Source organism: Ahaetulla prasina, chromosome 8 (genome assembly GCF_028640845.1).
Source record: "Ahaetulla prasina isolate Xishuangbanna chromosome 8, ASM2864084v1, whole genome shotgun sequence".
NCBI classification, from domain to species: domain Eukaryota; kingdom Metazoa; phylum Chordata; class Lepidosauria; order Squamata; family Colubridae; genus Ahaetulla; species Ahaetulla prasina.
The window spans coordinates 13,837,624-13,909,712 of NC_080546.1; the positions used below are offsets into that span (position 1 = coordinate 13,837,624).

Here is a 72,089-nt window from a genome sequence, read left to right on the forward strand (position 1 = left end):
GAGGACTACCTGTATTACTTACTCCTCCTTGCTCTGTTCTTCTTCCCTACTACAGAGCTTAGGAAGAAAAGCGTGCAAATACAGATGTTCCCCACCTTACAATTATAATTGAGCCTGGAATGTCAGCCGTTAAATCATGCTAAGTCGTTAAGTGAGCCATCATAGGACCAACCTGATTTTTCGTTTTTGCAGCCGCAGCAGTCATTAAGTGAATGCCGTAGATGTTAAACGAACCATTGTCCATTGTGGGTTTTGTTTTGTTTTTTGCCAGAAACAAGAAGTAGATGCCAGTTTCCCACAAAGAATATTATAAATATGAAAATAAATGAATAAAATTGCAATCATGCAACCATGGGTACTGCAAAAGGACATAAATGCAGACAAGTTGTCCGAGCATCCAAAATATGATCATGTGACCAGCGGGGCCAGCCATTGTAATTGAATTCAGGTCATAAGTACCTTTTTTGGAGTGGTCCATCACAACTTTGAATGGTCAGTAACTGACCAGTTATAAGTCAAAGACTTATATATATTCCCCATGGAGAAAAATGTAAATGTCATATAATTCCTCTACCTTTGGCACTTCTGGCTTATCGGTCTCTTGCCTGCATGAACACAGCTGTTTCTCTGAATATTTGAGCAACAAGGCTATTCTCAGTGGGCTCCTCTGAATATTTTTAATTGCTTGGCATTTGGGCTCAGCTTTATAAAGCAGGCAAGACTATAAATATGCTGCGTAAATGCAAGCAGAATATAATACCCAGGCTTTCCATAAAAGAAATTTATTTAGTGGTCACGTGTCAGTATACAGTTATGAAGTCTTTGCTCAACCATATTGAAAAATGTGCCGTAAGAAATACTTAAAAGGTATTTACACTATTGTTGTGAAAAAAAGTTCGGTTGCATATTCAATGGAGAGAGGAAATGTTCACAAAACAATTTTTTTCCTCCCTTTCAGGAAAAAAAACCACAAAATATAAATGATACAACACAAACATTAAAAAAAATCACAATGAATTATTTACAGTAAAACACATTTTAACAGAAACCCATTTAGCTGCTTGTTGGTGGATTTCTTACATTTTCAACCTTTTCATAACTGGAGAAGCACAGCTGTTTTGGATTCCTCTACAGCTGGGGTAAGCAACCTGTTACCCACCAGATGTTTGTAACATAATCTTGCCATTGGCCATCCTGTCCTGAGCTGATGGGAAATGAATTCCAAAACATCTGAACAGCATTTAGCTATCTACACCTGACTTAAAGTGTCTCTCATAAACCTCTCTAATATAGAAACACTTGTGTATATTACAATTCTGTGTGCGTTTATGACCTACATTGAAAACCATTATCACTTTGACAGGTCTCCTATTTCTAATTATTAAACTTAAGCTTTTCACCAAATTCACTGCTCTCTCTTAAATATTTTCTGACTCCTGTTTCAAGCATTCACTATCTCAGTCAAGATGGTGGCCCAATTCTTGAAATTTAATGTTTTGGACTAAATCCAATTTATGTTCTAAGCCCCCCCACTCCTTCCCATTTCTGTTCAGTAAGACTTATTCTGATGTAAAAGTAGATAGGATTGTGTGGCAAATAATTTCATCCCAATATCTTCAACTGTAGTTCTATGATTATTCCATATGGCAAATTAGCAACTTTTCAATTGCCCCTTTACAAGCTCCTTGTTATTGCTAATTGGTTAACGTTCCAACATCATCTGATTTTATTTTTTTTTTGCCACTTCAAACCACATTACACTTTTCTCCTTAAGTAACAATTCTACCCCACAGCTTCACATTGGCGTAACTAGTCTTAAAAATTCTAGCATAGAAACATCCGATCTCTGAAAAAAAATACGTTTAAATATACAAGCCATATATAGGGGAAAAGAAAACTCATATGCAACTTGAAAAATTGCCCAGAAAAAGGATTTTGCAGGATAGGTCCTTGCGATTCCTGCCTCTACGCAAATATTAAAGGCTCAGAAACCATCCTATCCTATCCCAATCCTAACAAGCCCATCATCCATTCACTGGGCCCCAGAGGGAAGCCACATAAAAATGTTCCTGTTTCTTTGTGTTGTTACCCGAGTCAGTGAGAAGCGAACCTGTTTTCAGTATAAAAGGTGGCAAAAGCACCAGAATGTGGGAATGCAGGTAGCTAGACAATCCAAGCCCTGATTTTGGGGCTTGTCAAGCACCATCTGCTCACTCTAATGGACCAGGCTGCAGTAAAATTGGCAGCACCTTTCAAAGAGTCTGAAATGCAGAAAACAGGAGGGAAAGAAAGCAGATAACTGAACTCAGAAACTCAGCAACACAGGAAACTGGTTTGCAAACCTCCACAATAACAGACATGGGAACTGTAGCGTCCATGGCCAAATGTACAGGTTATAGTAAAGCTTATACACAAACGATCTGTAAGATACTAGCCGTGGTATCACAATCATAACCCTGTCACAATCCTAGCCTATCTTCCGTATGGTGTATGCATATAGACACCAGATGCAGCTTGCATTGCAACTCGACACTTGGTTTCGCAAATCTGGATACACCTCCTCCATCCGGTGGATGTCCACAGACCATGGTTGCTGGGTAATCCTGGTCTACAAAGCTTATTGCGGGTAACATGACCCTCCCTTGCCACTTTTTATAGTCACCCAAGGTGCAGCCGCATATTCTGTACGTAGGGATAGCAGTCGTTCATGCTTCTCGGCTCCCTCTTTTGTGTAACATAACATCATGCAAAATTTAAGTTCTGCCAACCGGTCACGAGAGAACTATGGGAAACAAACCTAAACCCAACATTTCATACCGTGTTGTAAAATGCCTTAAGCAAAAAAAAAAAAAAAAAAGAGCAAAGAGGTAGTGTGGACAAAATGTTTCAAACTGAGCCGTTTCGAGGACCAAGCACCCTGTCTTAAACGTGCGACAACTATTCTAAGTAAGACGTGGGCTGTTTTGAACATTGGGGGAAATGTGCCAGCCATGCTCCGCCTTGAGCCTAGAAAACGTGCAGGAAGTTTCCCGCTTTGCACTTGGAACAGGCATTTTGCATTTGAGGCAGGATCGTTTGAGAAAAGGTGCTTGGTTGTTTTTTTTTCAAAAAGCAACTGGACTTTGTTTTTCCTTGAAGATGTTTCGCTTCTCATCCAACAAGCTTCTTCCGGTCTGACTGAAGAAGTGAAATAAACTGAAGTCAGAACGGGAGAAGCTTCTTGGATGAGAAGCGAAACGTCTTCAAGGAAAAGCAAAGTCCAGTTGGGACAACCACGATCCCGGATGACTGAGAAGCTCCACAGAATTTTGAGACAGGGTGTTTTTGCTCAAACCGAAAGCGATTCAGTTGGAAACATTTTGTGAATCCATGCAAAGAGGCATCTTATTCTTTCTTCGGAAGAAAGTTTGGGCGACTGCAGAGAGAAATTAGCAAAAAAAAAAAAAAAAAAGTTAAAACACGGTAAATGAAAAGGGGCCGTGAGTTCAGTCCTTTGACATCAAACATTATCCGCCTGGTCAGTTGGGAGTTGAGTTACACCTGATCTGTTTGATACTCAGAGGCTTCAGAGAGGCTTTCAGAGAAGCTGAGGAAATTCTCTTGGTACTCGGAGCAAATGATCTCGAACCGGTAGTGTCTGAACTCCACCGCGAAGGAGCCGAAGAAAATTAGGAAACACATCACCATTCCCCACTGGATCCGTGACGCATGCATGTGCAACTTAAACTCATTCATCAAAATGAAATCTGAAGGAGGGTCAAGGAAAAGTCACAGAAACATACATAGTAAAAGGAGGCAGACGTTGAAATGCCTCTTGGAATCAGGGCTATAGCCACGGGTGGGTTGCTGGGGGTTCGCAGGGATTCGGGAGACCCTCTAGCTAAGGTTCTGTGCAGTTCGAAGAACCCCCAAATGCCACTCCTGGCTGGCCCCAACCACCCCACTCCACCCCTCTCAGGAGTCCCCATGCGGCCTATTTTGGATGCACGTAAGTGCAGGGTGTGCATGGAGGCTCGGGGAGGGCGAAAAAAGAACCCACTGGAAGTTCGGGCAATTCGTCCAGAGGGCCTCCGGAGCCTGGGGAGGCTGTTTTCATCCTCCTGGAGGCTTGAAGAAAGTCTCTGGAGCCCAGGGAAGGCAAAAACACCCCCCACCCCTGGTGCAGGAAACCGGCTAGGCCATGCCCACCATAGCCATACCCACCCAGAAACTGGGCAGAGAACCCCTTGCTAACAGAGCCTCTGGTGGCTCAACAGACTAAGCAGTCTGTTATTAACACAGCTGCTTGCAATTACTGCAAGTTCAAGTCCCACTAGGCCCAAGGTTGACTCAGCCTTCCATCCTTTATAAGGTAGGTAAAATGAGGACCCAGATTGTGGGGGGCAATAAGTTGACTTTGTATATAATATACAAATGGATGAAGACTATTGCTTAACACAATGTAAGCCGCCCTGAGTCTTCGGAGAAGGGCGGGATATAAATTCAAATTAAAAAAAAAATTTTTTGAAACCCACTCCTGGCTATACCTGAAACCTACATCTATCGAATCCACGTCTGACTATGAAAAGCAGCATTAAAGGCAGTCCTTAACTTACAACCATCTGTTTAGTGACGGTTCAAAGTTACATCGACACTGAAAAAAGTGACTTGCGACCATTTTTCACACACAGTGTTGCAGCATCCCCATGGTCACACAATCAGAAGTCAGGAGCTCGCCAACCAGCATGTATTGATGGGGTTTCAGTGTCTCGGGGGGGGGGGGATCACTTTTTGTGATTTTATGACAAGTCAATGAGGAAACCAGATTCACTTAACAACAGTGTTACTAACTTAACAACTGCAGTGACTCACTCAACAACTGTGGCAAGGTCGTAAAATGGGACAAAACAACTCTCTTGCTCAGCAACGGAAATAGTTCGCAGAATTGTAAGCTCTATTTCATATTGCTTATTCAACCACGGTTTGCAACTTTACCATATCAACCTACGTTAAGCAATTGGAAATGTTATTCCTTGGCTGATAAGACTTGTGCAGATATCGCTGCTTGTGTTTTTTTCCCACAGTATATACAGTATTCATCAATACAAAGATTAGATAATGTACAGTAGTGGCCAAAATTGTGGAAACCTTTTGGGAACAGTGTATTTTCCAAAATTAGCTAATAACACCACTTTTATTTATTACTTTAAATTATATATCAATGGAAAGATAATTTAATCAGGAATGTAGTGCAACAACTTTTATGAAGGATTTGCTATTAGAATAGCAGTTACAGTATAAAGAAAAGTGAAGCACATAGAAAAAAACAAGATACACAAAAATCACCATAGAAAAAATGAGATATACAAAAATGATCACCATGTCAGTGAATACTTAGTTGGGTAACCTTTAGCATGAATTACGGCCTTACAATGTCTTCCCATGGAGTGAACCAAGTCTTTTAGTTCTGCAGCTGTTATAATGTGAAATCAAAATTGAATGATTGTTTCTATTAACTGGGTTTTACTGCTGGGTCGTTTCTGGCTAACAAGTTTCTTTAGTCGGCTCCAGTGGTGGGATTCAGCCAGTTCGCACCTATTCTGGAAAGCTGGTTGTTAACTTTCTAAGCAGTTCAGAGAACCGGTTGTTGGAAGAAAACTTATTTTGTTTTTTTCCACTTTACAGGGCTAATCCTGTAAGGAAGGCAGGAGGGAACATTCTGGTGTTGTTTCTAGCCTAATCTTTATTGCCCTGCTTACATAAACTGCCTCTCTGGTTAACCCTTATTACATTGTACTAGCTAAGGCGAAGCACCCGTTGACGTGAGTGACATCGAGTTAGCCAAGCCCACCCAGTCACATGACCACCAAGCCACGCCTACCCAGCCGGTCTTAGGGCAGAGAACCAATTGTTAAATTATTTGAATCCCACCACTGGTCAGCTCCATAGATTTTCAATTGGGTTAAGGACTGGGCTATTCCCAGGCCATTCCAGCGGTGGAATAGGATTATCTTGAAACTCAAAAAAAAAAAAAAAGTGGTGCTATTAGCCATCAAACCTCAAAAACACACTTTTCCCAAAATGTTTCCACAATTTTGGCCACTACTGTTACGTTACAATAAAGGTAAGTTTCTCAGGAAGACAAGGCGTGTGCCAATTCAGGCATATGCCACAATCATCAGATTGATTGTGATTAGGGTAGGGTTCCTTAAGTAGTGTTTTGCACAACCCAAAAGTTCTACAAGAATTTGATAAGGTAGAACATATGTGGCAGATTAAGGGCAAAAAAGGATGAATAAATAAGTTCTCTCAAACACAGCCAATTTTTTTTTATCTTCAGAGTTTGTCTCTGGTGTAGGCAATCTGGGAAAATTTCCTTTCTAAGTATCAGATTCCACAGCCTTAATAGGTTTGGAAAATCTTTGACATGAAGCATTAGATCTGGAATTTTCAATAGCACAAGCCTGTATTCTGGACCTCCTTAAAAATGATCTCATCAAGAAAGAAACAGAGTATTTCCTGTGGGTTATTTCCTCAAGCAGTTGGAACTTCCCAGTGGTCAATGTGTTGCCGTCCAGCTGTTTTTAGATTGAAATTTTCATACTTGCACAATATTGTCTTGCTGTTAGAATTAATTTGAGTTCAGGGCTGCACATTTTCCATTCCTTTTCTAGGGAGAGAATATTGCACAGAAAAATCCAAATAGAATTTGAACATTTCGCTACATATGAACTTTGGAATGCTAAGAAAAATATCTAGCAATTTCCCCTCCCCCCCATTGAATGATTAAAGTATTAAATGGCACTTCTCATGTGGATACGCCTGCATTCACACAATACGAAAGATAATGATGAACGGAGAAATGACAGAAAAATATTTTTAGGAATACAATTAACTTCAAGATGTGTACCAATAAAAGAGGATAATTATTATAAACTAAAAAGACAAATTGAGAAAGACTTGGAGAAATGGAAAAATTTGCAACTATCACTTATGGGAAGGATTGCAGCAATTAAGATGAATATATTGCCAAAACTATTATTTCTATTCTAGACAGTCCCAATAAAAATTGAAAAGACTTATTTTCAACATGGTAACAAGATAATAAGGAAGTTCATATGGCAAGGGAAAAAAGCGAGAATTAGTATAAAAATCCTACAAGATGTGAGACTATGTGGAGGATTTGGACTGCCAAATGCCTCCCACCGACCCGTACGCTCGCACAGAGAGGGACTTCTCAGGGTGCCATCCGCCAAGCAATGTCGGCTGGCGGCCCCCAGGGGAAGATCCTTCTCTGTGGGGGCTCCTACCCTTTGGAACGAACTCCCCCCTAGTTTGCGTCAATTGCCTGACCTTCGGACCTTCCGCCGCGAACTAAAAACACATTTATTCATTCGAGCGGGACTGGCTTAAACTTTTTAAATTCTTAATTTTTAATTTTAAATATTAATTTTAACAGAGGTTGTAATTTATATGAATTTTAAGGGTTTTTAAGTTTAAACATTTTAAATTTTAGGCCAATTATTGAATAAGTTTTTTAATTCTCTGTTTTAACTGTACATTGTTATTGTTTTATATTGGCTGTACACCGCCCTGAGTCCTTCGGGAGAAGGGCGGTATAAAAATCTAATAAATAATAATAAAATAATAATAATAATAATAAATTGGGAACTATTTTACCAGGCAGCAGTATTGACTTGGATGAGGGAATGGACTGAATTAAGAAATATAAGACTATTAATTTAGGAAGGACACGATTTACAATTTGGATGGCATGCATTTTTATAGTATGGTAGAAGTAAGATGCATACATACTTTCATAGACATTATATAAGAAATGCATTGTTATTGGTGCGGGAGAAGGTTAGAGATAACTATTTGAAAATACCAATATGGCTATCAACAACGGAAGCATGAATATGCCCAAATATTATTAATTTTAGAAATATTGTTAGATATAAAGATTTATTAACAGATAAGGGGGAATTGAAAGGGAAACAAGAACTGGAAGAACAGGGGATTGAGATGGATTGGTATATGTATATGCAAATGCAAACAAGATACGAAAATGTTAAACTATAAGGTTTTCACTTAGAAATGACAGAGTTGGATAGGATACTCACAGGAACAGAGGACAAAATAATTTTTAAAAATTATGATTTTTTACTTGGTATTGAATTAGAGGAAGAACAAGTAAAGGAAACAGTGATAGCCTGGGCAAACATTTTTGGATATTCAAATGAGCTAGACAGATGGCAGCAGCTATGGGAAAGGAATTCTAAATTAACAATGTCCACTACATATAAAGAAGATCAATATAAAATGTTTTATAGATGGCATATGCCTCCTGAAAAATTGGCAAAAATGTTTAAAGATAAATCAGCTAAATGCTGGAAATGTCAACAGACACCAGGATCTTACTATCATATGTGGTGGACATGTTCAGAAGCTAGAAACTATTGGAGTAAAATTAAGACATGGTTAGAAGAAATGATGCAACAACATATTGATTTAAAACCAGAGCTGTTCCTATTGGGTATCCTACCAGAGAAAATCAGTAAAGAAAATATATATTTGATTATACATGTAATAACAGCAGTGAAGATAGTATTTGTGCAAAATTGGAAAACAGAGAACATCCCCTTGGAAAGGGAAGTAATTAAGAAAATTCTAGATTGTGCAGAAATGAATAGATTAACTTTGATAATTAAAGAAAGAGAGGATACAGAATATTTTAAGATATGGGGTCAATTTTATCATTGGTTAGAAAAGAGATATAGATAAATCAATCAATAACTATTTAAGAGAATGGTATAATAAAAGTATTGTATTTTAGGAGAGATGTTGTAATAGATTAAGAGAAAATGAAGGTAGGAGTAACAAGAAGAAGTAGTCACTGAAGAAACACCGAGATGACACACGGAACAATTGATGTATTATGTGTTTGTGTATAAAAAAAAAAATCATCACTGTGCAACCAACTATAATAATTCAAATGAGGCTAATTTTTAAGCACTAAAGCTTTGTTCCTTCGAACATTGAAACCTGGGAAGTTTGAAATTCCTAATCTGGGCCATTTGGCTTTAAAATGGGGTCTTTTCCAAACATCAAATGAAGCACATGAAAGAAGCCACAGAACTGAATTTAGGAACAATCCAGAAACAGCTTATCAGGATGCAAGCTTTTTTTTTTTTTGAAAGCAATACTTGCATTTTAAAAAAAGGGGGGGGGGGAAACCAAAAACTTAAAGGATACAAAGGACTAGGCAGAGTGTTATTGCCGCTGACAAAATCACTCGTGGGATTCCAGCTTTTCTACCTTCGTTCTTCAAGTTTATTTTGAGGGTTAGTGCGGACTGAATCCAACATGCCATAGTGCCGAAACCAAAGGCCAAAAAGGTGCCAACGTTGTGTATTTCTTCATCATTGGAAAGCTAAAAAGGACACAAAACATGTGACTTTGGTTAATACACCCCGTAAAAAAACAAAAACACTCAACCAAATTTTCCTAAGAACTCCACTTCCTATTGCTCAACTCTGAATGCCCTAATATATCTGCAATGTTTATTGGGACAGATGCAAGTCTTTGCTTTCCGTCCCCAAGAAGTATTTTGTTTATCTCTCAACTTCCAAACTGATACATGTAATCCTCATTTTAAGGACTATAACTGAGCCCAGAATTATAGTACTAAGTCATTGCAGTCATTAAGCCGGTCTCCAAGTGACCTACCCAATTTTATGACATTTTCTTCCAGTTTTAACAATTTATTGAGTTATAAAATATTGTAAAATACAAAATAAACTAGAAAAGCAGTGGGGAGGAAAAGTGGGAAGTGAGGAAGGATAAGAAAAAAAGAAAAGAAAAAGAAACATTGACTTCACACACTCTCTGTTGCAGTAAAATAAGGCCTTAACATCAAATCACAACTTTTTGCTTTTTCATAAGAAGCCATTTCTGGAATGATCTATCAATCTAACTGGTAAAGCCCAAAATCAAAGTTTCATTCTTTTCCACTTCAAGCACGAAATTCAGAAGCGGATTTTATGACTTGTTCTGAAGTAGTTGTTTAGAAAACAGGGCAGTCTTTCAGTGAACCCATTGCCTGCAGCGAGTGTTTTTGCCAAAAACTGGAAGTTCAAAAATGTTGTAAATCAGGGGTGCCAAACTCAAGGCCCGCAGGCCAGATCCAGCCCAAGGGGTACTTAAATCTGGCCTGCGGGGCCGGCCTGGAAATAGCAAAGGTGCCTCTGGCACCCAAGGTGCCTCTGGCACCCAAAATGGAGCTGGGGAGGGGGGCAAGTGAACCCTCCCACAACCCATTTTGGCTTCCAAAATGGCATCCATCCCATCTCCACCATCCCCGGCCAGCCCATGGAGGAGAACTACAATGCTGATCCAGCCTTTGAAGAAATCCAGTTTAACACCCCTGTTGTAAATTGTGGTCTGACTAGAGGGGCAGAACTCAAATCTGGGTCATAACCTGGAGAAGGCTACTAAGCGACTGGTCATAAATAGAGGACTACCTACAGCTCTTACATATTTGGAACTATCAGTTAAAGGATGTTGACATTCTTATGTCATTTCTGAAGAGGACAAAAAGAGATCACTGAGATCCAGTGATCCATCCTTTCATCATCTCTTATACTTATCCCAGATAATGTAGATACTAGTTAGATGGAAGCTGCCTATGGATTCTAACTGCTCATACTGATCTGTTAAAACTAGGCATATTTTACAATCTTGCCACAAAAACTGGATTTCATATTTGCAGGTTTTCATCTCTTAATATACCACAGTCCTATTCTTGTCAAATCCATCTGTCTTGTTTCTTGTGCTCATTTCTTGTTTATTTATGAAGATACAACTGTCATAAATTTGCCAAATTTCTCAGGTGCCTGGAGCCAAAGAGGTAATACAGAAACTTTTATGGCTTGTTTGATCCCCAATCAAGATTTCAGCCCATGCAAATACAATTTAGGTATATCCAGGCAGCCAGGCATGCTCAATGGATCCTGCCCTTCTGACATTTAGTTTTCCTACAGAAAAACTGAAGGAAGTTCAAAAGAGGCTTCTTTTGCTGAAGCGAGACAAATGTCACCAAGAGGTCTTGCTAAGCACACAATTACCTCCATGGTCTAGCATAATGGCTAAGTCAATTCAGAAGAAAGCCATTTATAAATAACTGGGACATTTATTAAATGGGACAGGAAAAAAGAGTTCTGGATGCTGTAAGCTGTAAGTCATAATTTGCTTCACTACATTTTATCAAATAAACCATAATAGTTTATACAAAAAGGAAAGCCTTAATCCATGGCTAGATATAATGGTATGTGATCTTGGGAAACTGGGCAGAGTCACTGCCAGGGGAAAAAATAAAGGTTTTCCCTGTCTACTCATTTCTGCCTCTAGGGGGCGGTGTTCATCTCCACTTCTTAGCGGAGAGAGCCAGTGTTGTCTGAAGACATTTTCTGTGGTCATCTGGCCAGTATGACTATATGCCAAGGCGCATGGATTACCTTTCCACCAAAGTGGTACCTATTTATCTACTCGCGTTTGCATTTGGAACTCTTAGATGGGCAGGAGCTGGAGCAAGTAACGGGAGCTCACCCCATCACATGGCACTCGGGTCTCAAACACAGGCTGTCAGCTTTCCAGCTGATAAGCTCAGCAACGTTAACCCTCTGAAACATTGACAAGGGAATGACCACATAAAAACTAGCATAACCCACAACAGGATAGTTAGTGGGGGTAAGGGGCTCAAAAGAGACCCTTCCCAGTTTCCCAGGCTGTAAAGGAGACGGATGTGGGTGTGTCTGTGTGTGGAAGGACTGTACTTTCAGACTTGCAAGATTCTCTCTACCATAAAGTTGAATTAACTCATCTTGTTGTGGTTCCTATCTGGTTTACCCCAGGAGATCAACACTAGGTTTATGTAACACACTAATCCAAAAGCAACAAAATCGTGTTACTGCAGAATAAAAGGTGCGACCCCCACCAGTAAGGAGGAGAAAACAAAATACCTGGAAGTTGCCCAGAAGGGTCATTCCAAAAGAAGCCAAGCAGAAGGCCACCAAGCCACTGACATTGAGCCATGGAGTCAAAACCTTTGGCTTTAGCTGAATGAAGCGGAGGACAGCTATGACCAGTGCTGAAAATAAAGAGAACAAAATGATGACCCAGCTCTGCAATTTTAACTCACAATAAAATAAAAGCTATTAACATCCAAATAAAGACCCATTTACATGGACAGGCATTGTCACTTATTTCAAAACAACTGTTAGCAGAGGTTGAACAGCTCCAAAATGAATTCTCCCTTTAACTTTGTGGATGACTAAACCAGTAATTAGCACCAGTCCCCCTACTTCTATCCCTATATGTTTAGAAATGTATAACTGAGTTTTTGCACACAAAGCTTAACTTGATTTCTGCACTGATAGGATTTTCTGCTTTTATACTAAGCAAATAGGCTTGGCTCACACATGCTAAAGAATGACCGAACTAAGTCTCTAACTAACCTGCTATGTGAGCATTGCAGCGCATAACGAAACAAATCACTTGTTATATTTTTGCAGCTTTATCACTTCTCCTGGCCACACATGGGGAGCTGAACACTTGCAGAAGGGAATACAGCATATAGTGTAAAACAGGGGTCCTCAACCCCCGGGCTATGGCCCACTACCGGGCCATGACCTATTGAGAACCGGGCTGTGAGAGAGGCGGCCCAGGAGTGGTGGGGGGGGATGTATGTGCGCACAGCTCAACTCGCACGAGCAGTGGGCCAGTGTGTTCGCACACGCAACTCCACTCCCAGTGCATGCGCATGCACCCCCACCCACCGCTCATGTGGCCCAGTTCCCCCTTTCTCTATCCACCCACCCACCCCGCCCAGGCTGCCAAGCCGCTGGTGTAAAATCTTGATGAGCTTAGAGCAAGGTTCTAAATTTTGCAGGAAGCTCATACATATTAAAAAAGACTTCCTGCCATAGAGCTCCAGCTCCCAAACCAGAAGTGGTAGAACTGGGTAACTACATATTAGTAAAAAACCAGGAAAAATAAGGACTTTGTGTCTGCTCTTCCACAAAGTCTTTCTGTGAACTACAATATCATTCCAATTTGACTGCCGCAAACCATTTGCATAGATAATTCTGTTGTGGTCCACCAGCAGCCTGAGGAGCTGGCAACGGAGTGAGACAGCGATGAGGCGGAGGAAGAACATGGGCCAGTCATGGAGGCTGAGGAAGGCCCAGATGAGGGCTCTGCGTCGGAGGCAGAGGTGGGGCCAGGGCCATCGGAGAGTGATGTGCGGACTCCAGAGCCTCCAGAGGCTGACAGTAGTGAGGCAGAGGAACAGGAGGAGCCTGTTCCTAATGCATGCATGAGAAGAGCTGCCAGAAAGCAAGAACAGCTCAAGCAAAGAGGACGACTCGGGAGTAAGGCCAGGAGATGATTGGCACCTCCCATAAGGCTTAAAGCAGACCAGCAACGGCATTTGGGTCTGTTTGCCAGAAAACAACGTTGATAGCTTTGTCTTGTTGCATTTGTTTTGTATCGGTGTCTTCTGAACTTTTGCCAAGAAAGGCCTTTGGCAGTTTGCCTAATTGGGCCAAGGTTTGTGATAGGACTGAGGATTTGTGTTGGGAGGTATTTGCTTTAGTTTAGTTGAACTACACTGAGAATGAGTTGATTCTCAGCTGTTATAATAAAGTTTGTTTGTTTTTACACTGAGTGAGTTTCCTACTACCTACTTGGGCCTGGGTCACAACAAATTCATTGTTTATCTTAGCAATTATATGGCCCTGTTTCTCCACCTCAGCAACCTTAAGCTATGTGGTCTTCAACTTCCAGAATTCCTCATCCACCATGATTTGTATGCTCAGACTCTTTTTTTGAATGCATGTACAGGTAGTCCTTCACTTACAACGGTTCATTTAGTGACTGTTCAAAGTTACAACAGCATTGAAAAAAAAGTGACTTCTGGCTGTTTTTCACACTTACAACCGCTACAGCATCCCCACAGTCACAAGATCAAAGCAACTTACTCATGACGGTTGCAGTGATCCCCTTTTGTGACCTTCTGACAAGCAAAGCCAATGGGGAAACTAGTTGTTAGTAGCACAATTGTTATTACTAACTTAACAACTGCAGCGATTGACTTAACACCTGTGGCAAGCAGATTGTAAAATGGGGCAAAACTCATTTAACAACTGTCTTGCTCAGCAACAGACATTTTGGGCTCAATTGTAGTTATAAGTTGAGGACTACCGGTACAGTACAGTACAGCGCTATGCCTTCTGAAATGTAATTTCTAAGAGTCATTTCATTTTCTGCAAAAATAGCCACAGGTTTACACAAATCGTAATAGTGAAGCTGCTTCACCTTCAGAATAAGTATGGGGTCTTAAAATCATGGATTTTTAAACAGCCCTTGGAGCAAAACACTAAATCCACATTGACATTTCCACGCAGGCAATGCAACTGATGAATGCTTATATTTATCAAACTTGTGGTTAATGTAGGAGTTAAAGGGGAACACACTAATCTGGCCCAACAACTTGTTTTCAAGTGGCTAGGCAAACATTTCTGAGAAGCCTGCAAGGAAAATAAAGAAGCAGTGTTCTCCTTTTGCTTGGCTTCTGCAGTTAACACTGTAGGATAGGCACGATATCTGAGAAATTAGAAGCTGTGTTGATCAACATCGGCCAGCAGCAACTGAAAAATCAATTTTCCTCTAATCTTATCACAAGTGGGCATTCATCCACGAACACCTTCTAATGGTAAAAGCAGATCAACAGGCCTAATTTCTGAGAGTGGTAGTCAACTTATTTTTCCTGGACATGGCCAAGCAGAAGAGCCACCTAAGTGAGGATATTGAGCAAAGAGTTGGTCTCAATATCCTAAGATTCATTTGTGGGGGAGATATGGAACCTTGCTCTCTAGTTCTGCCTTGTTGGTCCTTTTCCTCTTACTACAAGATGATCAGTGAAGCCCTGGAAGATTTAGGTTCTTCAGAAGATTTAGTACTTTGCAGGTTAAGCCATACAGGAAGCACTATTAAATGAATTTCTTGTATCCAAACTTTCGTTCCACTCTTGACAGAGACTTCATCATGGAGTTAGGACCATCAAGACTGTTCCTGAGTAAGAAACCTCTTCACAATTGGATAAATGCCTTCCTGTCAAACAGACAAGTGGTCAAAATTGGCAATGCTCTTATCAATTCCTGTTCCTGTCAAAAGTGGCGTTCCCCAAGGTAGTGTTCTTGGACCAACGCTCTTCATATTATACATAAATGATCTCTGTGACCTTATCTCAAGTTATTGTGTTCTCTTTGCTGACGATGTCAAACTATTTAATACCACTAACAATACTTCTACCCTTCAAGAAGACCTTGACTTTGTTTCCGATTGGTCTAAAACTTGGCAACTCCAAATCTCAACCAGTAAATGCTCAGTCTTACATATTGGAAAAAAGAACCCTATCAACAAGTACAAGCTTGATGGTCAAGCCCCACCCGGTCAAAGACCTTGGAGTTTTCATATCAAATGACCTAAATGCCAAAGCCCACTGCAACTACATAGCAAAAAAGGCTCTAAGAGTTGTAAACCTAATTTTACGCAGCTTCTTTTCCAAAAACTCTACACTACTAACCAGAGCATACAAAACATTTGCCAGACCTATTCTTGAATACAGCTCATCTGTCTGGAACCCATACCACTTCTCTGACATTAATACAATCAAACGCATCCAGAAATATTTTACTAGAAGAGTTCTTCGCTCCTCCGAAAACAACAAAATACCTTATACCACCAGGCTTGAAATCCTGGGATTAGAAATCTTAGAACTCCGCCGACTTCGACATGACCTGTGTTTAACACACAGAATCATCTATTGCAATATCCTTCCTGTAAAAGATTACTTCAGCTTCAATCGCAATAATATAAGAGCAAACAAGATTCAAACTTAATGTCAACCGCTTCAAACTTGATTGCAGAAAATATGACTTCTGTAACAGAGTTGTTAACGCTTGGAACTCATTACCTGACTCTATAGTCTCTACTCAAAATCCCAAAATCTTCAACCAAAAAGTGCCTACCGTTCCTGTCCTATTGTTTCCTTCATTATATCAAATTAACATAGCTGTTGCATACTTTTGCTTATATATATATATATATTTCTTTTATGATATGTTGTTTTTCTTTCATGTCGATGTTTGTGTATACTGTTGTGACAAAATGAAATTTAAAAAAAGAAGGCATCGACAAGGCTTTATTGTACTTACTATTTATTGTGGGTACTAGTATTGTGGATACTATACTAAATGCTCAGTATAATCAATTCTCAGAATTATGAAAAATAATTATCTAAAATCTTTTGTGCCTATCTATATGGGAAGAGTGACCAACCGCCCAGACAAGGAAGAGTTACATATAAATGGTACATTATTATTGCTGTTATTACATGCACACTCACCACTGTGTGATGTTCACACACATGCAGAGTTCTTAAACAACAGAGTCTGTAAATGTCTCATGCAAACCAATAATAATAACTGAAGATGTGGATTTTTTTAAAAAATTCACATATTAAAAAAACACAATATGAAGGCACTCATGGGTCAACATTAGAAATAACAACACATTTTTATAGGTCTAGTTCCTGCTGAGGTAGTAAGCTTTAGGTCTGATGGGGCTCCCCAAAAATGGATCATTTGGTAGCTTCTTCTCAACATTATTGCCCAACAACAACCTATCACTAATGACAGACAGCAGAATTTTCATCTTCTATTTTAATTACCCATAAAACTTGAATATGACGCGATTCCAGAGCTTGGTGGAACATTTTAAAGGACAGCCAGCTCACAACAATCTGCAGAGAGATATTAAAAAATGTGACCACCCGGTACAGTAGGACAGGCCCAATTTCAAGCAAAGTGCCTAATTTCTGCGTTTAAAGATTCCAGATATTTTCACTCTACTTGGAATCTCTACCTATCCTATGTAAGCTGAGGGACTGGATATAGTGTCCATTACCGATGGTTGACTAAAACCACACTAAAGTGTTTATGTGTCAGGGAAAATGATATAGTCTAGCATTATCCTAGATATGCTCACTTCCTTTTTTCTATAATAATTGGAAGATGTGAAGTTGTTTTTAGCCCAAACCCAACTTTACCACCTCAGAAAGAATTTAGCCCTTGTAGCTTGCTGCTCACTAAGTCTCAATGACATGGATTTGGCTGAAACAGGAGATTCTCTAGTATGAATTAGAAGAGATTAGAAAAGAAAAAAAAGAAGCCACACATTCTTCATGCAACGCCTACCTAGGAATGCTGCCATGTTCATGACTTGGCTAAATACACAGCTAGCAGGAGGGACATCACCTGCAATACTTCAAAAATATAATGTGTTTCATTGTAAATCTACTAAGAGGTAAATAAATCAATTTAAAATAGCATAGGGTAGAACAAGCCTTGTTGGGGAAAAGAAGAGGGGATAAGAGAAGAGAACGGGCAAGGGGGTGGTTACCTTATATATGGCGGCTTTAAAGAAGTTGGTTTGCTGCGGAACATAAAAGGAAAGTAATCACACCTAAGTCAGAATGACAACATTAGTCATTTGGTGCTGCTGAATTTGCTTTGCATAGAAATACCTAGTTTTAAACAAATGATCTACTTTCAAAGAAGACGAAACAGAGCTCTGATTGCAATCTACCCAAAACATCTACAGCAGTTTTCTCCAATTTGGGCATCTTGGCATGTGGACTTCTACTCCAAAATTGACAGCAATGTTGAAGGTAGAGAACCCCTAAAGTTCAGAATCCACATATTTAGAAATGCGTGAATGGGGGGGGGGCTTTTCACCCTAAATAACAATTTCTATAAGTCCTGATTCCGAACTCTCAAGAAATTCTTTTTGTGAAGTACTCTCCAACTTTAAGATGCCCCAAGTCTCAAAGTGAACAACCCCAAGGTTCTTCAAAGTGGACGGGAGCAAAATTACAGCACTCATCTGCAACTTTTTAAAGCAGCCATGTCTTTTTCTGGGATCATGCAACTGCCATTCCCAGAAAGGACATGGTTACTTTAAAGAGTTACAGAAGGTGGTGACCTTCACACACTTGTACGTTTTAAACAGCTCTTGGGAATTTAATCCAAAGCACTGCATAGCTTTATTTTAAAAAAAAACACTAACATGTCTACTGGAACTCAAGTTAATAAAAAAAGGCTTATAACAAAGCACTTCACGCTTAAGCTAATTCTACTTTATTATGACAGAGTAAAGCTCCTAACATTGTTTTGGAAATGAGCCTGGTGAAAGCCTTCAAATGCCAAATAAAAAGAAAGGAAATACAAATTTTTTAAAAAATTGTGTTTTACCTGTCTGGCATATCTAGTGGACGAATTTTGTTGTCCTCTACTGCTATAAAATATCTGTCAAAAACAGGAAAGGAGAAGAATAGGAAATGTTAATACAATTACTTCTCAAAAAGAAAAAGGAAGTGTATGTGGAGCTATTGGAACTAGGAGCTGGCAGGAAAGTATTTAGGAGAGAGTCAGGAAGAAGCAAAAGTGGGGGAAGAGTGACCGGATTGAGAGGCAGGAAAAAACCAAGAAAGTTATGTTTGGATGGAGTTGATAAATTCCTCTAAAAAGAGGCAGATGAGAAATTTAAAGAATTAAGGACGATTACAGGTAGTCCTCCAGTTATGACCACAATTGAGCCCAAAATGTATGTTGCTAAGTGAAACATTTGTTGCATTTTGCCCCATTTTACAATCTTTCTTGTCACTAAATGAACTGTTGTAAGTTGAGGACTACCTGTAATGAAGTTGCATATGGGTATTATGCAGTGGTGAAATCCAAATTTTTTTACTACCAGCTCTGTGGGTGTGGCTTGGTGGGAGTGGTGTGGCTTGGTGGGTGTAGCAGGGGAAGGATATTGCAAAATCTCCATTCCCTCCCCACTCCAGGGGAAGGATACTGCAAAATCCCCATTCCCACCCCATTCCAGGGGAAGGATACTATAAAATCCCCATTCCCATCCCATTCCAAGGGAAGGATATTGCAAAATCTACATTCCCACCCCACCCGCCAGCCAGAAGTGGTATTTGCCAGTTCTCCGAACTACTCAAAATTTCTGCTACCTATTCTCCAAACTGCTCAAAATTTCCACTACCGGTTCTCCAGAACCTGTCAAAACCTGCTGGATTTCATCCCTAGTATTATTAAAACTAGAATAACTAAAAGAAATGGAAAGATATGGAGAGGTATAAGGGATGGTGTTTATGTACAATAGTGAAGTTATAGATAGGTTCTCTTTTTTTCATATGTCATGTTTCTGGTTTCTCAGCTTAGTAATTTATTATTTTATACTTTCATCTTGCTCTTGCATAATGTTGCTTTCCCCAGGGAAAAGTCATAAGTTGTCAAGGAAAGCCATGACTTCCTGTAACAATCAAACACAGCATAAGCTCCAATTTACTATTAAAGAGTCTACTCTGAACAGATAGTGATGTCTGGCTAACTTTGACTGATGCTAGCAGCAAAGCAGCATAAAGCCTAGTTAGATATTTAAGAAAGAAGCTATAGGCTCTATGGGGAACCCAAGGCAGCATTCCTTAAGTGCAAAACAGAATTCTTGAAGAAGACTCAGGAAATCAATCTAGTCAATTCAATGATCGAGAATCACCCTTAATATGAGGGTCTCTTTAGTTTTTAGTTCACCCAGTAATTATAGGTAGTCCTCGACTTACAACAGTTAATTTAGTGACCATTCAAAATTACAATGGCACTGAAAAGGTGACTTACGGGCATTTTTCACAGTTACGGTCTTTGCAGCATCCCCATAATCATGCGATCAAAATTCAGATGCTTGGCAACTGATTCATATTTACGACCCTTGATGTGTCCCAAGGTCACGTGATCACCTTTTGCAACCTTTTGACGAGCAAAGTCAATGGGAAAGCCAGATTCGCTTAACAACCCTGCTACTAACTTGTCAAGTGCCGTGATTCACTTAACAACCGTGGCAAGAAAAGTTGTAACATGGGGCAAAACTCACTTAACAACTGCCTCACTTAAAAACAGAAAATTTGGCCTCAGTTGTGGTTGTAAATACCTGTAGAGCCAAAATTCAAGACATATGAGAATTTGCATATATGGAGAGTAAAGTGAATAATAATAATTTTAAAACAAACAAACAAGAGAGACCATTGGCAGGATTAGCTTTCCTATCTTGTGCCCAGTAATGAAATGGTGCTCTTCAAACAACAATGTGTGAGATAAAGAAACTCACAGGACATTTGACAAAAACCCAACAAAATTGCTATGAGAGTAGTCTTTGCAGTTGTTGGGGCTGACCTATTTTGGTGTCTCTCTTCTTTTTTCAACAACGTTGGGTGTCCTTGTGACATGGCATTTTGTGGGAACAGAACTACTGATTCATCTTAATATTTTTTATTGCTTGCTTCCACTTAAAACATCAAGCCATCTTGGGAAACTAGGTCAGTAATAACATCTGCTGACAATTTATGATAGAAAATGAGATTTAGATCTTCTGACTAACCTTTTGCATGCTTCCCAGGGTGGCAAACCGTACCCAGATAAAATATTGCATAAGGTTAAAAATTGCAAATTAAACAATGCAGAACAGAACAAGTTTTCCAGATTTGCTTATGTCGCATAATTATGCAGATTACCATCACATTTGGATTGCAGACATAGGTGCTTAATTTCTTGCATATGTGTGCATGGTTTTTATCAGCGGCATTGTTTATATTGGCAAGGCAATATTGTTCAACCTCAATACACAGCAGAGAAACTCTGGCAGGCTTAGGAAATGCTAATTTTGCATCAGTACTGCAAAAATATAAAGAAACAAACTGGGGGAAAGAACTTCCACAGCCCTGGGATCTTGACTGAAAACACTTCCAGACAAATTTATTATGCAACTATCTTACTTCATTCAAGGAAAGTTATTTTGCTGAAAAAAAACAAAGCATTCCAAGGAAGAGATTTGATTATAATAATGTTCCTTGAGTAGATCGCTGCTTCGGCTGGAAACATGTTGTGACTTCTATTATTTGACAGACTTTTTTTGTGTCAAATAATCTTCCTTCCAGAAACTACAGCAAAGGGTACTTACACAATCCATAGTCCTGATGAGGTAAACAGCGTCAAGACAAGTGGTAAGAACATCCATACACTGAATTTCTTCCCATCCATGCCTGAAAACAAACAAGGAAATAGGAAATGAACTAAGCTATGTGTAATGGAAGTTAACAAACTCATTGGCTGAAGACATATTTTTTGCTAAGCACAAAGAAAGTCTTCTCCATGTAGAATATGGATGGTTGCAGCTCTTTGCCCATCTTGCTTCTTTATGTCACTGGGATCTCCTTTTTTTCCTCTCTGGAGCAACGTGATCTTATGAGGAAATGGGGTCATGTTGTTATGATTATTATTTTTATTTATTTGTAACCCTCCTTTATTATTTTTACAAATAAACTCAGGGTGGCAAACATATCCAAACACACCTTCTTCCTCCTATGTTCCTCACAACAGCGACCCTTTGAGGTGGGCTGGGCTGAGAGAGAATGACTGGCCAAGTCACTTAGCTGGCTTTCACGGATAAGGTGGGACTTGAACTCGCAGTCTCCTACTTTCTAGTGTGGTGCCTTAACCACCAGACCAAACTGGTTCTTAAATTAAAAATACAAAGCATCATGATCTGGTTGCTCAAACCTCTACCTGGACACTATATTCTATCCCAGTGTTTCTCAGCCTTGGCCATTTAAAGATGTGTGGACTTCAACCCCCAGAATTCCCCAAATTCTGGGGGTTAAAGCAGGGGTGAAATCCAGCAGGTTCTGACAGGTTCTGGAGAACTGGTAGCGGAAATTTTGAGTAGTTCGGAGAACCAGCAAATACCACCTCTGGCTGGCCCCAGAGTGGGGTGGGAATGGAGATTTTGCAATATCCTTTCCCCAGGAGTGGGGAGGGAATGGTGATTTTGCAGTATCCTTCCTCTGGAATGGGGTGGGAATGGAGATTTTGCAGTATCCTTCTCCTGCCACGCCCACCAAGCCACGCCCACAGAACCGGTAGTAAAAAAAAATTGGATTTCACCACTGGGTTAAAGTCCACGTATCTTTAAGTTGCTAAGCTTGAAATAGACTGTTCTATCCATTCTCAGCATTTATCTTCCATTCCCAAAAACTGGAATGGAGACACGTCATGTAAGAATTAATTAATTTCAGATGTAAATGATGTAAAATTTGGGAAAAAGATGAGGAGGACACTTTCCAACCAGGGAAAGATTATCAATTCATTGGTGCATGTTGACTTGGCAACATGGTATTCTGTGTGGCATCCAGAAGGCAAGAGTGCAATTACGTACTCATATCACACCCTTAATTTGTTCACAGGTTTAAAATATTGCCTAATATGCCAATCTTGCTTTTTTTAAACCTTGGTAAGAGGTTTGTTTTTGTAGCTCAGGCATAGTTGTGCAAATCCTTTTCATGTGTTTAGTCTGCATAATATATTATTCAAAGCTAGAAAACGATTAAATTCCATAACTAGGCTAAGCATGCTGAGTGAAGATAGCTATACATTCAACTAAGTTATTTGCTACTAGGCAAGCAACTAAATGGTTTTAAATTGCCTCCTCATATTGCCTGTAGTTCAAACAAAGAGCATTTAAAGCACATTTTACATAAAATGTGATGAATATACATATGTAAAAGCAGTAGTCTGGCCTATGTTTTGTTTCAAGAACTCAAATAACTTTCTTTTCTTTGCAAAACTAGGGATTTTCCCCCCATACATCTTAAATTCATGCTGGGTTTTTTTTATTGGTAATACCTTTCAAGTAGTAAAAGCAATACTTTTAATTAGCACATGCTTATAACTAGGGGCAAAATAAGTAAAGCAAAACAGGCAAATCAAAAGTATATATAAAATAATATAAAAATAAAACAGTATTGCAACCAAGGTAACAAATTCCCAATATAGTACAACAATCAATGTAAAAAAATTAATACTACCAAAAATTTAGTATATGAGAGAAAGAGAAAGAAAAAGAAAATGAGAGGATTTTTTTCCCCAGTTTTAAAGAGTGCTATGAAAAGAAGTGGTTTTCATTTTAAATTTCTGGAAATGGGCTAAATGGAAAAAGCCCTAAAATATGAAATGGCCATTTGAAAATGAGAAAAAAAAACATGATTGCATTTTTAATGCAAGTATGCAAAAGCATGAATGGTAATGAAGTTTTTCAAATAATGGAATGTTCCAGAGGTACAGCCAGAAGGCAGCCTCCGTATTTTAAATGATGACTGAAAGGTCCAACCAATATAGGGATGGATAAAAATAAAAAATAATGGGATTTGGTGAAAAATTCATGACCAGTTTGATTCACCAACATACTTTCACTGGTTTCTTACAAACCTAACATTAGACGGAACCTCAGACCTAACTTCACCTGTATCCCAAAGTACATTTGTTACCTGGAAAACTGAAGACTGTTTTCTCTATGTAATTTCCATGCTTAATTTCCAAGCAAGGTACAAGTCATCTCATAATCACACCAGTCCTCAGTCCTTGCATATTAACTAACAATTAATTGAAGCTGTTACTCAACTTTAGGAAAGCTGCCATCACTGATAGACAGCCATTTCTGTCTCATCCTCAAAACATCCTTATTAACTTTTAACTCAGTTAACACCGAATTAATGACGAAATGCCTCAATTTTGCAGCTATGAACTTCCTATTATGGGTTTATCTACCATGTTTCCATGCCTCTCTTGTGACCAAATGTGGTTCTTGGCTTGGAAACTCTAAAGCAGAATTACTGGATAAGCTAAGGGAAAACCCATTCTACAGTTCCCATTTATGTGGCATTATGGAATTTTTATTTTTTTTATTTTAAAACTGTACGGTACGTTGACATTTTATAAAACTGTGCCCCATCGTTCTATAAAATGTCCATTTTATGGAACTATGGTCAATAAGGGATATTTTAATGTTGTTTTATTATGCATCACCTGGAGCCACAAAGTCAGGAGAGTTAGAAAGGAAAGAAGTCTAAGAATATGGAGAGGTCATATCTGGATCTTAAACCTTCATTGTCAGCTCACTCACATGGAAAGCATCGCCTGGACCTTCTGTTTGGCTTAGGCCGTGATGGCATCAACTTATCCCTTGTGACTTCAGTGGCATTTTTAGGGCTCTCTGCCGTCTGCTTTTGTTCAAGGTGGGCCATCCCGAGGCAGTCTGGAAACCTGGTACACCAATTGCACTGCTGCTTGTCTCAGTGTGCAAGAATGGAATTAAACCTGAGGAGAAATTGGGTTGCACCTGTATCTTTCCTCCATCCCAAAAAAACAAATCCAAAAACAGGGCTATGGGTTGGGCAGCCACAGGAGAGATGGACGCTGCAATGTGAAAAGTAGATAAATACAACACAATGCAATTGATAGGGTTATGGTTCAACTATAAAGAGCTTTATTGCTCAGCGTTGGGTGACGTGCCAGATCATAACTCTCTGTTGATGCTGACCTGGCCATTTTGTTCAGGCTGGGAAAAACAGCTGACTGTCCCTCGTTTTTAGGAGATGGGCTGATGACTTTTGGAAGTGTTTGTCCATAATGGGACTGGCTTTCTGGAATGACCTCCCATCATGGAAGGTCTGGTTGGCCCCAACGTCCACCTTCCAAAAAAACACCTGGAAATGGGAATTTTTTTGAGATGGCAGTTTGGGGAATTTGAAGTATTGCACTTTTATCTTGTACTATGGACACGATGGTCTTCTTTGGTAAGCTGCCAAAAGTCTATTTAAGATCGCTGAGGGATAAACGTTTGATTAATAAGCCAAGCAAAATAAGAAGTGCAATTTTAGCTCCCTAATCCTTAGGCCTCACAAGTGGGAGAGGCCAGGGAGATTTTGACCGAGCAGTGAAAATTAAATCTGTGGTGACTGGGCAAAAAATGTATTATACAGCATTGTGGATTGAGGGTTTTGTTGTTGTTGTTGTTGTTGTTTGGGGGGGGGAATGGGGCAATCTTCTAAAGGAGACCAATACAATAAATACAATAAATAAATAGATACAATAAATAAATAAATACAATAAATAAATACAATAAATAAATACAATAAATACATAAATAAATACAATAAATACAATATATAAATAAATAAATACAATAAATAAATACAATAAATACATAAATACAATAAATACAATAAATACAATAAATAAATACAATAAATAAATAAATAAATAAATAAGGCAGCTGCTGGGGGAAAAAAACTCTCCTAATTGAACGTTGCCTTCCTAGCTTGTCAGGAATGGATCTGAATAGGACTTGTCTTCACACAGGCCTAGATTTTAAATTGAGTAGATCGAATTAAATGGTGGGCTAAATTACACTGACCCTCATTCCGTATTAAAAAAAAAAAAATTAAGTATCCTTTAAATAACACTCAGCTCCTGGTGACTTTATGAACATGTCCATACTGCCATTTTGGCGACAATACAGAAGTCTTTTTCCAGACCTTCCTTCTATAAACCCTAATTCTAATTCCTTTTCCTTTGACTATTTTCCCATTCAATTTATACACAAAACTGAATTATACATACGTGCATGTGTGAAAAATTCAGTTTTGTGTATAAACTGAATGTGTATACACCCCCCCCTCCACACACACACATATATGTAAACATTAAAAGCAGTTATACAAGAAAACCCAGCAATGGCAATGCCTCATGCAGTTCTCTCTCTATGAGGGAAATTATTTAATATGACGCACATCCCATCACTCTGTCCAACTCCAGGGATTAATTTATCCCACTGTAAGATAGAGTCACCTTCATAATTCATTTGCACACACACACACATATATATATATGTTGCTTTAACTATGTTAGAAAGAATAACAAGCTTCTTTTCCAGTAGCACCCGCTTTAGAAATAAGGGGGCCTATTTTAACATTCACCACTGCAATGCTGCTATCTTGATACTAATTAATAGGAGCTACAAGACAACTTTTTAAAAATCTATCTTTTGAGACCCATCCAGGGCTACGGATCAATGATATGTTGTTTTAAGGCATGCATTTTCAGCTTCATTCTTAGCCTCAGGACCTCCGTACTTGCATTAGCAAATGGCTCGTGTCAGAAAATCAGGGGAATGTAGCAACCATCTGTTATACCACCATTAGAGGAATTAAAATCCATGGCAGAGCTCACTTTGCAACGCCAAGGCAGAGATCAAGGTTTCAGGTGAATTTTGCTCTGTCAAATTTGTCTAATCCTGAAATATTTATTAGATTTTTTATCCCGCCTTCATTGCTTTATAAAGTTAACTCAAGCAGCAAACATAATATTCCCTCCTCCAATTTCCCCACACACAACAACAACAACCCTGTGAGGTGGGATGGGCTGAGAGAATGTGACTGGCCAAAATGTGACTGGCTGGTTTTCATGCCTAAGGCGGGACTAGAACTCACAGTCTCCTGCCAATTGGCCCAAAGTCTCCCATTCAAGTTCATGCCTAAGGCAGGACTGGAACTCACAGTCTCCTGCCGATTGGCCCAAAGTCTCCCATTCAAGTTCATGCCTAAGGCAGGACTGGAACTCACAGTCTCCTGCCGATTGGCCCAAAGTCTCCCATTCAAGTTCATGCCTAAGGCAGGACTGGAACTCACAGTCTCCTGCCGATTGGCCCAAAATCTCCCATTCAAGTTCATGCCTAAGTCAGGACTGGAACTCACTGTCACCTGGTATTGGCCCAAAGTCATCTAGCTGGCTTTCAGGTCTGAGATAGGACTAGAAGGTACCATCTCTTGGTAGTTAGGCCAGCACTTTAATCGCTACACCACATATCATTAGGTCATGCAGACTTGTCCTTTTAATGCCTGAAAAACAATATTTACAGAACATATCAGAACAGGCCAGAGGAGAAAAGGTGTTGGATTTGGTTCAAGTCCCAATCAGCCACTCCCTCTCAGTTCAACCCACCTCATTTAAACAATTGTTATGAGGATAAAATCAGATAACTCTACGCGCCTTGAGAAAAAAAGAGCATAATTTGCAATAATCCATTTCTAAAAAAAAAAAAAAGTTCTATCTAATTAATCCCATGTTTTCCATTCTGAATTTCAGCGGGATTGCTTTTCACGCTCATATCTTAAATTTAAACAAAAATAAGTCTCCTTCAAATAAAGCTCAGTTCCTGGTGACTTTATAAACATATCTTCTTAACCACAGTACAGAAGTCTTTCTCCAGACCTTCCTTCTTTTATTTGTAACTCTAAAGAGTTCCTGATGAACTTTTTTTTTTTATTTTGTCACAACAGTATACACAAGCATTAACATAAAATAACTACATATCATATAAGCATATATATGAGCAAAAGTATGCAATAACTATATTAATTTGATATAATGAAAGGAAACAATAGGACAGGAATGGTAGGCACTCTTGTGCCCTTATGCACGCCCCTTATAGTCCTTTTAGGAATGGGGTGAGGTCAATAGTAGATAGTTTTTAGTTAAAGCTTTTGGGATTTTGAGAAGAGACCACAGAGTCAGTTACAGAGTTACAGAGTCAAGTCTCCCCTGTAAGTACTAACAAGAAGGGTCTGCAATGCTTTGGAAAATATCTTTTAAGGGCACTATCTGCACTTCTTGAAATTAGACATGTTGTTTCCAGAACTGCAAGGTTTACTTACTCTCTGCAACTTTTTGGAATCTAAGAAAGCACTCCAGAGGTCAGGCCTTGCTTAATTATGGAGTTCAGGCAAGGCTAGGCCAAGAAGCTGAGATCATTTCTTGTGTGCTTTGGCCAAATGGAACACAAGGAAGATGGCCTGATAGATTAATTATAGGATTCAAATATGTTCTTGGTGATAGGTAAGGTGACCAATCGTCCTCTTTTAGGGAGGACAGTCCTCTCTCAAAAAGTGTTCTCCTACATGTCCTCCTTTCTGATATTTGAAAACTAATCTGTAAATCTCCGTATTCAATCGATGCTGAGCCGATCCGTTGCGTGTGATGTGACGTATTTGTATTTGACATGACGATTCATCAAGACTCAGTACAGTACAGCGAGATGTGATTATGAGACGCATGCGCTCCACACAGGAGAACTGTTTTGAGAGAGTGCGCCGCACGCAAGAGTGCATCACGCGCAAGAGTGCACCGCGCACAAGAGTGCACCACGTGCAAGTGGTCTTGTTTACTTCTTAACGAAACACGGCACACACGCACGCATTAGACTCACTTCTTTCTCAGTGAATATTCAATCATACACAGGTGAGCACAATAATTCATGTTTTATTAATTCATTATCTATTTAATAATTTCCAAATATGTATAATTTTATTTACAAGTTTATTCGCTTATGTTATTGTTTCAGTTTTAATAATTAATTTTATTTATTCAGTTGCTACTGATTTTTGGAAAACTGAGAAATTGAGATTGAACGTTGATACTCTAGCTGCAGCACTTGCCATAAAATTCAATATGACGGATATTTCTTGTTCAGATATTTCCAATATATTGTTAGAAGATACATTGACAAAAAATATTCATTCAATGGAAAAGTACTCATTTAAATAATAATTAATAGGCATGTAAGCATAATTACAATGTAAAATGTTATTGTTACAAATGTTTTTAATATGTATTTATCATATTATAGTGTATTCTATATTATTGTTGCATTGAATAAAATGTGTCTTTTATTTACAATATTTTTTTTCTTCAATTTATTTGTGCCCTCCTTCTCATTGTAAAAAAGTTGGTCGCTTTATGATAGGAGCTCATTAGTCTCTGATGTGGCAATGGCACTAGTTTGAAAGTCGTGCCATCATGCCAGGTTACATATCTTTTTAATTGGGAAGGTTAACAACATCTATGTTCACCAACAATGATTGGTACCCCTGTTTACATGATGCTCATTGGACTCTTACATGGTTTCGTTCTAAACTAGATCATAGGTAGTTACCTGAATACCGAATCATAGTGAGCAGTATTTAAGCCACTGGATTCACCTCAGACCTCAGTATGGGAATCCAAATTAAAGCAACCCCATATGGTGCTTGAACGTGTGTAATGAACGGAAATCCATCAGGTTTGTAGAAACTGGTTCCACAGTTGAACTATTTTTACTGTAGGAAGATTTTCTTCTAACCTTCAAATGAAATCTGTCTTCTAAAATTTAGTTCTTCTGGAACTAAAAGTACAGATCTTGGCCTTCTTCTGGGTGACATCTTTTCAGATAATCGAAGAATACTATCTATCATCTTTGCACTTAGCCCTTTCTTTTCGAAATTAATCATCCTCAGGTTCTATAAGCTTTCTTTAAAGATTTAGCTTCTACTTCCCTAATGATACCTTTTTGTCTTTTCTGAACCTATTCCAAAATCTCTGAATCCTTCTTAAAATGTGATATCCAGAACTGGACAATATTCAGCAGCTGAGGGCACACTAATCCAGAATGAAGTGGCACAATTAATTCCTATAATTTCTAAACTATACTGTACTTCCATTCATGCAGCTGAAAATCTTTATTTTTGCAGTTGGTACTTCACACTGCTGACTCATATGCAGTTTATAATTAACTATTATAGGAATAATTTTTTTTTACAAGTACCACCAACTCAGAACATTCCTTTCTCCGTATTATACTTACACATTTGCTTTCTTTTGTTTTAAGAAAGAAACAAAGTCTTAAACTGCGTTCTGCTGTTTTCAGCTCATTTATCAAGATTTTGTTAGGATTTTATTTCTGCTTTTTAAAATATTCGCTATCCTACTAGATTTGTATCAACTGCAAATTTGATAAGCATACCTTCTACCCCTTCCTCCAAGTCGTTAATAAAACTGAAGAAAGGGGCATATAACCATGACAACATGTAATGCATGCCATTTGCATTTTAAATATGATGGGATTTTCTTTCTTTTTAATTGGACAATTTGCATAGGTTCCAACAAGAATAAGATTTAATCTTTTCCTCTTTAGCCTTTCCCTTCTGAAATTTCTCTCATAATAATTCATATTATTGTAAAACAAAAATCCCCATGAAGGTATTCGCAACTAGGTTGACTGCAATTCACAAATAATGCCAAATCTTTCAATTTCTTAACATCTCATCCAGCAAGAAAGCAAAGGAAGAATGCAAATGCCCAAACAATGACATTGTTTGAAAATGAACATGGAAAAATGTTATGGATGTGCAAATGAGGTACCCTACAGCACTAACAATGTGTCATACTACCCTTGGTCTTGCCTAAAAATTCACTTTAAGGAAGAAAGAAACAAGCAGATCTGTCATAAAAATATTAAAATCCATGTGTTAAAATCAAATCTAGTTCCAAGCATAACAGAAGCACAGAAAAATCACAGTAGGTGGAAAGACAAGCTAACCTACTTTTCATCTTAGTGAAACTGGAGATCGTATTTAAAATTTTGTACAGTATTCATTTCAAGGCTATTATTAGTTTAATAATAATAGGGTTATATAATTTAGCCAGTTTGGTGTAGTGGTTAAGGGCGGGAAGACTGTCAGTTCTGGTCCCACCTTAAGCACAAAGTCCTTGGACCAGTCACCCTCTCTCAGGCCCAGAAAAGAAGCAATGGCAAACCACACTTCCGAAAAAAGTTGCCAACAAAACTGCAGAACAATCACCAGGTGTCAATAATAACTCGACGGCATTAAAACTAAAACGTGTGCAACATAACACCCTAGACTTAACAATTGTCAATAAGAAAGACCAAAAAAAAAATCTGGATAGAGGATATGGCAGTACCTAGAGACAGCAGAAGAGAAGAAAAAGAACTGGAGAAGATAACAAAATACAAACGCCTGAAAAAAAATGGATCAACTGTGGCAAAAGAAAGCAAAGATAGCACTACTAATAATAGGCACTTTGGGTGTAAACCCCAAACAACTGGACCACCTCTTGAATATCTTTGGCATTGACAATTGCAAAAGGCAGCTTTGCTTGGAATGAGTAACTTTTACTTTGGAACTTTTATCCTCCAAGGATATCTTTAACAGCAGTATCAAATAACAACATTGGCCTATTCCAGTTGCTTGGAAAGGACTCTGTAGAAAGCCAGCGCCTACCCCCTCTCCCAGAGGAATGAAATATTTGGAGATATATTTAAAAGGCAGAATATTATATTTCCCTAAGAGAGAAATGGAGAAACACTTTTTTTAGTTTTTTTAGAGGCAGAAAGCAACCCCCACTTTCCTTAATAGCCCACAGCAGATGTCAGCACTTAAGAGATAAAGAGCTTATTGGAAGAAGATAAGTATCTAGATACTTTGGCTCTTGGGTGAGCAAATACCCTCACCCAAGAGCCAAAACAGGCCGAAAGTCATTAATCCACAATAGGAATTGCCCAACACCCTTTTAGAACACAAGCCCCTTCATTGCACCACCCCAGAGCAGTCCATACTTCACTCGGGAGCTCAGATAAGCAGTAAACAAAAGGTTGGCAAATTAACTCAGACAAACACCTTATGTAGAGGCCAGCTATGAACCCCATAAGAATCTGACAACAGCCAATAAAATACATGTTCTCGCACAGGAACAGGAGGCTCAAGTGCAAAGCCCAAAGAAGGTATACAAACCCACCCCCTCTCAACTCCATTTTGTCAGCTGCCCAGAATCACACATGGTTCTGCTTCACCAATAAACCATCTTTCCAATTACCCTCCATGTTTCCAGTGTCTTTCTCCCAGCTTGTAACTGAACCAGATGGATATTTCTTCCCACAACTCGATAGGTGGATAAATATGCCAAATCCATTCTAAACATCTGGCTGTGTGACAAACCATAATAATAATAATAACTCCCCCCATGGACATCCCCTTGTTGTGGGGGACGGACTTGCAATGGTCTGATGAGGTAGAGAGTTTATGTTGGCTGTAGTGTATTCTACTAGAAGGGTCACCCACGCCAGTCAGTTTTTAGTGGAGGAGCCAGATTAAGTCTTTCAACCCGTTTAATATGGTATGAAAACAGAAGAAAAATCCTATATTGGACCAGTCATCACAGGGTTCAACAAAAAACTACATCAGACGTTACGTTCCTGGGGATCTCTTGACAAGTGGGCAATAGGGTTCAACAACAATGGCTGGTCAACCAAGGCGTTCTTCTGTAGGATTACTGGAAGAGCAACAACTGCACATAAGACAAAACAATGTTTGAAAGCCATGCCATTATGGCCTACAGGTAGTCCTCGATTTATGACCACATTTGAGTCCAATATTTCTGCTGCTAAGCAAGGCAGTTGTTGAGTTGCGCGTCCCATTTTACATTTTTGCCACAGTTGTTAAGTGAACACTGCAGTTGTTAAGCAAATTGTGAACATTAAGAGAATTTGGCTCCCCCCCCCCCATTTACTATGCTTGTGGGAGGCCAGCTGGGAAGGTTTCAAATGGTGATCACATGACCCAGGGACAGTGTAACTGTCATAAATATATGCCAGTTTCTGGGAAGTCTCGGGGGAGAGGGGGGGAAGGGAGGGGAAGGGAGGGGGAGGAGGTGGAAGATGAAGGATTAATGTACAGGAATGATTGAAGATATGTAATTAAAAAATAGAAATAATTTGATATGAAATCAGGGCTGCTCAGCTGCCATTTCAGAAGAGAATGGAAAGGGAGAGAGGAGTAGAGAGAGCGAAGGAAGAAAGTAGGTAGGAAAAGAGAGAGGTAGAAGAGGGGGAAAGGAGAGGAAGAAGAAAGGGGAAAGAGAGAGGGTTAGAAAGGGTGGAAGAAGAGAGGAGTGGGGGAAGGAGGAAAGGAAGTAGAAAAGTGAAGGAGAGGAAGGATGGAGAAAGTAGAAGAAGGAAGAGAGGAGTGGGGAAGGAGGAGAGGAAGTAGAAAAGTGAAGGAGAGGAAGGATGGAGAAAGTAGAAGAAGGTAGAGAAGGGAAAAGGAAAGGTTGTGTTAAGGAAGGAAGTGGTAGCTGAGCAGGCCCGAATAAGTAACAAATGAAAGTTAATGATTAATGTTGAATAAGAGACTGTATATTGTTGGGAAATGGAAATAAAACATTTTAAAGAAAAAAAAAGAAAGAAAGAAAAATATATGCCAGTTTCCATTTTCCCACATTTTGATCACATGACCAGGGGGATGCTTCAACAGCCATAAGTTTAAAAAATGTCATAAGTCACTGCTGTTTGTTTCAGTGCTGTTGTAATTTTAAATGGTCGCTAACTGGACATTTGGAAGTCGAGGACTACCTGTGTTATAAATCAGAACCAAGAAAGCAGGGGTACTTAAAGCAAATATTTGAACACTGGAAGAAGAACTTATCCGGTCTTAAATCTCATCAAACAACTATTAGCAGATCAAAGAAGATTCATTACCAGAAATAAGTTATTCAGGGATACAATGCTGGTTCATAAAAATTATAAAAACGGAAGACCCAAAACTAATAATGGTAGAACAGTAGAAGAATCTTAAATAGCAACAACTGCAAATGTAAAAGAGAGAGCTGATATAAACCACACAAATGGTAATTTAGAAAAAGTAATAACAACAAAACAAGAGCAGGCTATCATTGAAACAACCTATACATTCACACACACCCAAAAAGAATAATTAAAAGAAAACATTTTAACATATGCAGAATTACCAGAATGACAGAGACTGCCAGCATTGAAATTAGTACCCGAAAAAGACCTGTTATCTATAATGAAGGATTGAATAAAGTGCTTGCAAGGATTAAAATAACATCTATTGCAGACTGATAAGTTTCCTACAGTACGATGGTGTTCACACAAGAAGTGTATATTGAAATTATATATACAAAAAGCAAAACTATTGTTATGTATCTAATTTTGGAGGGAAAATTGAGCGGGAAAAAGCTGAAAGATCATTGGCTGATACCCCGACCAAGAAACTATATAAAGAGAGCTGCACCCTTGTATATTTTGCTGGATTCTCACTGTACAATAAAGAGCTGTTGTTCACATAGACCTGGCTCCTGGCTCCTCAATCGCCCAACATAACAACTATAATTCTGTCCCAAAGTGGAAGATCAGACTGGAAGCCAAAATAAAAACATTAAGATCAGGTGCAAGTAATTTATAGAACATGAAAGATCCAAAAAAGAGGATTGTAAGAAGATAAGCCTATTAAAAAATATATGCCAGTTTCCATTTTCCCACATTTTGATCACATGACCAGGGGGATGCTTCAACAGCCATAAGTTTAAAAAATGTCATAAGTCACTGCTGTTTGTTTCAGTGCTGTTGTAATTTTAAATGGTCGCTAACTGGACATTTGGAAGTCGAGGACTACCTGTGTTATAAATCAGAACCAAGAAAGCAGGGTACTTAAAGCAAATATTTGAACACTGGAAGAAGAACTTATCCGGTCTTAAATCTCATCAAACAACTATTAGCAGATCAAAGAAGATTCATTACCAGAAATAAGTTATTCAGGGATACAATGCTGGTTCATAAAAATTATAAAAACGGAAGACCCAAAACTAATAATGGTAGAACAGTAGAAGAATCTTAAATAGCAACAACTGCAAATGTAAAAGAGAGAGGTTAGAAAGGGTGGAAGAAGAGAGGAGTGGGGGAAGGAGGAAAGGAAGTAGAAAAGTGAAGGAGAGGAAGGATGGAGAAAGTAGAAGAAGGAAGAGAGGAGTGGGGAAGGAGGAGAGGAAGTAGAAAAGTGAAGGAGAGGAAGGATGGAGAAAGTAGAAGAAGGAAGAGAGGAGTGGGGAAGGAGGAGAGGAAGTAGAAAAGGAAAGGAGAGGAAGGATGGAGAAAGTAGAAGGTAGAGAAGGGAAAAGGAAAGGTTGTGTTAAGGAAGGAAGTGGTAGCTGAGCAGGCCCGAATAAGTAACAAATGAAAGTTAATGATTAATGTTGAATAAGAGACTGTATATTGTTGGGAAATGGAAATAAAAACATTAAGATCAGGTGCAAGTAATTTATAGAACATGAAAGATCCAAAAAAGAGGATTGTAAGAAGATAAGCCTATTAAAAAATATATTGGCTTAGCATCAGAAAAAATGAAGAAGCTTTGGCAATTGGTAAACTGACCAGAATCATTTGTCTAGTCAGACAGGCAGCATCTCAATTTGATAAATAATCAGATAAAATCATAAACCAACAGCAGGGAAAATTGAATGCTATGAGGCACGAATCATTCAATTTAAGCAAAATCAACTATTTCAACAAAATTGGACGTAATTCTATCAATGTATAGAATGTATAGAAATTATGAAAATAGAAAACCAAAAAAAGGAAAGAATCCAGTCCTGGAAAGGGTTATAGGAAATTTAAAAAGGCTGTAATAAAGTCTTGGATGGATAAGAGGATTTGACGATGAACTTAGTAAAAAAAAATCAAATGGAAAAATCAATAACAGCAACAGGAATGGTTAATAATTGAGTGAAAAAGATTAAAAAATGGACATGCCCTGGAAATGATCAGTTGCATAGCTTTTGGCTCAAATATCTGATTAGACTGAGTCCAATTATAGTTAAAATAGTTTAATTAAATATTGCATAAGGGAGACACCAGGGACTGGTAAATAACTTATCCAATTCAAAAAGATCCAGCAAACCAGACACCAGCAGGAAACTATAGGCCAATAACTTGCTTGCCTGCAATGCTTAAATTAATCCTAATAATAATAACAAAACACATCCAAGATTAATTAGAAAAAAAATGTCCTTCCAGCAGAACAGAAAGAAAACAAAAGGAAAAGCAGACATACAAAAGATTAACTTCTTTTTTTTTTATTTACATTTATATCCCACCCTTCTCCGAAGACTCAGGGTGGCTTACAGTGTATAAGGCAATAGTCTCATTCTATTTGTATATTTACAAAGTCAACTTCTGATTGATCAATTGTGTTGTAAATGTTGTACCTTGATGAACGTATCTTTTCTTTTATGTACACTGAGAGCATATGCACCAAGACAAATTCCTTGTGTGTCCAATCACACTTGGCCAATAAAATTCTATTCTATTCTATTCTATAAAATGGTTCTTGAGAATTGCAAAAAAATAAAAAAAATGACATATGGTCTGGACTGATTATAAAAGGTATTTAATTTATTAGTTGGATCATCAAATGTTTGGAAAACTGCTGTTGCCAATAAAAACATTGGTTGGTTTGTTTGGTTTGAGTGTTTGAGGAAAAAATAATGAAGCAGTGGAAGACAGAATTAGTGATTCTGATGCTGAGTCTGATGTTGTGGTCCATCAGCAGCCTACGGAGCTGGCAACGGAGTCGGACAGCGATGAGGCTGAGGTGAGGCCAGGGCCATCAGGAAATGAGGTGTGGACTCCAGAGCCTCCAGAGACTGATAGTAGTGAGGCAGAGGAACAGGAGGAGCCTGCTCCTAATGCACGCATGAGAAGAGCTGCCAGAAGGCAAGAGCAGCTCAAGCAAAGAGGACGATTCGGGAATAGGGCAAAAGAGATGATTGGCCCTCCCAGAAGGCTTAAAACAGACCAGCACCGGTATTTGGGCTCTTTGCCGGAAAACAACGTTGGTATCTGCGTCTTCTACTTAGTCTTCATCTTCTGCTTCATCTACATCTTTATTTTTGTGGCTTCTGGACGTTTGCCAGGAAGGGCCTTTGACAGTTTGCCTAATTGGACCAAGGTTTGCGAGAGAACTGAGGAATTTGTGTTGAGAGGCATTTGTTTTACTTTGAGTTGAACGACACTGGGAATGAAGTAATTCCCATCTGGTTGGATAAAGTTTGTTTGTTTATCCATGGACTCAATTTATTACTACCTACTTGGGTCTGGGTCAAACATTGGAAATGAAAAATATGGCCTTGTCAACGTTAGGAGAGACCTTTATTATTTGTCATTGCTTTGTTCCTGCTTTCTGCAATTTGGAAGAAAAGTAATCTTGACCATCAAACAGCAAAAATGCTAATAAAATCTCACATTTTTTTGTATGGTTTACCTGAAGCTATATGGAAGACACTGAAATCTGGGCATTGACAAATACTTAAGGATTTTTAGCATAGATGGCATTAGGACTAGAGAAATGTGCTACGGTAGGTAGAATTGCAGGCTAAGACACTGCTCACTGCCAGGAGTTCAATCCTGACCGGCTCAAGGTTGACTCAGCCTTCCATCCTTCTGAGGTCGGTAAAATGAGAATCCCGATTGTTGGAGGCAATATGGTGACTTTGTATACCGCTTAGAGAGGGCTTGTAAAGCACTATGAAGCGGTATATAAGTGCTATTGCTATAAATCAGGGTAAAATCACAAGCAGTAATGGAATTGAAACACCAAATACCAAACCATCAGAAGCCATCAGGATGAAATTACAGATATCTGGGCATTTTACAGTTGCCGAACATCAAGCATAGACAAGTTAAAATTGTGATTAGTAAAAAAACAAAAAACAAGGCAAACAATAAAGTACAAACAATCTTCTTCCCCCACATCCTCATCGGTTTCGCCTCTATAAAGAGAATGGGGGAGAGGGGACGTGCCAATGCCCGGGCCACTTCTTTCGGGCTGTCTATTTAAATTCATCACTCAAAAAAAAAGATAGCGATGATTCTCTCCCGCATTCAGCTTCGTATTTTCCAAGACTCTTATCTGCTTCTTCTCCTGCTGTATCCTCACGACTCTTCTTCTGTTCAACCAACACAGGTGATATTTCTTTCCTCTTTAACCCTTTAGAGTCTTGCCCTCCAATAGCCCCTTTTTCTTCTTCTGGGATTGATGTTTCCGCGTATGTTCCACCCATCTTAAGCATTTGATCTTTTATCTCCATTAAATCCTCCATCTCAATCAGTCCAAGCTCCCGTAAATATAATAATGCATCTATATCTGGGGTGATTGTACGCATCCTTCCTTTATAAAAAAATTTCAATTGTTGTGGTGGCCTCCAATTGTATTTAATTCCATTATCTCTCAAAACTTTTGTGATTGGTTTTAAAAAAAATCTCCATGCCCTTTCTTCTCTTGATATATCCGGGAAGACTTGAATAGTCTTCCCTTCAAACTTCAAAGCATCTCCCAACTCTCTCACCTTGGCCATAACTTCCAACTTATCACCAAGATTTGCGAACCTGACAAGCACATTCCTGTTAGAACCATTTTGCCTTCTATATCCAATTCTAAAAACACTTGCCAGGTCTGCTATTGTGAACGTAAGTTGCGTATCCAAATCATTAATCCATTTCAGAACCCGCTGTTTCAATTTATCCTCCTTTTCTTCCGAGATTCCTCTGATAACCAAATTATATTTCCTCATCTCTTCTTCCAAAAGACAAATTCTCTTTTTTTTTTTTTTTTTTTTTTTTTCCTCCAAAAAGTTTTTATTGGTCAAAAAAGGTTTATACAAATACATATCAGGTATGGTAAATTTTCATTTTTCTTATACAAGATAAGAATTTTACTCAAAATTTTAAACACATACAACAGCCATATGGCAAGCAGGTGATACGAAGTAGCTAAGTTTATCAATCTTACATACGCAATAAAGAAGGGTCAAGAATAATCAGAATATCATACAAAGGAGAGTAAGGAAAACCAACACAATACCAAATATCATTGTCACTTCCTAGTTTTGGATCTCAGAACTCTGGGTTCAGCCTGACCCAACTCCAGGGCCGCAACAGCGGCAGCCGCCTCCCCATGGTCTATAACCTCCCTTCTTCAACTCCTGGGTCATCTAATTCCAGGAGGGCTTTGTGTTCCTCCACGAGGCCGCAGCCTCCGCAATTGTACTAATTTTTTCGTAATGCCCTCCCGAAAATCATCAATCCTCTGGCATCAGCCATCTGAAGCCTACTCCTTCTGGTACAATTTGCTTGACAAAAGTAATATTTCTTTCTCATTTCACGTACCTGTCTGGGAATCTGCCTCAGAATGGCTATCTCCTGCCCCTATAAGTCAGTGCCCCACTCCTATGTTTTCTAAGAATTTCATCTCGCCTCTTCTCACAAATTTGACATGAACCTCTCTAGGAACTGCATGCGTATGCATATTTTGAATTAACTCTATAAACTCGATCCACATCCCAATTCATAAAGTCAACACCTCTCCCAAGAAATTCTCCCAACAGCTTAGTCACAACATCTCTCAAGTCTTCTTGGTCCACTTCTTCCAGATTTTGAAACCTAAGGAAATAAGACATTTTATCCATCTGTAGTCCAAGCACAGCATTGCCTGTCGTCTCCTCTCTTTCTGCACTGCCCGCATCTCTCCTCCAGACCTTCCACTTTCTGCTTGTTTTCTGCTGAGACTTGTTGAGTGTCCTTTAAATCCTTTTGGATAGTCACAATTTCTGCTCTTATTTCATCCAGTTTCTTGTCCATATTAGATAACTTTTCCAAAATTCTCCATTTCTCCAGCAGTTGGTCTCTGACCTTTGCCATTTAAAAAATTTTTAAAATCCTCAGGCAAGCACAGTATCCTTGTAATTTCCTCCGGATCCACCAGGGGCACTCACAGGAGCAACGAGTCCAGAGTACAGTTAGTCAACCAGGAAGTCAAGGGAAGTGATGTCATCAAGATTCTCATAGTGAAGGCGGAAGCTGGACGCCACCATTGTTCCCCAGAGGAGGGGCCTCAAACCCTCCCTCCTAAATTTCTCCATCACCTCTTCTCTCCAGAGCTCCACAAAACCGGTAATCTTGTTATTTTAAGTTCTCCTCTCTCCAAAGTGATTCGTGCTCCTTCCAGTCGCAGGGGAGAGAAACCCCCCCGCACTCCGGAGCAGTCCACTCACATTTGCCGATATCTCCTTCCCTTCTCCCTTCCTCAATTCTTCTCCGTTCCCTGTTCGCCACCAGGCTGCTGCAATTATAAATCCAAAGCCCCGGTGTCACCGGGCACAGCGGCCCAGGCGACGACCAAAGTAATGGCCGCGGCCTGAGGCCTCCGAACCCCTCCGAGCCTAGGACGCGCCAGCATCGGTCCCCCCAGTCCTGTATGTCGGCTGGGAGACCCCTGGCGAGCCGTCCGTGCGGCAGGTGTCCTTTTCGGAACACCTGGCCCCTAAGGGCCTCGGAGGCGGCCGGATTCGGACACTGGAGGCAGGAGAGGCACCTCCAGATGTCCGTTGCCGCCGGATACCGGAAGTCGTCTCCCCAAAAGACAAATTCTCTTATCTTGCTGCTCATTTTTATAAAATATTTTGCCAATTTGCCGATCTACTTTTGCCTCATGTACATGCATCTGTATTATTGTTGTTTATATGTTAAATATAGGTTATATGGTAGTTTAATGTCGGGTGGTGGGCACAGAAAGGAAGATGCGGGGATAGGATTAAAAAATTTATATTTTAAATGGGAGTTATAAAAATAATGTCATGGAATGTGAAGGGTACAGGGAATCAGATTAAAAGAAGAAGATTGGAATTTAAGATTAAAAGGGATTTACCAGACATTTTATTTTTACAAGAAACCCATCAGAAATCTGAAGATTCAAATAGAATGTATATAAAAGGTATGCAAATATATGAAAAAGCATTTGGAACTTCAAAAGCTAGAGGAGTTGCAACACTGATATCAGATAGGGTGTACTTTGAAAAACATAAGGTAATTTTGGATGAAGATGGAAGATATGTAATAATTGTTGGAAATCTTAATGAGGAAAAAGTGACACTTGTTAACAAATGGATAAAAAAATTAGTAAAAAATGTTGGAGATGTGAGATGGAATTGGGGACTTATGAACATATGTGGTATAATTGTGATAAGGTTAAAAAGTTTTGGCAACAATTGGAGAAAATGATATTTGAAATGATGGGGAAAGTAATAACATTGAGAGTGGAAACTATATTATTGTTGGTAATTAAGGAAATAGAATTAACAAAATATGAAAAAGAATTGATTAGAATTATGATTATAATAGGTAGAATTATAATAGCTAGATATTGGAAACTAGATGTGATTTTTAGAATAGAAGAGTGGAATTCTGAAATGTGGAAATTAGCTTTAAATGATAAAATGACATGTGATATTAAAATTAGAAGTGGTGTGTATAAAGAAGATATTTTTTGGAAGACTTGGAAACCATTTGTGGACTTTGCGCTTGGAACATTGGACGCTTCAGTACCTGTACCTCGAGAACGTGGATTTTGGCAATCATGAGGATATATCCGAAGACCCAAATCTTCCTTTTATGTATAGCACAAGGGTGTAATAATGTATTTTCTTTTTGTTTGTTTGTTGCAAAAAAAGTAATAAAAAAAAAATTGTGATTAGTAAAGAATACACCAAAGAGGGAGAACATTGCTAAAGAACAACAAGTTAAACTGAACCGTTTGGACCAAAAAAAAACAAAAAACCAGTGATGACTATTCACCATGCATTACATCCTCATAGTGATATTCTTAGATTGCAGGTAGTCTTCAACTTATAACCACAATTGGGCCCAAAAGAGACATTTGTTATGTGAATTTTGCCCCATTTTATGACCTTTCTTGCCACAGCTGTTAAGTGCATCACTGAGGTTCTTAAATTAGAAATGTGGTTGTTAAGTGAATCCGGGTTGCCCGTTGACTTTGCTTGTTGGGAGGTTGCAAAAAGTGATTGCATGACACTGCCACCGTCGTAAGTGTAGAACCAGTTGCTAAGCAGCTGAATTTTGATCACGTGACCACGCGGACGCTGCAACGGTCATAAGTGTGGAGAAAAACGGTCATAAGTATTGTTTTATTTGGCTGTAAACCGTCCTGAGTCCTTCAGGAGAAGGGCGGTATAAAAATCTAAATAATAAATAAATAAATAAATAAGTCACTTTTTTCAATGCGGTTGTAACTTTGAACAGTCACTAAATGAACTGTTGTAAGTCGAGGACTACCTACATACGTGCCCTGCAGAAATGGAGGCAGAGGTTTACTTCAAGTCAAATGAAGAATCAAAAAAGAAAAGCAAGAATTGGCTGGTTATGAAAAGGATAACCAAGACAAGCACTGATGCAAGTTAAAAATTGGAACTTGGTCTACAGCAAACGAAAAGTAAATATCAAAATAATGTAATAAAAGCCCAAACAGAACGCTGGCAAGGAAAAGCATCACATGGTCAATTTTTTTAAAAAAACACTGAAGGAACAGTGGATAAAGATAAAATCTGGTTTACAACTGGAACACTGAAAACCAAAACAGATAGCTTGATTAAGAACAAGCTATCCAAACAAATGCAATCAAAGCCAGAACTGAAAAATCATCAAATAATTCAAAGTACAGACTGTGAAAAAAGCAGATGAAACACATGACATACTTAATTGTATGCACGAAGATTACACAAGCAGATTCGCTGGAAGAGCTGTAAAAATTGCCATGTGCCATTAATGAAAAATTGGTGGGAACATATAGTTGAAAATGAGTAGGTTAAAATACTGTGGGATTATAACCCAGATATAACTGAGGTAGAAAACAAATGAAAGCATGGACTGGATGTGGCAATACCAGGAGATAGTAGAACAGAAGACAAAGAATTGGAGAAGATCACAAAGTATCAAGATACGAAAATCAAATCTGAAAGATTATGGCATATGTCAGCTGTGGTGATCCCAGGGGTTATCACCACACTGGGATGGCATTTAGAAAATCTGGGCATTGACAAAATTTCAATCTGTCAATTGCAAAAGTCCACACTGCTCAATACATTACGACATCCCGGGTTTTTGGGAAGATGCATATGAAGGCCAAGACAGCTACAGAACAGGCAGCTGTGATTTCACATATGCTTCCTCCAATTCTGGAAATCCAAACATCTTCAAGTTGCCAAGATTGAGTAACAATGCCCTTAGAAACCCTAGGGATTCAATAATCTATCTTGGGATTCCAAATTAAGGAACTTGTAGTAGAAGGCAGGGAAGAATAAACTCTACAAAACTTCTGAGTCAGATTTCTCCACCAGTGATAAGTGCACAATGACAAATCATTTGTTAATTTTATATTAACTCCAGAAAAGAAGTGATTTAAAGCTTGTCAGATTGATTGATTGAAATGCTGCCTTTTGCACAGGTCATGGCAAGTGTTCACCGTACTTCTTCCCATTTCTCACACAAAAACATCTGTCTGAACTATCACAGCAAGCCAATCCATTCTATTTGACAGACATTAAACTCACTTCCAGTTTACAGAACCTGCACTCAGATTTTAGTGTTGTTTTTTTAAAAAAAAGCCAGAAAAAGAAAAAGAAACAAGTTCCAGGAACACTTTATAGCTCAGCCTTAAAAGTCCCTAGATATTATGCCAAAAAGCAAACACATGCAATGTTTCAAGCCCTGAACTCTGCCAATTTCACACAATCGCAGACATTTGAGAGCTCTGGTTTCTCCCTCAGTAATTTATTCTGACTGCACAATATGCTTCTTTGAAATTATCTGGAGGGTTGTAAAAAGCAAAATTAGACGGAGACATTGATCCAGTTGGATGACAAAGTAAAGTAGCCTGCAGATTAGAATATAAGAGTATGGCTAAGGACCATCTTAACTCGAATCTGTAATAACAGATTGCTTTATGATTATCTTATGTCAACCACACAGACCTGCATGTTATCCAAACCCACATTTAGTGGTTAATTTATGATTAAGCAATCATTATTCCTCCAGGAACACAAAACATGAAACAAGCCTTGTGGCAAAGCTGCTTTTCGGCTGCTCCCTCTTATTAGTCTGTTGCAACTGCTGTACTATCACACATTGACTTTGTTGTGAAAATAAAAAGGTAGGGAAACAACCAGCATTCCCATCTCACACGCAAAGGCTCTGGCTGTAATCACCCCATTGCTAGATTTTAGAAATGTTTTTGAGAAACAGACCTCGCAATAAGTATACCGATTAAAAGGACATAGTCAAATTGCATTCCGACCTTAAAAATCGTTGTGATTAATTTGTTTCATTACTTTATACAAGTCTTACTCATAACTGCTTTTGACTATTGAGGTTTACAGGACCAGGAAATACGGAGGGCAATAAAGAGAGCTTCTATCCTTATTAAAAGGGGGAAAAAAAGCTTTTATCCATAAACTTGGTACATCTGCCTTTTTATTTTTGTGAGAGTTCCAGCAGCTGCGTGCTTTAACATCTTCAGGTTTACGGAGAAAACATACCTTCTAATGTCCAAGAGCTTCAGCATATATGACGGTTTGTGGAAAGTCACACTTCGGTCTCCGCCTGTTAGACAGAAAGCCACATGTCAATTACAATATCCAAGACATGCTGTGAGAGGCAATAATTCCAGAAGAAGAAGAAGAAGAAGAAGAAGACGAAGAAGAAGAAGAAGAAGAAGGAGAAGGAGAAGGAGAAGGAGAAGGAGAAGAAGAAGAAGAAGAAAAAGCAGACATTTGGGAGATCTATTATGGCAAGTTTAAATGACCAGTGTGCACAGACATGTGATGACTGCACATACAAATGGTGAACACAAACAGCAGGAACTTGGAACCATCCAGATGTTTGAACTTCAATCCCATTGATTTCCCCCAGCACTGTCCAGAGCAAGGCATTGTGGGAGACGTAGAAGCAGAAAAAAACCACGCTCGGATAAAATATAGGCTGCTCGTCCCTGCTTTATTAATGCTGTTTCACTGACTCCTTCATGAACGTAGCCAGCAGATGCTGGTTGGGATTTAAAAAAAAAAAAGAAACCCAAAACCTGGGGATCACAAATTTGAAATTGCTACTTCAACTGGTACCGCGTCAGTGCATTAGCTGACTGGTTAACGTTAGGAAAGACTGCATTTTTAGAAACAGAACGATTTTCCCCTTGACATCCATCGCGTGCCTGGAGCACACAATGATGAGCTTATGTAAATCAGCATGCAGAGGCAGGGCCTTCACCGGGATTTAAAGTCTGAAAAGTCTGAAAATTTAAAGCATGCAAAGTCTGAGTGATGTACGTGTCTTCCAGGACCAGCCTCCGATGACCAGTATGTGCAGGTATAAAGATACACAACTGGGGGGGTGGGAGAGAAAAATTGGGTGGAAGATATGAAAAGACTATGCTCTGTCATTTGTGATGATCCAACCCTCGATTATTCAGTAGCGACTAGATATACAGTCACAAAACAGGTGAACTTAGATGTAGCCAAAATCTTTTGCCCAATACTGAATGTTCTTCTTCAGAACATCCTACTTCTTGCAAAATGACCCCCTTTCTTTTTTCAATTTTCTCTTTCTTTACCTCCCCCCCCCTCCCTTTCTCACCTTCCTTCTGCTCAGATAGTTGGTACAAGCCTGTGGCAAACTTTGCTTTCTCTCTCTTTAAACTTATCCAAGAGTTTGGACAGGAACTAGAATGAAACGGGCGTCTCCTTTTCTATGAAAAGTAATTAACTGAAAATCCTTCATCGTCTTAGCTACACTGGAGTATAAATCAAAAGGCAGTCTTGTAGAAGACAGGAGGTTTCGAACTCCTAACCCACATTCCAACCACAAATTATGAATTTAAAAATGTACATGCAGCCTCAGGTATAGAAAGACAACGTATTTATTTACCCTAAAGAGAAAGCCAACATACTGTGCTAAATTTATTCCGTGTATCCCTATTTGTAAAAAAAAAAAAAAAATTACACTTCCACAATCAGAGAACAAAGAAAGGGTGTGGACAAGGGAAATCCTTCCCTGTGTCCAGTGCTGCAAGCTGAAACATAATAAAGTGGGCAAACAGGGACGAATAATTGTAAGCACAAAAATATTCTATTTTTCTGTAAAGAGGTTCCCATAGCTTACACACCAATTGCAGCAAGTTCCCCCCCCCCTTGTATCCTTGCCTTCATTTCCACTCTCTTTCACTCCCTTTTTACAGTGTGCAAACCCATTAATTAATTAATTAATTAATGTACCCTCCCCCCATTTCAACCTGATGACTCTGGCCAGCTCATAATTCTAAATAGCAATAGCAACAGCACTTAGATTTATGTACCGCTTCATAATGCCTTACAGCCCTTCTCTAAGCAGTTTACAGAGTCAGCAAATTGCCCCCAACAATCTGGCTCCTCATTTTACCCACCTCAGAAGGATGGAAGGCTGAGTCAAACTTGAACCCATCAGGATTGAACTCCTGGCAGTGGGCAGAGTCAGCCTGCAATACTGCATTCTAACTACTGCACCACCACAGACACTTAAAACCAATAAAAACAGTACAAAATAGATATATACAACGCCCAATTTAACAGTAAAACCAATAGACAGGGCCCTTAATACATTTGGAACCCCAGATTTGAACACATAGCCAAGTTTTCAGAGTTTTTGGGGTTGGGGGGGTCACTAATCTCTGAAGAGAAGATGTTCCACAGAGCAGGGGCTACAGCAGAGAAGATTCTCTTCTGGTCCCTGGCCAGCCAACATTTTTAGCTAATGGGGATCCACAATGTGTCCAATCTGGTGGGCCAAATTGAACAGGGCAGGATTTGATTGCTGATGCACACCTAGAGATCAGACGCGCCTTACCCCACGACAGCCTGTCCCAGCCCTGGCCCCCCTCCAGATGTGTCAAAATTCTCAGCAATGGCCATACAAGGTAAGAATTCTGGGCGCTGCAGTCCCAGCACATCTGGATGTTGCCAGCATTTGGAAAGCTGGTGGAAGAAACCCCCAAAATAGTTTCGCACTGTTTTCAGGAGCAAAGTTCTGACCCTCCATGAATTTCTCTAGAGGAGGCTTGATTGTGGCTTTGGTTTTGGCTTTGATTGATAAGTCAGACATTGGGACGGAGAATACCCAGCCCCCACTCCATCGAGTGGCATCGAAATCACCCTATCCTTTGCCAGTTGTTTCTAAGAACGAAATGAACCCGAATTAAAAAGATTTTTCCTTTTAAAAGATTTTCCTCTTTTTCTGGCACATGGGCAACCCAACCAAGCCCTGTCAAGGCACTTCCTGCACAATACCGGATCCCACCTTTTGCACGCTCCGACACAAACCCATCATCAAGGGCATTTCAATCTTGAAACAATAGCAAGCACATGGCTTTGAAATGTCCTCCGGCTGCCTGCCACACGCCAGAAAGAAATCTTTTATCATCAGCATCTCTTCTACACCGCGCGAAGGCTTGTTCCATTCCACGAATGGCTGCAGGATGGAAATAAGCTGAAATAAGGGGCATCCCCACCCCACCCTACCCACCCACCAACAACAGTTTGCTTCTAAGGACTACTAGGATAAAGGAGACAACTCTTTAAGGTTTCTAACCGGGCTAGGATGAGGAGCAGGGTGAAAAAAACACGAGCGAATGGGATTCTCAGGCAGGCCTCTCCAGGGCAGGTGAAGCCCTGTGTGAAAAGTGGCTACCCTCAAAGGATGCAGGAAAGCAAGCTTTTAGCAGAGAGCACATGGCTCCGGACGAGAAACATATTAATAGCACCATTTTATATACCCGCTTCAGCAGGGGTTACCCCCCAGAGAAGAGAAGCCAAGGACTGCAGCTTACAGACTGCAGTCAGGGCAAGCTGAAGATTTCAGATGGGAGGAAACTGCTACATGCATCCCAAAGTGGGGTTGATTTGCTGTTTCGTTTCCTTTCTTTTCTTTTTTTCTTCTTCTTCTTTTCCTTCAGGCTGGCGGGAGAGGGGTTCAAGAGCACATAAAGGCAGCTGTAAATCCAAGGAAAGGGCTGGCAAACCAGAAATCAAGTAAAACCATCCTCCCGATAAAACACACCCGCTGCCAATCCTTCAGGAACTGCACCCAGATCTTGGGAGATGCCTGCAAGAAGGAGAAAAGTGTGGGGAGGGGGAGGGAGGGAGGGAGGGGGTGAAACACAGGGTATCCCCCAATAATTCAGAGTTGCCGAGGCTTACAACGGGACCGGGATCGGATCGCAACTCTCCCCGGGGTAGCTGGAGTCAAATTTTTGAGGATGGTCCCAGGCAAGAAGGCAGCGATTGCGGAGAGGGGAGCGATGGGGGTGGGGACGCCAGGGTGGCAAAGCGAGCATCCCGATCAGCTGTCTACACCCACCTGCCGAGGATCCGCGATCGGCCCCGCTGGATCAGGCCGCGAGGAAGAAGAAGAAGAAGAAGAAGAGAAGGGGCGCGGCGATCTCAGCAAGCCCAAGGACCACCTGGCCGGGCCGAGAAGAAGCCGCGAGGAAGCGGTGCGGTGCGGTGGGAGGGGGTGAACCTGCCCGGTCTACCCAGTTCTCTCTTCGGGGGTCAGAGACAAAAGAGCGGCCGCCTGCTTCTCCCTCCGATGCTCGCAAGATTGGTGGGGGGAGGGAGAGAAGGGGGGTGGGAAATAAGGGGTGGGAAACACACCCCGAAAGGGGCGTGGGACGGATGGCTCCTGATAGGAAGGGGTGCGGGCGGGGTGGGGACATCCTGGCGACGCAGGAGGAAAAGCTCCGGGCCGCCGGGCAAGAGCCGGAGGGAGGGAAGGAGGCAGGGACTGGGGGAGAGGCGCCGCGGCCAGGATCGACCTCCCTGCTCGGCCCTGCCGCAGCCTTTCCCCGCCTGGCCGGGGGAGCGGGGGCTGCGCCTGCGGGGCACGTGTGAACGGGAAACACGCGGGGACGCGGGGGGGGGGAGATGCTGCGTTACTGGGATCGCCCACCCGGGGTTCCAGCGCTCGTGGAGGCCGCCTCGCCTTGCCTTGGCAAGTGCTCCGTGTTAGCCTCCCCACCTACCCACCCATCCGGGTTGCGTGGTCCTCGGTTTCACACACACACACACACAAGGTGCTGCTGAGCCGCCCCGCTGCCTCTGCCTGCCTCTGCCGTGTTTTTGTTCCAAAGAGGCTTCCCACCCACCCACTTCCAGGATCTGGTGCCCCCGGCCGGGACGCTTCGGTTTAAATCGGCAATCGATGGTCGCATTGCTTTCCCTACTTCTGGTACTGGTCAGGTTTCTATTTCAGTCACGGGACTGCGGTGGCTTAAAGGTCCGATCAATGAATAATAGAAAATGCAGCTATGTAGGCACTGCCGATAAAGGAGTATATATGGAATGGGAGTGGAATAGAATGGAATGGAATAGAATAGAATAGAATAGAATAGAATAGAATAGAATAGAATAGATTGAAAGACACCATGTATGTCATCTAATCCTGGGGTCTCCAACCTTGGCAACTTTAAGCCTGGTGGACTTCAACTCCCAGAATTTCCCAGCCAGCACAGCTGGCTGGGGAATTCTGAGAGTTGAAGTCCGCCAGGCTTAAAAGTTGCCAAGGTTGGAGACCAGTAGTGAAATCCAAATTTTTTTACTACTGGTTCTGTGGGTGTGGCTTGGTGGGTGTGGTGTGGCTTGGTGGGCGTGGTGGGGGAAGAATACTGCAAAATCTCCATTCCCACCCCATTCTGAGGCCAGCCAGAAGTGGTATTTGCCGGTTCTCCGAACTACTCAAAAGTTCCGCTACCGGTTCTCCAGAACCTGCTGGATTTCACCCCTGTTGGAGACCCCTGATCTAGTCCAACCCCCACCCACCCGAAGCAGAAGACCCTACACCATTTCTGACAGATGACAGTCCAGTCTCTTCTCTTGAAAGCCTCCAGTGATGAAGCCCCCAGGACTTCTGAAGGCAACTTCTGTTCCATGGGTTGATTGTTCTCACTGTCAGAAAAAAATGCCTCCTTATTTCTAGGTTGAATCTCTCCTTGATCAGTTTCTATCCGTTATTCCTTGTCCCGCCTTCAGGTGCTTTGGAAAATAGCTTGACTGTTGCTGCTGGTCTGCAACACGTATTTGTTACCCAAGGTTCCCTGTTGATGTTGTCCTGGGTTCCCGCAGGAACGAGTCTCAGCCCTCGCCAAGACAATTTAGGGGGTCCTCGCAAGGACGAAAGAAGTCGAATAAAAGACACCACACCAGGAGTTTTTCAAGATGAGAGAGCACGAAAAAGGGGTTGTTAATGCTCCCCTTTAGATCGCAACAGTCTCTTTTATTATGCAGTTTTAGCAGGGAGGGGTAACTACAGCAAGGAGGGAAGTAGCATATAGAAAGTTACCAATACCAATCAGCGAGCGTTTAGAGTATACGTATTAGCAAAATACCACGTGGTTTTCAGGAAATCATACATTTTACCTGAATAGAAACCTAACTCAGGGAAAGCAAAACTATACATCTAATTCAGGGAAAGTTCAGCGGAATAGAAACCTAACTCAGGGAAAGCAAAACTATGGGTACTATAAATCATGTCTGTCATGTAGCACTGAAAAAGGTCAAGTCAAGTTCTCCCGGCTGTGAGGCCTAAGAAAACCTGAACCAATGATATATCCATATGTCCTCTGTTTTTATTTTTTAAGATGGGTAATATTCTTCTAAAGCTATGACATCCCCAGTGGATCCCCCCTCCGGGAGAGCCCGCAGGGAGCCAGTACGCTTTTCCAAAGGAATGGTTCCCGATTCAGAGTCTTCATCAGCCTCAGAGGCTAATTCTAAAAGAGGTTGTTTATATTCATTTTCAACAGTGTGCTTTAGCAAGAGGACATCATCTCCAATACTGTTTAGTCGTTGTTTCAAGAATGCTAGAACTCTCCCCATGACACATGGGCCAATTGTACATGCAAGGAGCAACAAAATCAGAGGACCAGCTAGGGCAGAGAGGAGGGTGGTCAACCAGGGAGAGAGATTGAACATTCCCTGATACCACGTGTGGGATTGAGAACGCTCTTTTTCTCTATCTTTCAATCTGCAGTTGATAGAGTAGTGTATATTATAGTCCACCCTCCAGTGTCAAGTCCTAGCCTTTCTTTGGATAAGTATATTGTGCAGGAAGTATAGGCATCCGAGGAGGCATTGATACAAAAGTGAGAAAAGTTAGAGGGTACATACCCAAGGCAACAACCTTGACCTTCAATTGAGGATACCGTTATAGAAGAGTTAGACCACCTGCAACCGGTATCTGAGGTGCTATTGGCAAAAGGTAGGCGGAACCTATGGCCTCATAAAAGGGGTTGAGAAGACAGACACAGCCAACACCTACTATCATTGTTAGGAAAAGTACGGGCTGCCACAAGGGCATCATGCGCAGAGGAGACCAAGGACACCAATGGATTGTTGCTTTTAGTCAAGGGCTGTAAAAAGGGCGAATTGACTTGTTTGTTTGGGCCCACAGGTGGGGATGTTTCTAAGGACATGGTAAGACGAATTATGAATCGGTCGACCTTCCCCCCCATCTTTTCCCTTTAAGCCATTCAGTAATCGGAAGACTCCTTCCATGAGATGTAAAAGTAACAGTCATAGGATTGAGGCGAACGCCGCAGCAGGCCCAATTGGAGCAGGAATTCCAAGGCAAATTGTTATCAGGGCCTAGTATAGCTTTGATATAGTCAGTAGTATAGGGAGCAGTCCACCAAATCTTTCCGGTTGACACACATTGCCAGGACTTGCAGTACCAATCAGAGATGGTCCCACATTCATCTAGGTGGGAGAGATCAGTAAGATGTCCTGGGCAGATATACAGGCCTGGACCAATTGCCCAGACGTCCCGAGGGGAAGGATCACATTTTGTTTTATGTTTAAATCCATGGGCGCCGACCAGCATTTCAGCAAAGTCAAAGTAGAGTGCAGGAAACCAAGGCCACAGAGTTCGATTAGAGATGGAATGAAGGACGCTTCCTTGGAAGTCCAAAATAGTCCAAGTATAATTTGCGGGACGATGCAGGTTCTGCTGTGCTCCGGATAAGGAGCGCCTGACGGAGAGCTGCAGGGGTAGAAACGTGGGAAGAGGCAAGGAGCGAAATACGCCAGAGGAGAAATGGGTAGCAGAGAGAAGGAAATTTTCATGTACATTTAGGAAGAGAGGAAGAGGCATTAGAGACAGAAGAGGCAAGAGAGATCAGGATAGGATCAGGAGGATCTTCATCTTTCTTTTTTGGTTGATTGAGATGACAGGGGCGAACACAGCGAGCCGGAACCCACAGGACTCGATCAGGCAATTGAACTGCAGCGTAGCCTTTTCCCCAGGTAATCAATTGAGCTGGACCTTTCCAAGCTGGATCCGGAAGATGCCTATAATATACCAGAGGATGAGAAGAGGGGAGGGGAGGAGCGGAAAAATGTCTCGAGGCAGCAGTGGAGGCAGGAGATCCGGTTAGATTAAGAAAATTCAATGAATACAAGCAAACATTTAATACATTTTGCAACGCCGGGAGTGTCGGGGGGCTGATGCCTTTTGACCCCAAGTGTCTGTCCAAGGCCTGTTTAAGAGTCAAATTCGCTCTCTATAATGGCCTGGCCCTGGCTATTGAAAGGAATGCCGAATTTATGGATTATTGACCAGCGATGGCAAAATTGTGCAAAGGCAGAGCTCGTATAGGCTGGTCCATTGTCAGTTTTTAGAGTTTTTGGACATCCCAACGTTACGAAAGTCCGAATACAATGATTAATAACTTGTTTTGCGGTTTCACCCCTTTGCAAGGTTGCCATGATGAAACCTGAATATGTATAAAGGATGGATATTGAGTTACATCCATTTGCCATAGTTGACAGGCCACTGTTCCTCTGGGGTTGACCCCCATCGGAAGAGAGTTACCTTGGCGGCTGCAAGTAGGGCATTGATGTATGATCAGATGCCTCAGCAGCCGTGAAGCCAAATTGTTTCATGAGCGCCTTTTTGTTTTGATGAAAATAGGAGTGACTGTCCCAAGGAGAGACAGGAGAAAGTGTCAAAAGAGAGGAGGCAGAGGCCGCAGCGTCTGCTACATTGTTCCCTTCCTGGAGAAAACCAGGAAAAGGTTGATAGCTACGTATATGTGTAACAAAATAGGGATGTGTACGTTTGTAAATGAGAGACTGTAAAGTTGTGAAAAGAGAAGTGAGATTAGAATCAAGAGAAGGGGACAAGTAAGATTGAAAAATAGTTTTTACTATTTGAGTAACATATAGACTGTCTAAGATGAGGTTGAAAGGTTCATCAGAAAAGTTTTGAAAAGCCATTTGTCTGAAAGTACAGAGAAGAAAGAAAGTTGAACTCTGTTCACCTGGGTGAAAAGTCATTTTTCCAGCACTTTTAAAATTCATACTCACATAAAAGCAGGGACAAAGAAGAGATGACACAACTTGGGGAGGGGGTTTACATACAAATCTCAGTTTTGTTTTTTAACAAAGGTACTATGTGGAAGACAGAGAAAAAGACAATCAATCAATAAAAACCAACTCCCACCCTTTTTATTCATGTGTGGAAGTTGGTCACTAACAAAATCCATGCTATCAAAAACTTCCAAAAACAAACCACATTCTTAGCAAAATCACCATCTGTCTTACTTTTTCTAACTTACTAAAACCTTCTCAGCACTAGTAACTCTCTCTTCACATTCTGTAACCTTCTAACTTATCACATCCTGTAACTTTCTAACTCATCTCTGAAATAGTTCCTAAAACAGGGCACATATTGTGCTGCTAAAAAAGAAAAAGAAACAATACAAACAGCAAATAAGGGTGAGTCTGTTTATGTGTGGAAAACCTGAGTGCATTTTCCAAAAAACAGATTTACGCTTAAAAAAAATGCATAAGAAGATAGCCATGTGTCTGAAATGCTGTAGGGTTTCCTGCCTGGGCAGGGGGTTGGACTAGAAGACCTCCAAGGGTCCCTTCCAACTCTAATTATGTATGTTAACAGCTGCAAAAATACAAAGCTAAATGAAACATTTTTAGTCAACTCTGTGCTTTGAAAACATTTATAAAGGTATAGGTTTAATCAGGCAGTTTAAACCTCAAAAAGTTCCAGAAAAGATAAAAAATTAAAAATTAAAAGCAAAATCAAAATTGTATGCATGATTAAAAATTAAAATCAAATTTGTTTTCATGGTGAAAAAGAAAATATATCTGCATAGTTTTTTACATAGCTTTTTACAAAAGCAATGCTTCCAGAGAGCCTAATTGTCCCTCCCTTCTCAGACAAGAAAGAAGAGAGGAAAAAAAAATGGAGTGGGGGTGAATGGTTTTCCCCCCGTAGCCCACCCTTTTTCCTGGCACAGCAAGGAACGAAGGGGGGAGTAGTTAAGATAAGCCAGAGGGCAGAGAAAAAAGTTAAAAGTAACTCACTGAAAAGACACTCTCATGCATATGAAGAGAAAAAAAAAATGTCCAAAAGTAACTCACTTGCTTGCAAAAGGAAAAATACATTTTTTTATTTTTCCGAAAGTACCTGGCTGCTTGCATACGGAATTTATGCAGACAGATACACACACAGACACACACACATACACACATGCAGAGACAATTTCTCACACATGCATACATTTCTTGCAAATCCAAAAGACAACACAGAAATTTCACACCTTCTCAATGAGTTTTGCACATACACACATTCCATGCAAATCAAGCATCACAATTATCTCTACAATTCTTATGCAGGTCTGAAAATGATCACATACATACATACACAAGCACACACATCATCAAACAACATTTACAGACCTGGGGAACATTGTCTGAGAAAACTCAGCAGTTTAAATCATGACTGTGATTGTGGATCCTTTTAAGTCATTTTTGATCTAAGTGATGTCTGCAAGTAAAATGAGGCATTCAAAGATCATGTGCCAGATGAACAAAATTTTTACAGGGGCTCTTGGACTTTCATGAAAATAAGTTCCCAATTTTTCCCATGTAGTCACTGTGAGCAAATCCTTTTCCAGATTGTTTCCAGATATAGAGAAGTAATCGAACCAAATCAGTTGCTGATTAGTCTGAGCGATCGCACCCATGGGGAAAAGGAAGGGGTGCTCTGGGGGAAGGGAGGCAGGCAGGGGAAAGGAGGCAGTTTTCAAAGCAGGGATGGAAGAAACAGGTATAGGTTTAACTTCTGGTTCAATATGCTTTGAGAGTTGAAAGCAAGGCTGAAGGGATAGCAAGCACAGATTTAATTTCTAGCTCAGTATGCTTTGAAGGTTCAGAGTGGGGGGAAAGGGAGGAGGAGGGAAAGGAATGAGCAGGCATAGGAACTGAAGGAACGGAGAGTGAATGCCGTAGGAAGTAACAGCTTCTTTTAAATTTTTAAGCACCCGTACATTGATGTTCTCGTGTACCGGCTGTCCCCCTCCCGCTGGATTGAGGTTTAAAGGGTAAGCCGATATCGGGGGTTCAGTTCTTAGAGAAAGAGAAGAAAAGGCAACCAAGGCAGAAAGGGTTCCTGCAGCCGTGTCTGTATCCTCCGGCGGAGGGGGAGACGCTGCAGGAGCAGAAAGAGCTGTGTCTGCAGGGGGAGCAGAGGCAGCTACAGAGACAGTAGGAGACTAGAAAAGAGGTAAGAGATTTCTTAGAAAGAGGATAGACAGTGGTGCCATTAACCTTTTGCAAACAATTAGCCTTCTTCACCAGAGAGTAAAGCTCATTCCTATCAATGATGAGACTTTCGAGTTCGAGGAGCCCATTACTTACGTGTGCACATGTCGCGTCCGGACGGGTAAGCAATGAGGGTGAAGGTGACGCACCGCTAGACAACGATCGCGCCTCTGGACAACTCAACAGGATAGGACGAGCCCCCAGATGTCGCTGCTGGTCTGCAACACGTATTTGTTACCCAAGGTTCCCTGTTGATGTTGTCCTGGGTTCCCGCAGGAACGAGTCTCAGCCCTCGCCAAGACAATTTAGGGGGTCCTCGCAAGGACGAAAGAAGTCGAATAAAAGACACCACACCAGGAGTTTTTCAAGATGAGAGAGCACGAAAAAGGGGTTGTTAATGCTCCCCTTTAGATCGCAACAGTCTCTTTTATTATGCAGTTTTAGCAGGGAGGGGTAACTACAGCAAGGAGGAATTAGCATATAGAAAGTTACCAATCAGCGAGCGTTTAGAGTATACGTATTAGCAAAATACCACGTGGTTTTCAGGAAATCATACATTTTACCTGAATAGAAACCTAACTCAGGGAAAGCAAAACTATACATCTAACTCAGGGAAAGTTCAGCGGAATAGAAACCTAACTCAGGGAAAGCAAAACCATGGGTACTATAAATCATGTCTGTCATGTAGCACTGAAAAAGGTCAAGTCAAGTTCTCCCGGCTGTGAGGCCTAAGAAAACCTGAACCAATGATATATCCATATGTCCTCTGTTTTTATTTTTTAAGATGGGTAATATTCTTCTAAAGCTATGGCATCCCCAGTGGATCCCCCCTCCGGGAGAGACCCGAGAGCCAGTACACTTTTCCAAAGGAATGGTTCCCGATTCAGAGTCTTCATCAGCCTCAGAGGCTAATTCTAAAAGAGGTTGTTTATATTCATTTTCAACAGTGTGCTTTAGCAAGAGGACATCATCTCCAATATTGTTTAGTCGTTGTGTCAAGAATGCTAGAACTCTCCCCATGACACATGGGCCAATTGTACATGCAAGGAGCAACAAAATCAGAGGACCGGCTAGGGCAGAGAGGAGGGTGGTCAACCAAGGAGAGAGATTGAACATTCCCTGATACCATGTGTGGGATTGAGAACGCTCTTTTTCTCTATCTTTCAATCTGCAGTTGATAGAGTAGTGTGTATTATAGTCCACCCTCCAGTGTCAAGTCCTAGCCTTTCTTTGGACAAGTATATTGTGCAGGAAGTATAGGCATCCGAGGAGGCATTGATACAAAAGTGAGAAAAGTTAGAGGGTACATACCCAAGGCAACAACCTTGACCTTCAATTGAGGATACCGTTATAGAAGAGTTAGACCACCTGCAACCGGTATCTGAGGTGCTATTGGCAAAAGGTAGGGCGGAACCTATGGCCTCATAAAAAGGGGGTTGAGAAGACATACACAGCCAACACCTACTATCATTGTTAGGAAAAGTACGGGCTGCCACAAGGGCATCATGCGCAGAGGAGACCAAGGACACCAATGGATTGTTGCTTTTAGTCAAGGGCTGTAAAAAGGGTGAATTGACTTGTTTGTTTGGGCCCACAGGTGGGGATGTTTCTAAGGACATGGTAAGACGAATTATGAATATATTTCCTGGATGACTGTTTCCGGAATTATCGTTCGACCTTCCCCCCCATCTTTTCCCTTTAAGCCATTCAGTAATCGGAAGACTCCTTCCATGAGATGTAAAAGTAACAGTCATAGGATTGAGGCGAACGCCGCAGCAGGCCCAATTGGAGCAGGAATTCCAAGGCAAATTGTCATCAGGGCCTAGTATAGCTTTGATATAGTCAGTAGTATAGGGAGCAGTCCACCAAATCTTTCCGGTTGACACACATTGCCAGGACTTGCAGTACCAATCAGAGATGGTCCCACATTCATCTAGGTGGGAGAGATCAGTAAGATGTCCTGGGCAGATATACAGGCCTGGACCAATTGCCCAGACGTCCCGAGGGGAAGGATCACATTTTGTTTTATGTTTAAATCCATGGGCACCGACCAGCATTTCAGCAAAGTCAAAGTAGAGTGCAGGAAACCAAGGCCACAGAGTTCGATTAGAGATGGAATGAAGGACGCTTCCTTGGAAGTCCAAAATAGTCCAAGTATAATTTGCGGGACGATGCAGGTTCTGCTGTGCTCGGATAAGGAGCGCCTGACGGAGAGCTGCAGGGGTAGAAACATGGGAAGAGGGCAAGGAGCGAAATATGCCAGAGGAGAAATGGGTAGCAGAGAGAAGGGAAATTTTCATGTACATTTAGGAAGAGAGGAAGAGGCATTAGAGACAGAAGAGGCAAGAGAGATCAGGGATAGGATCAGGAGGATCTTCATCTTTCTTTTTTGGTTGATTGAGATGACAGGGGCGAACACAGCGAGCCGGAACCCACAGGACTCGATCAGGCAATTGAACTGCAGCGTAGCCTTTTCCCCAGGTAATCAATTGAGCTGGACCTTTCCAAGCTGGATCCGGAAGATGCCTATAATATACCAGAGGACGAGAAGAGGGGAGGGGAGGAGCGGAAAACTGTCTCGAGGCAAGCAGTAGGCAGGAGATCCGGTTAGATTAAGAAAATGCAATGAATACAAGCAAACATTTAATACATTTTGCAACGCCGGGAGTGTCGGGGGGCTGATGCCTTTTAACCCCAAGTGTCTGTCCAAGGCCTGTTTAAGAGTCAAATTCGCTCTCTCTATAATGGCCTGGCCCTGGCTATTGAAAGGAATGCGAATTTGTGGATTATTGACCAGCGATGGCAAAATTGTGCAAAGGCAGAGCTCGTATAGGCTGGTCCATTGTCAGTTTTTAGAGTTTTTGGACATCCCAACGTTACGAAAGTCCGAATACAATGATTAATAACTTGTTTTGCGGTTTCACCCCTTTGCAAGGTTGCCATGATGAAACCTGAATATGTATAAAGGATGGATATTGAGTTACATCCATTTGCCATAGTTGACAGGCCACTGTTCCTCTGGGGTTGACCCCCATCGGAAGAGAGTTACCTTGGCGGCTGCAAGTAGGGCATTGATGTATGATCAGATGCCTCAGCAGCCGTGAAGCCAAATTGAATCATGAGCCTTTTTGTTTTGATGAAAATAGGGTGACTGTCCCAAGGAGACAGGAGAAAGTGTCAAAAGAGAGGAGGCAGAGGCCGCAGCGTCTGCTACATTGTTCCCTTCCTGGAGAAAACCAGGAAAAGGTTGATAGCTACGTATATGTGTAACAAAATAGGGATGTGTACGTTTGTCAAGAGAAGGGGACAAGTAAGATTGAAAAATAGTCTTTACTATTTGAGTAACATATAGACTGTCTAAGATGAGGTTGAAAGGTTCATCAGAAAAGTTTTGAAAAGCCATTTGTCTGAAAGTACAGAGAAGAAAGAAAGTTGAACTCTGTTCACCTGGGTGAAAAGTCATTTTTCCAGCACTTTTAAAATTCATACTCACATAAAAGCAGGGACAAAGAAGAGATGACACAACTTGGGGAGGGGGTTTACATACAAATCTCAGTTTACTATGTGGAAGACAGAAAATCAATCAATAAAAACCCAACTCCCACCCTTTTTTTTCATGTGTGGAAGTTGTTCACTAACAAATTCCATGCTATCAAAAACTTCCAAAAACAAACCACATTATATTTTAGCAAAATCCTCTTAACTCTCTCTTCACATTCTGTAACCTTCTAACTTATCACATCCTGTAACTTTCTAACTCACCTCTGAAATGGTTCCTAAAACAGGGCACATATTGTGCAGCTAAAAAAGAAAAAGAAACAATACAAACAACAAATAAGGCACACTGAGTCAGATTCAAAAAGAAAAACATAATCCATACATAAGAAGATAGCCATGTGTCTGAAATGCTGTAGGGTTTCCTGCCTGGGCAGGGGTTGGACTAGAAGACCTCCAAGGGTCCTTCCAACTCTTATTATGTATGTTAACAGCTGCAAAATACAAAGCTAAATGAAACATTTTAGTCAACTCAGTGCTTTGAAAACATTTATAAAGGTATAGGTTTAATCAGGCAGGTTAAACCTCAAAAGTTCAGAAAAGATAAAAATAAAATTAAAAGCAAAATCAAAATTGTATGCATGATTAAAAATTAAAAGCAAAATTGTTTTCATGGTTAAAAAGAAAATACATCTGCATAGTTTTTTACATAGTCTTTTACAAAAGCAATGCTTCCAGAGAGCCTAATTGTCCCTCCCTTCTCAGACAAGAAAGAAGAGAGAAAAAAATGGAGTGGGGTGAATGGTTCTCCCCGTAGCCCACCCTTTTCCTTGGCACTACAAGGAACGAAGGGGGGAGTAGTTAAGATAAGCCAGAGGGCAGAAAAAAAAAGTTAAAAGTAACTCACTGGAAAGACACTCTCATGCATATGAAGAGAAAAAAAAAATGTCCAAAAGTAACTCACTTGCTTGCAAAAGGAAAAAAAATGTTTTATTTTTTCCAAAGTACCTACTGCTTGCATACGGAATTTATGCAGACAGATACACATAAAGACACACACACTGGACACACACACATGCAGAGACAATTTCTCACACATGCATACATTTCTTGCAAATCCAAAAGACAACACAGAAATTTCACACCTTCTCAATGAGTTTTGCACATACACACATTCCATGCAAATCAAGCATCACAATTATCTCTACAATTCTTATGCAGGTCTGAAAATGATCACATACATACATACACAAGCACACACATCATCAAACAACATTTACAGACCTGGGGAACTTGTCTGAGAAAACTCAGCAGTTTAAATCATGACTGTGATTGTGGATCCTTTTAAGTCATTTTTGATCTAAGTGACGTCTGCAAGTAAAATGAGGCATTCAAGGACCATGAGCCACATGAACAGAATTTTTACAGGGGCTCTTGGACTTTCATGGAAATAAGTTCCCAATTTTTCCCATGTAGTCACTGTGAGCAAATCCTTTTCCAGATTGTTTCCAGATATAGAGAAGTAATCGAACCAAATCAGTTGCTGATTAGTCTGGTGATCGCACCCATGGGGAAAGGAGGGTGCTCTGTAAAAAAAAAAAAAAAAAAAAAAAAAAATTACACTTCCACAATCAGAGAACAAAGAAAGGGTGTGGACAAGGAAATCCTTCCCTGTGTCCAGTGCTGCAAGCTGAAACATAATAAAGTGGGCAAACAGGGATGAATAATTGTAAGCACAAAATATTCTATTTTTCTGTAAAGAGGTTCCCATAACTTACACACCAATTGCAGCAAGTTCCCCTTGTTTCCTTGCCTTCATTTCCACTCTCTTTCACTCCTTTTACAGTGTGCAAACCCATTAATTAATTAATTAATTAATTAATGTACCCTCCCCCCATTTCAACCTGATGACTCTGGCCAGCTCATAATTCTAAATAGCAATAGCAACAGCACTTAGATTTATGTACCGCTTCATAATGCGTTACCGCCCTTCTCTAAGCAGTTTACAGAGTCAGCAAATTGCCCCCAACAATCTGGCTCCTCATTTTACCCACCTCAGAAGGATGGAAGGCTGAGTCAAAGTTGAACCCATCAGGATTGAACTCCTGGCAGTGGGCAGAGTCAGCCTGCAATACTGCATTCTAACTACTGCACCACCACAGACACTTAAAACCAATAAAAACAGTACAAAATAGATATATACAACGCCCAATTTAACAGTAAAACCAATAAAAACAGTACAAAATAGATATATACAACGCCCAATTTAACAGTAAAACCAATAGACAGGGCCCTTAATACATTTGGAACCCCAGATTTGAACACATAGCCAAGTTTTCAGAGTTTTTGGGGTTGGGGGGGGGTCACTAATCTCTGAAGGGAAGATGTTCCACAGAGCAGGGGCTACAGCAGAGAAGATTCTCTTCTGGTCCCTGGCCAGCCAACATTTTTAGCTAATGGGGATCCACAATGTGTCCAATCTGGTGGGCCAAATTGAACAGGGCAGGATTTGATTGCTGATGCACACCTAGAGATCAGACGCGCCTTACCCCACGACAGCCTGTCCCAGCCCTGGCCCCCCTCCAGATGTGTCAAAATTCTCAGCAATGGCCACACAAGGTAAGAATTCTGGGCGCTGCAGTCCCAGCACATCTGGATGTTGCCAGCATTTGGAAAGCTGGTGGAAGAAACCCCCAAAATAGTTTCGCACTGTTTTCAGGAGCAAAGTTCTGACCCTCCATGAATTTCTCTAGAGGAGGCTTGATTGTGGCTTTGGTTTTGGCTTTGATTGATAAGTCAGACATTGGGACGGAGAATACCCAGCCCCCACTCCATCGAGTGGCATCGAAATCACCCTATCCTTTGCCAGTTGTTTCTAAGAACGAAATGAACCCGAATTAAAAAGATTTTTCCTCTTTTCTGGCACATGGGCAACCCAACCAAGCCCTGTCAAGGCACTTCCTGCACAATACCGGATCCCACCTTTTGCACGCTCCGACACAAACCCATCATCAAGGGCATTTCAATCTTGAAACAATAGCAAGCACAGATTTAATTTCTAGCTCATATGCTTTGAAGGTTCAGAGTGGGGGAAAGGGAGGAGGAGGCGGAAAACTGTCTCGAGGCAGCAGTGGAGGCAGGAGATCCAGTTAGATTAAGAAAATTCAATGAATACAAGCAAACATTTAATACATTTTACCGCCGGAGTGTCGGGGCTGATGCCTTTTGACCCCAAGTGTCTGTCCAAGGCCTGTTTAAGAGTCAAATTCGCTCTCTCTATAATGGCCTGGCCCTGGCTATTGAAAGGAATGCCGAATTTATGGATTATTGACCAGCGATGGCAAAATTGTGCAAAGGCAGAGCTCGTATAGGCTGGTCCATTGTCAGTTTTTAGAGTTTTTGGACATCCCAACGTTACGAAAGTCCGAATACAATGATTAATAACTTGTTTTGCGGTTTCACCCCTTTGCAAGGTTGCCATGATGAAACCTGAATATGTATAAAGGATGGATATTGAGTTACATCCATTTGCCATAGTTGACAGGCCACTGTTCCTCTGGGGTTGACCCCCATCGGAAGAGAGTTACCTTGGCGGCTGCAAGTAGGGCATTGATGTATGATCAGATGCCTCAGCAGCCGTGAAGCCAAATTGTTTCATGAGCGCCTTTTTGTTTTGATGAAAATAGGAGTGACTGTCCCAAGGAGAGACAGGAGAAAGTGTCAAAAGAGAGGAGGCAGAGGCCGCAGCGTCTGCTACATTGTTCCCTTCCTGGAGAAAACCAGGAAAAGGTTGATAGCTACGTATATGTGTAACAAAATAGGGATGTGTACGTTTGTCAAGAGAAGGGGACAAGTAAGATTGAAAAATAGTTTTTACTATTTGAGTAACATATAGACTGTCTAAGATGAGGTTGAAAGGTTCATCAGAAAAGTTTTGAAAAGCCATTTGTCTGAAAGTACAGAGAAGAAAGAAAGTTGAACTCTGTTCACCTGGGTGAAAAGTCATTTTTCCAGCACTTTTAAAATTCATACTCACATAAAAGCAGGGACAAAGAAGAGATGACACAACTTGGGGAGGGGGTTTACATACAAATCTCAGTTTTGTTTTTTAACAAAGGTACTATGTGGAAGACAGAGAAAAAGACAATCAATCAATAAAAACCAACTCCCACCCTTTTTATTCATGTGTGGAAGTTGGTCACTAACAAATCCATGCTATCAAAAACTTCCAAAAACAAACCACATTCTTAGCAAAATCACCATCTGTCTTACTTTACTTTGCTAACTTCCTAAAACCTTCTCAGCACTAGTAACTCTCTCTTCACATTCTGTAACCTTCTAACTTATCACATCCTATAACTTTCTAACTCATCTCTGAAATAGTTCCTAAAACAGGGCACATATTGTGCAGCTAAAAAAGAAAAAGAAACAATACAAACAGCAAATAAGGGTGAGTCAGTTTGTGTGGAAAACCTAAATGCATTTTCCAAAAAACAGATTTACGCTTAAAAAAAAATGCATCCATAAATAAGAAGATAGCCATTTGTCTGAAATGCTGTAGGGTTTCCTGCCTGGGCAGGGGGTTGGACTAGAAGACCTCCAAGGGTCCCTTCCAACTCTTTTTATGTATGTTAACAGCTGCAAAAATACAAAGCTAAATGAAACATTTTTAGTCAACTCAGTGCTTTGAAAACATTTATAAAGGTATAGGTTTAATCAGGCAGGTTAAACCTCAAAAAGTTCCAGAAAAGATAAAAAATAAAAATTAAAAGCAAAATCAAAATTGTATGCATGATTAAAAATTAAAAGCAAAATTGTTTTCATGGTTAAAAAGAAAATACATCTGCATAGTTTTTTACATAGCCTTTTACAAAAGCAATGCTTCCAGAGAGCCTAATTGTCCCTCCCTTCTCAGACAAGAAAGAAGAGAGAGAAGAAAAAAAAATGGAGTGGGGGTGAATGGTTCTCCCCCATAGCCCACCCTTTTCCCTGGCACTACAAGGAACGAAGGGGGGAGTAGTTAAGATAAGCCAGAGGGCAGAAAAAAAAAGTTAAAAGTAACTCACTGGAAAGACACTCTCATGCATATGAAGAGAAAAAAAAAATGTCCAAAAGTAACTCACTTGCTTGCAAAAGGAAAGAAAATGTTTTATTTTTTTTCCAAAAGTACCTGGCTGCTTGCATACGGAATTTATGCAGACAGATACACATAAAGACACACACACTGGACACACACACATGCAGAGACAATTTCTCACACATGCATACATTTCTTGCAAATCCAAAAGACAACACAGAAATTTCACATCTTCTCAATGAGTTTGGCACATACACACATTCCATGCAAATCAAGCATCACAATTATCTCTACAATTCTTATGCAGGTCTGAAAATGATCACATACTTACATACACATGTACACACATCATCAAACAACATTTACAGACCTGGGGAACTTGTCTGAGAAAACTCAGCAGTTTAAATCATGACTGTGATTGTGGATCCTTTTGAGTCATTTTTGATCTAAGTGACGTCTGCAAGTAAAATGAGGCATTCAAGGACCATGAGCCACATGAACAGAATTTTTACAGGGGCTCTTGGACTTTCATGGAAATAAGTTCCCAATTTTTCCCATGTAGTCACTGTGAGCAAATCCTTTTCCAGATTGTTTCCAGATATAGAGAAATAATCGAACCAAATCAGTTGCTGATTAGTCTGAGTGATCGCACCCATGGGGAAAAGGAAGGGGTGCTCTGGGGGAAGGGAGGCAGGCAGGGGAAAGGAGGCAGTTTTCAAAGCAGGGATGGAAGAAACAGGTATAGGTTTAACTTCTGGTTCAATATGCTTTGAGAGTTGAAAGCAAGGGGCTGAAGGGATAGCAAGCACAGATTTAATTTCTAGCTCAGTATGCTTTGAAGGTTCAGAGTGGGGGGAAAGGGAGGAGGAGGGAAAGGAATGAGCAGGCATAGGAACTGAAGGAACGGAGAGTGAATGCCGTAGGAAGTAACAGCTTCTTTTAAATTTTTAAGCACCCGTACATTGATGTTCTCGTGTACCGGCTGTCCCCCTCCCGCTGGATAAAGGGTAAGCCGATATCGGGGGTTCAGTTCTTAGAGAAAGAGGAAGAGGGACCAAGGCAGAAAGAGTTCCTGCAGCCGTGTCTGTATCCTACGGCGGAGGGGGAGACGCTGCAGGAGCAGAAAGAGCTGTGTCTGCAGGGGGAGCAGAGGCAGCTACAGAGACAGTAGGAGACTAGAAAAGAGGTAAGCGATTTTTTGGAAAGAGGATAGACAGTGGTGTCATTAACCTTTTGCAAACAATTAGCCTTCTTCACCAGAGAGTAAAGCTCATCCTATGCAATGATGAGACTTTCGAGTTCGAGGAGCCCATTACTTACGTGTGCACGTGTCGTGTCCCGACGGGTAAGCAATGAGGGTGAAGGTGACGCACCGCTAGACAACGATCGCGCCTCTGGACAACACAACAGGATAGGACGAGCCCCCAGATGTTGCTGCTGGTCTGCAACACGTATTTGTTACCCAAGGTTCCCTGTTGATGTTGTCCTGGGTTCCCGCAGGAACGAGTCTCAGCCCTCGCCAAGACAATTTAAGGGGTCCTCGCAAGGACGAAAGAAGTCGAATAAAAGACACCACACCAGGAGTTTTTCAAGATGAGAGAGCACGAAAAAGGGGTTGTTAATGCTCCCCTTTAGATCGCAACAGTCTCTTTTATTATGCAGTTTTAGCAGGGAGGGGTAACTACAGCAAGGAGGGAAGTAGCATATAGAAAGTTACCAATACCAATCAGCGAGCGTTTAGAGTATACGTATTAGCAAAATACCACGTGGTTTTCAGGAAATCATACATTTTACCTGAATAGAAACCTAACTCAGGGAAAGCAAAACTATACATCTAACTCAGGGAAAGTTCAGCGGAATAGAAACCTAACTCAGGGAAAGCAAAACCATGGGTACTATAAATCATGTCTGTCATGTAGCACTGAAAAAGGTCAAGTCAAGTTCTCCCGGCTGTGAGGCCTAAGAAAACCTGAACCAATGATATATCCATACTTGACACCCTCCCCCTCTTTTCTGTGGCAGCCCCTCAAGTATTGGAACATTGCTATCATGTCTCTCCTGGTCCTTCTCTTCATTTGTAGCTCAGGGTTAAAATGATGGGTCCTTGGTGCTCTCTGAGCTTGGCTTCCCCCCCCTCCCTTGGAGACGTTTTATTACCCAAACTAGGTAACATCGGTAGCACTGATGATATTACCTAGTTTGGGTTGTAGGAATTTAGCACCCACCCCCCTCCTAGAAGAATGAAATATTTTGGAAAATATTTAAAAAGGCAATTTAAAAATTTCTCATTCCCTGGATGAGAAATGGAGAAACATGTTTTAAAGACAAAGCAGCTTCCTGACTCCCCCCACCCTTTGTCAATGGGCCATTAAAAGCCTCAGCTAAGCTCACTCATTCTCCCCACCTTTCTCAATGGGCCATCATCATCTGCAACATAATAGAACCCATCTAGAACAGAAACTCACCACATGGCACCTGGGAAGATTACATCAGCCAGCAAGGCTAGCTAAAGACCCCCACCCACTGGGAGTCTGACAACCAATCACGATACTCTTCCTGTGCCCCAGAAAGTTCAAAGCTCAGAGAAAGCATAAAGCCAGGGAGCACACAGGATCTCAGCCCTTTTCTGTTCAGGAACTCAAGCCATGTGATCCTGACCACCATTAAACCATCTTTCCAAGCAGTCTCCATGTTTCCAGTGTCTTTGTCCCCACTTGGAACTGAACCCAGATGGATATTTCTTCCAACAGGGTAATGAAACATCTGCAAGTTAAAAAAAAACAAGCTCAAAGAGCACCAAGGACCCTTCATATTTACAATAAATACAGTGGGTTTCAAAAATTTTTTACTACTGGTTCTGTGGGCATGGCTTGGTAGGCGTAACAGGGGAAAGATACTGTAAATTCTCCATTCCCACCCCACTCCAGGGGAAGGTTACTGCAAAATCCCCATTTCCTCCCGATCGGCTGGGACTCGGGAGGCAGAGAATAGATGGGGGCGGAGCCAGTCAGAATTTTTACTACAGGTTCTCCGAACTACTCAAAATTTCCGCTACCGATTCTCCAGAACTGGTCAGAACCTGCTGAAACCCACCTCTGACTTACATGCCCTTCTGCCAGAAAAGATGTGCTTGCAATTGATAAAAACATGCTCGCAATCAAGTATTGTAATGCACACCATGTGGGTCCCCTTAAGACGTATTTCTCTCTCAATATGTTTTGCTCCATATGCCCTACCTGGCTGGATTCAACAACAAACTATAAATCTTGGTTTGCAAACCAAAGCGGCTGAACTTACATGACCAGGCCTAGAACAAGCAAAACCAATGTTTGCCTTAATTGTGCAGTGTGTGAAATCAGACTAGGAAGGGTTTTATTTGAGTTCCTTAAGTTAGCTGTTTAGAAATGTATTTTAATTACCGTAAGCCGATCGAATGCTGGGAACTAGTTAGCAGTTGGCTGAATCTCTCAGTACTTTGTGTCGACACAGTGAAAGTCCAAAGTATGACATATGATAGATGTCCCCTTTTCCACTTCCTGTCTGGGTTCCGAATAATGCATCCACCAAAAACAGAACTCTGAGACAGGTATATTCCTCAAAGAACACGTTTATTGGACATACCATATCGGCACAGCTAGTGAAGACCAACTCTAAAGGTTCCCGTGGTTTTCCCCCTAATTAAAAGAGTAAATAGGTGTCACCAGTCAAATTGCCCGATGAAGGTAGCTGGGAGGCTACTTGATCACTCCTTTGCCATCAGCTGGGATGACCTTGGTTCCCCAGAGGAAAACTTGTTGTTTTGACTGGCAGCCAATCTATCTACTTCCCTGCTCCCTTCCCCCTTTCAAAGTTCGTGGCAACTATGGGGCAGAAGAGAAATGGCTTCAGCCAGGTCAGCTTCAGAGTTGACACTTCCATTAAAAACATGTGCTACTTACATGCCATTTGTACATTGTATCCGTGTGTGGTCACAGTAGAAGGGAAAGAATCAAATGTGGTTCCATGATTCATCACTCAGAGATATGATATAAACGAATGAATGTGGATGGAGGCATGAATAAAATGTTTCCTAACCACCATTGCAAAAGAACAGCATCTGTGACTTGGGTAGCTCGTTTCTTTTTATGAAAAACAGACCCAGTTCTTAGAAATCTGAATTCTGAATCTCAAAGATTATCTAAACAACTTGTTTCTTTTCGGTTTTGGTTTGGTTTTTGCAAAATAAAGATCCTTAATCGGAGGAGCAGAGTTTTCAAGTTCCTAATAGCAAAAGAGATAAATGAGACCTTGAATGGGATAAAAATTTAGCCTGCTGAACAACACCAGAGATCCTTAATTCCAATCTCTTAGGGGCTTAGTCACTTATGACAGTCACATCATATTATTACGATGAGAATAAATATAGGAAGGAAAGAATGCTTTGGTCACCGAAAGTTCCCACGAAGCAACAGTGAAATATAAATATGACTCGCTCTTTAAAAGTCACAATTTATCGGCAACTTTTGCAGGTGTGCCAAAAGAACACTGCAACTAGATTTAAGGAATCAGGCTGTGGGCTGTTTATACAAAACATTTGCTAGACCAATTGTCGAATACAGCTCTGGAACCCACACTGCATATCGGACATTAATACAATTGAGTGCGTCCAGAAATATTTCACAAGAAGAGTCCTCCACTCCTCCGCTTGCAACAAAATACCTTATGCCACCAGACTTGAAATTCTGGGTTTAGAAAATTTAGAACTACGCCGCCTTCAGTATGACCTGAGCATAGCTCATAAAATCATCTGCTACAATGTCCTACCTGTCAATGACTACTTCAGCTTCAACCACAATACACGAGCACACAATAGATACAAACTTAAAGTGAACTGGTCCAAACTTGCAGAAAATATGACTTCAGCAACAGAGTGGTCAATGCCTTGAATGCACTACCTGACTCTGTGGTTTCTTCCCCAAACCCTCAAAATGTTAACCTTAGACTGTCTACTGTTGACCTCACCCCATTCCTAAGAGGTCTGTAAGGGGTGTGCATAAGAGCACCAAAGTGCCTACCGTCCCTGTCCTAATGTTCCCTTTAATTATATTCATTTTATGTATTCAATTCATGCTTATACTTATATATATTATCTAATATGTACTTGAAAAAATAAATAAAATAAAATAAATTGCATGGATCGAAGGATGTAAGAACAAGATACTTCAATTAATTGGCCCCCAGTGTTGCATGCTGGGTTACAATTAGCCAAAAGAATAACCTCTGCATTGTGACATCATTAACCTCTGCATTGAGAGGAAAGTGAGAGGGCGGAGACGCGTCTTGTTGAGATTGGGATGAGTTTGACCATGTGGCTCTCGAGGACGTGGACAGGTTGTTGGGGAGCTTGCACGCCACCACATGTTTACTGGACCCATGCCCCTCCTGGTTGGTGCTGGCTACACAGGAGGTGACACGAGGCTGGCTCCGGGGGATTATAAATGCTTCCTTGTTGGAAGGGGTTTTCCCTGCCGTCTTGAAAGAGGCGGTGGTGAGACCCCTCCTCAAGAAGCCTGCCCTGGACCCAGCTATTTTGGGAAATTATCGTTCGCTTTGTTGCGAAGGTTGTAGAGAGTGTGGTGGCATGGCAACTACCCCAATACCTGGATGAAGCTGTCTATCTAGACCCGTTCCAGTCCGGCTTCCGGCCCGGATATAGTACGGAGACAGCTTTGGTCGCGTTGGTGGATGATCTCTGGAGGGTCAGAGACAGGAGTTGTTCCTCTGCCCTGGTCCTATTAGATCTCTCAGCGGCTTTTGATACCATCGACCATGGTATCTTGCTGCACCGGTTGGAGAGTTTGGGAGTGGGAGGCACCGTTTATCGGTGGTTCTCCTCCTATCTCTCTGACCGGTCGCAGACAGTGTTGACAGGGGGGCAGAGATCGACCGCGAGGCACCTTACTTGTGGGGAGCCACAGGGATCGATTCTCTCGCCTCTCCTGTTCAACATCTATATGAAGCCGCTGGGCGAGATCATCAGTGGCTTTGGAGTGAGATACCAACTGTACGCTGACGACACGCTGTACTTCTCCACCCCGGGCCACCCCAATGAAGCTGTCGAAGTGCTGTCCCGGTGCTTGGAAGCCGTACGGGTCTGGATGGGGAGAAACAGGCTCAAGCTCAATCCCTCCAAGACGGAGTGGCTGTGGATGCCGGCACCCCGGTACAGTCAGCTGCAGCCACAGCTGACTGTTGGGGGCGAGTCACTGGCCCCAATGAAAATGGTGCGCAACTTGGGTGTTCTCCTGGATGGACGGCTGTCGTTTGAAGACCATTTGACGGCCGTCTCCAGGAGAGCTTTTTACCAGGTCCGCCTGGTTCGCCAGTTGCGCCCCTTCCTTGACCGGGATGCCTTATGCACGGTCATTCATGCTCTTGTTACCTCTCGCTTGGATTATTGCAATGCTCTCTACATGGGGCTCCCCTTGAAGTGCACTCAGAGGCTTCAGTTAGTTCAGAATGCAGCTGCGCGGGTGATAGAGGGAGCCGCATGCGGCTCCCATGTAACACCACTCCTGCGCAGGCTGCACTGGCTGCCTATGGTCTTTCGGGTGCACTAAGGTTTTGGTTACTACCTTTAAAGCGCTCCATGGCTTAGGGCCTGGGTACTTACGGGACCGCCTACTGTTACCTCACGCCTCCCACCGACCCATACGCTCACACAGAGAGGGACTTCTCAGGGTGCCGTCCACCAAGCAATGTCGGCTGGTGGCCCCCAGGGGAAGATCCTTCTCTGCGGGGGCTCCTACCCTCTGGAACGAATTTCCCCCTAGCCTGCGCCAATTGCCTGACCTTTGAACTTTTCGCCGCGAGTTGAAAACGTATTTATTTATTCGCGCGGGACTGGCTTAAATTTTAAATTTTAAATATTCAATTTTAATTGGGATTGAATTAATTTATATGAATTTTAAGGGTTTTTAGGTTTAAATGTTTTAAATCTCTGCCAATTATATAATAAGATTTTTAATCTTTCATTTAGTTGTACACTGTTATTGTTTTATATTGGCTGTAAATCTCTATTCCCACCCCACCCCAGGGGAAGGATACAGTGGTGGGTTGCCCCCGGTTCGGACAGGTTCTATAGAACCGGTAGTAAAATCAGTGGGAGGCTCTGCCCACTGACCCGAACGTCATCAAAAGCGATCTGCGCATGTGCTTGCATGTGGAGCGCGCGTGCGCGGGCACAATGCGAACCGGTAATAAAGGTAAGTAGAATCCACCCCTGGAAGGATACTGCAAAATCCCCATTCCCTCCCCACTCTGGGGCCTGCCAGAGGTGGTATTTGCCAGTTCTCCAAACTACTCAAAATTTCTGGTAGCCAGAACTGGTAGTGGAAATTTTGAGCAGTTCGGACAACCGCTACCAATTCTCCGAACTGCTCAAAATTTCCGCTACCAGTTCTCCAGAACCTGTCAGAACCCACTGGATTTTCTCCCTGGTAAAATCATCATCACTCACCTAGCAACCATACTGAGAAGCAACAGAAATTCTGATCCCAATTGTCATAAATTGAGGACTGCCTGTATGGCAAACGAACCTTAGGGCGGGCTTCTTGGAGTACGCAGTGCTCAAAACTGTGCCTCTTCTTATGGATTGGGGGAAATCGGAGCGATTACAAGGGGCAAAATCCAAATACTTCAGACAAATATTTCCCTTTAAACACAAGCCCCCCAAAATCAGTTCTCCCTTGAGTTCCTTGGACCTTCCTGCTTTGGGAGCATGGTTTCCCAAATTCTGCAAAGGCCCAATCAGCCTTTGAGCCAAAGAAAATGTTGTGCATTCTTGTTGCAAGATGTGTGTGTTTTCAATTAACTTAGATAATTTGTTTTACTTCCCTGTCCATCCAACCCAAAATATTTATTCAAAGTTTCATCATTTCAGAGAGGTAATTAGGTTAATTATCATAGTCGGAACAACAACCAGATAGGACGTATTTCATATTGCATTCTTCATGGACAAAATCCAATATAAGATACATGATAAGGAAATTATAAATGCTATTTGAAATTTCAAGGAACATACAAGGAATGTTGTAACTAGAGAAATGGAATGTTTGGGTGGCTTGTATAATGTGCGCAAATATTACAGTTGTGACTGGTGTCTGAACAAATGCAAACAAGGGATTAGTTTGATAAATGAGCATAGAAAGGCGTTTGGCTCAGTTCTGACTGCAAATGAATACAGGTGACAATGGACAACCTTTGGAAAGGTACAAAGGTACAGTGCGACTTTTTATTGTGCAGGCAGTATGCGGAGAAGACTTAGATGCTGATTTAGAAAAATCACACAATCGGATCTGAATTAC

The 72,089-nt window shown here is 41.0% G+C and overlaps 1 protein-coding gene across 4 annotated transcripts; it reads right to left on the minus strand.

Annotated features, from left to right (window-relative positions):
• Positions 1 to 1,724: 1,724 nt before the first annotated feature.
• On the minus strand, positions 1,725 to 48,168 carry TMEM150C (transmembrane protein 150C). Of its 4 annotated transcripts, XM_058192140.1 has the most exons (11): positions 47,914 to 48,168; positions 47,614 to 47,658; positions 44,067 to 44,130; positions 24,118 to 24,311; positions 21,121 to 21,202; positions 18,354 to 18,407; positions 17,503 to 17,535; positions 17,298 to 17,365; positions 12,000 to 12,127; positions 9,235 to 9,412; positions 1,725 to 3,746 (listed from the first exon to the last, which is right to left on the minus strand). In XM_058192140.1, exons 4-11 carry the CDS (start codon positions 24,236 to 24,238, stop codon positions 3,535 to 3,537), a joined length of 876 nt encoding a protein of 291 aa, XP_058048123.1. In that variant the 5' UTR covers positions 24,239 to 24,311; positions 44,067 to 44,130; positions 47,614 to 47,658; positions 47,914 to 48,168; the 3' UTR covers positions 1,725 to 3,534. The 4 variants fall into 4 exon arrangements, with proteins under 4 accessions (XP_058048123.1, XP_058048120.1, XP_058048122.1 ...); XM_058192137.1 differs by lacking the exon at positions 47,614 to 47,658; XM_058192139.1 differs by lacking the exons at positions 47,614 to 47,658; positions 47,914 to 48,168 and adding an exon at positions 47,330 to 47,607.
• Positions 48,169 to 72,089: the final 23,921 nt, after the last annotated feature.

Coding starts and splice junctions, on each gene's coding strand:
- TMEM150C (XM_058192137.1), bottom strand. CDS start 24,238: ATGGCCCACCTTGAACAAAAGCAGACGGCAGAGAGCCCTAAAAATGCC. Junction 12,128..17,297: donor GAACATGGCAGCATTCCTAG/GTAGGCGTTGCA, acceptor CTTTATTTTCAG/CACTGGTCATAGCTGTCCTC. Junction 3,747..9,234: donor AACACTCTGCCTAGTCCTTT/GTATCCTTTAAG, acceptor ACCCTCCTTCAG/ATTTCATTTTGATGAATGAG.